Below are 60,948 nucleotides of genomic sequence, written 5' to 3' on the forward strand. Positions count from 1 at the left end.
CTACCCCGCCACCTCCGAATGTAAGTTCCGCAACTACCCTTGCTGAGAAACTGAAACAAAGGGATGAGAGGAAGGTTAACAATGTGATGACAACTAATTACCCGAAACGGTTAGGTACTGAGTCGCTGATGACGTCGGCACCAGCACCGCCACAGAGTCGTTATTCTGTTTTGCTGCAACTGATAGCGTGTGGGAGTTCTGGTGCGGAGATGAAAGCGAAACAGAATGGAGGAGAGTCCCGGTTGAGCAATGTGGGGACCAGTAAGAGGAGGGAGAGCGTTGATGAAGAGGAGAAGCTGTATTCGTCTGGCGATCATCGTCGTCATCGTGATGATGATGACGATGAGATATGCGTATCGGAGAATCCGAGGTTGTTAGGGAATTTGCAATCGGAGGAAAAGGAATACTTCAGCGGGAGTATTGTGGAATCCATGAAAGCGAACCGAGTCGCTTTCCAGGGTGAACCTGTGCTCAAGAAATCCAATTCATATAATGAAGAAAGGTATGTTTCATTATTATTATTACTGCATCTTTGGGTACATTGTTTGTATATTTTAATCTTATTTGATAGATTTATTTTTTCTATATTGTTTTCAGGAGAAGTAGACTAGGAATGGACGAAGTGAAACCGAAGGAAACTACAAAAGATGACAAGAGAGAGGCAAAAGTAGGAGTGAGAGAGAAATGCATACCGCTTATAAAATCTTCTAAAGAGGGTAGGAAATGATGGAGATCTCGTCACGTGAATTTGTCTATCCTAGTTCATGAAATTAATTAGGTAGACTTGTAATGAATACTACTAACTAGTAGTTAGATGTTATTCTATGCTTGATTAGTTTGTTTTCACTTCCTGATTTGATCTTGTTAGTTTCTTGGCTTTTTTTACAAAGTTAATTGTGCATTTGAGGCCTTGCATGATTAAGCATATAAATGTTTGGATTGATTTTCCATTTGAATTTTGTTGTTAACTTTTCAATGGGAAACTTCGACTTTATCACGGGTGACACTAGATTTTTCATATGATGTATATTTTCCTCTTCTATCAATTCTGGGACAATGAATAGTTACTATATTCTCTTTCAACCAATGTTTTGAATTTTTTGAACGTATCAAATGCACTAGACTTTTCATTAAAACAAATAAATCCAAATTTTCTATTAAAATCATATGTAAAGGTAGTGAAATACCTGGTTTTAGTAAAAATAGAATTGACTCTGTTTCTAAAATTGATTATACTTGAAAGAGAGAATTCTATCAAACTTGAAAGAGCATTTTGTAGCTTTTAGGTTTAAACATGATTTTTTCACTAAAATTTATTGTTCAATTCACAAGTGTGTTTAAGCCCTTATGTCTCATGTGTGCATATCTGATGCCACATTTTTAAGATTTCAATTGCTTAATTGTTTGAAAAAACAATGGCATGATTACGAATGAATGAATCACATACATCCTATTCAGAGACATTTAAGTAGTTAAGATCAAACCTTTCTCTTGAAAAATTTGGCAAGAATCATACTTAAACACAATATTTAGATTTTTCTGATGGAAGTTGTCCAATCATGAGAAAATTATTCCTCAAACACATGTAGGTAGTATACATTAGTAATCACATGTGTTTTGCTACCAATGCTTAGCTTCACATTCTTTTTCCCTATGAAAGACATTTTTGAGTTATCTCATGATTTAACAGTTTTCCTAAAGCTTCCATCAAATTCGGTAGTGTTATATCTGTGAGAGTCCCAAACAAAGGCGACTCCAGAGTCCCTGCCCTAGAACGATGCTGCCCGGGCAACGCCCACACGGAACACAAGGGGTTCTTCGCCTTTGGGACTGATGACCAATATAGTATTGTTGCCCCGCGTTAGCCATGTGAAAGAGTGATACCACAACTCCCAGATAAATGGGTAGTCAATAACCTCCCCTAATCATGGATGAGCATTGGCACCTCCTAGGGTTTTATAGAAACTCTAGCCCAAAAGGCTTTTATAAATACCTATCCCCTAAAGGGAGAGAAGACATATATTAACTGATACACATCAGACTATACATATATTTATCCTAAAAGCATCACATTACATCCAAAGCCTCTCACCTCACATGAGCATGTCTTCTAAACCACCATAAACACCGCCATATAAGGCTTCTCGCCGTCGTAGGCAAGCCCTAATCCTCATATAGTGTAATATAACTACTAAGGCCTCTGAGGACCCTTGTCTGTGCAGAGGTAACACACACCTATACTTTTTAAATAGTACAGTTGCGCATACCGTGGGGCCTCGATAAAACTAACATGAGCCACACCTTCTTCATCACATTCACCATACCTACTATCATCCTCCACTTATGTACCCAACCTTTCGCCGCTATGGTTAACAAGAGAACTGCATCCCCTACACCAGAGAATACCATTGGTAGCAGTTAAGCCAACGCCCTGGCAAAGATGTGTGTTGCCATGCACAAATTACGCTGTCAGAATCAGACATTGGAAGAGAATGTCCACCACATTAGACACCGCCAACAAGAATAAAATCTTTTAGAAGAGATGGAGGGACTGAATCCCCAACTACTCTCAGATGAGATATGGGAATGACCTATCCAATAAAGGTTTTAACCCCCCATCTAGCCAAGTTTGATGGGCGTAGTGACGCTTATGAGCATGTCGCCTCCATTAACATGTAGATGACCATCATTAGGGCGTCTTATTCCTTGAAGTGAAAACGGTGGTTGAGGTTGTAGATAATTGAAGGCGAAGATTATTGGGTGTGAGAAGAGAAAAACTTGAGTAAGTAGAAGAATAAGTAGTGGACGATAGGACCAATGTTGGGAGAACTATGGAGCTGATGAAGGTTGGGAGAGAGAATACGAAACAATGAGAAAGTAGAAGGAGAAGAGTGGTAGAGAGTAGTGACCTTTAGAAAAATGAGAAAGAGTGTAAAAGCGGGAATACAAGTGGATGGGACATTTCGGGGCAAGGTTTAGAAAAACAAAGTGTCATTGTTCCAAGGGATGTAGGATTTCGATGAAAGGTTTGAAAGATGAAGTAGTTCAGTTTGGATATAAAGGAAAGAAAAGTTGTTTTCCAAAAACTATAAAGTTTGTTCTCAGTGTAGTAGTTCAAATAGTTCAATTAGTTACATTAGGGGCATGAAAAGACCAACTTTTCTCAAAATGTACTAACGTATAAAAAGTAAGGCAATGGGTAGTAAAGAGTTTTCCCGAGACCCAAGTTTTCATATATGATAGATTTCGACATCTTCAAAACACATCTTAGAATATTTTGGTTTTACATTATTTTAAGTTAGTCATAACAATATTGATTTATATTGAAATTGGTCCAAATTTGTACATCTATATAGTGACAATTGATAAAGTTGTAGTAGAATATTTATTTTCCTAACATTATTGTAATTCAATGGAATGGAAAATTCAAATTTAACTTATACTCACAGAAGGTCTTGTGCCCGGGCAAGCAGGTCCACAATTCAGTGCCTCAAGAAAATGGGACCCTCAATTTTGAGAGGTATAGTTAAGAAATTCTAATTCTGAAATAATATATATATTAGCGATTTTAATACAAATTATTACTTATAGTTCAGCGGTGCAGTCATTTTTATGAAAGCTTATTATCAACTGTTCAACACTTAGTTTCTTACAAATTACAAATTATAACTCTAGTATTTAAATAAATATTATGCGACAATTAACATTTCTCAAATTTTAATTATAAAATAATTTTTATATAATCAATTGACAATTAACATTTTTCAAATTTTAATTATAAAATAATTTATATATAATCAATGGAATTTTATAATGAGATTTTACTCTCAATAGTTATTTATCGTAACCCTTATAATTTTATTTTAATTTATTTTAGTATAAATTTTAGAGATTATTTATGTTATAATTAAATATTAAAAAGTTTATCATACAATTAACTCATTTATTATCAAATTTTTGTTAGAAACTTTTATCCGCGTTGAAATTTTTTTTATCGGTAGAAACAATCAAGATTTTATATTTTTGATATTGCCTCCGAAATTCTTCTTCATTTTGGAAGCGAGTAAAAAATCGGTTCATTTTGGAGGCGAGTAAAAAGTCAATTTTTTATTAGGAGTCAATTTTTTTTTTGTCTTGGGTCTCTAAAAAGTCGAGACCAACTCTACTCATTCTCTTCAGAATAATTTGATCAATATTTATTTTAACTTCATTTACAAATGCCTGTGTTACCATCTTCCTTCGTTTGAAGAATTTGAATAATGAATGAATTCTATACACAATATACAAATGAATTTGGGCTACCATCTTCCACAAGCATATATCTTTCTTTCAACATGCCAACTCAACAAAACATGAGACCTTTCTCTTCTCAATCACCAAAGACACTTTCTTAAGATAATCTTCAATAGGTAGAAACATAGAATATGCCATTTTCTGAGAACTCTATCCATTTTGGTAAAGTTTTCATCACCTAAGCAATGAATGAGAATGCTTTAATAGTTGTTGTAAAGGTGGTTGTCCTTGTGCTTTACACAACAATCCCTTCATTCTTTCAGCCACCTAAGTTTCATTATCATAGTTAATAATTAGCACCAAACTTGAATGCAAAACAAAACATTATGCTTATGTATAAATAAATACCTTTCCGAAACTACCCCTTGCATATGGAACAGTCCTTGGATATGAAAATGAAGTTGGAGGAGATTTTCTACTTGTCTCTTCTCTACTTGGTGATTTTCCATTTGTTTTGCTTCTTGTCATAATGCTAGAAGACCCATACCATTTACTTTTATCATTATTATGCATTGTATTAGGTAGACTAGATTCCTAACATTACAAAATAAACCATATCAAATATGTAAGAATAATTCATTTGATTACAAATTTAATTAGCAATTAGTAGAATTGAAATATTCATTAAAGATTAATCAATTTCATACCAGAAACAACACTGTTGCACAGTGCTTGACAACCTCCAAGTTCATCCTAACATCATCTAGGCTCCTGTTTCAAATTAATCTTAAAAAATGTTACAAAGCACTTTATAATCACGTGGACCGATAGCAGAAATCCAATAATATGTGGTCCAATTGATCTAAAATCTGGCTCTGATATACCATAATAAAAATTGTGGTTGAGCCTAACTTAATCTCTATGAACACATTCATATATGACCGATGTCGGACTTTTAACACAAAATTTGGATAAACAACTTATTTAAACACCTGCTTACCTGTGCTTTTGTTCTCCTAAGCCAAAATAAGAAGCCAATGTTGCCATCTGTTTATACAAATAACAGTTGTTAAAAACTTGAAATTGTGATGAATCATGAATCATGAATCACATGCAAGTTCTTCTTCACATACCTTCATATTACCAGCTCTTCTTCCAAATTTCTCAGTAAGAACCCCCAAAGAATCAATAATTCCAACAGGCACAGGTGCTGCTCTATTGATACCATCAAAAGCCTCTTTGATACGAACACAGTCAAATCTCTGAATGTTATGACCAGCCCAAACCTTTCCATTCAAGATATTAAATATCCTCTCTGCAACTTCTTCAAAAGATGGTGCAATTTTCACAGCTGCTCGTGTTATTCCACCGATTCTACTAGACTTCACTGGCACAACAGATAAATCTTTTGGCCTTATCAATGTTGTGTAGCTCTCGATTTCGTTGAGTTTGTGAGCACTAACAACAATTGCGCCGAATTCGAGGACCCAGAATTGTTGTCCAGGTTTTTTTGGCACGTTAGTTTCTAAATCAAAGAACACAATTTCAGGTGCATGTAGGTTAATATTGCATGAACTTGAAGATATCTTCTCCATTATAAAGTTAATTTTCTTTATAATTATTTTCTGTAACTTCGTTAATTGATGTGTTGAATTTGGTTTAATGTGTTTAGTATTTATAGATGAAGATTAGGTGGTAGGTACGTAATCCTTTGGAACAGGAAAAAGAGAAATGAAATTCTTGTTTGTGAAGGTTGATTGTCTCCAAGTTGAAGTCACTATGCATGGAGAATATGTAAGATGGAGAGTTAAGATTCACTTTGCTTCTTTGTAATTATTGCCTCTTCAACAGGAAACTTGCGATGTAAACCTTGGCTTTGCCTATTGAAAAACTTGCGTGTTTGTTGGACTTGGACATGTCAAGCACTCTCCTCCTTTATGGGAATAGATTGATTCTGGGCTAAAATAAGCATATACTATGCTGCCGCATATAATATATCATTAGTTGATAAATTAATTCATGTATGTATGCCCTCAAGGGATTAATTATCTCTAGTTGTGGTTTGGGACTGTGTTTTGATGCCTAAGTAGCCTCTTTCTGGCCTCATGAGCTCTACTAAATACAAAGGGGGCTCTTCACTGATAGGATTAAAGGAATTTCTCAATGCACTCTATGAATTACTAGGACATCTTATAAAAATACAATAATATCTTTAAATTTCCGGACATATATTAAATATACTAAATTCATATGTAAATATACTCATTTTCGTATTAATTTTTTTTTTGACTGGATTTTCGTATTAATTTAGTGTATGAATATAGAGTGAATTTGAAAATACATCTCCGACTCAATTTTAAAAATAATTTAGGGTGAATTTCACTTAGAAAGTATTTTGGTGAAACTAAAATACGCCTAGAAATACATTTTCGAAATTAGAAGAACATTTTTTGGATTTTCATAGGGTGTTTTTCCACCGTATATAGTGGAGTAAGAAATTCCCTAGTATTAATTACTTGGTTATCTAAGTGCTTGTGTTTGATTAAGAGTATTTTCATTTAGTTCTTAAAAAGTGTACTCAACAAAATTGTTCTTCAATGGATGCTATTTTTATTTCAATCTTGTATAAATGCAATTTTCATTTTACAGCAGGATGCTTCTTTCTTTACTTGGTATCACCTTTTCTTTGCTCTTCCATTTAAGTGTAACATGCAAAACAGAGAAAAGAAAATGTACCACAGAGAAAAGAAAATGTACCAACTTTGTTATTGTAATCTTAGACTATAACTTTATTTGTTAAAACAGTCCCAGCCTATTATTTTCATAATAAACATAAACATATTACAAAATAACTCAAAAATAAAATACACAAATTACAACAATCAAACCAACAGCACTAAACAAGTGCAGCAGAAGTAAGAGAGATAAGTGATTTCTTAATTCTCTCTACAGCTGCCTGTAGAGTAGGAAGGGATGCTGCATAAGAGATACGGATGCAAGTATCGTCTCCAAATGCACTCCCTGGTACCAGTGCTACCTGTAGACAAAACACAATGTTATGAGCTACGTAACACCGACACTTCACTTCAAACTGAAGGTCATTCTGCTAACAAAACATCACTAAAATCTTGAAAGACACTAAATGAGTATACCTGGCCTTTTTCCAATAGATATCGACAAAGAGACTCAGAATCCTCAATTTTACCAAATCCTTCAGCTTCTCTTCCATAATAGATGCTGAAGTCAATGAATAAATAAAATGCTCCCTGCAAGGAAAGAGAAAGTATTTATTCATGAGTTAAAAGGAAGATGAAAAAGGGCCAAAACATAGAGATTGATTATCAAAGGAATGAACAAAAAACAAGATGGATTTGCACCTTTGGTTCGGATATTTTAACACCGTCAATTTCTCTAAAACTTTTAACCAAGTAATCCCTTCGTTCCCTGAATGCTTTCACCATGATAGATACAGCCTCCCCACCAGCATAGCCCAGTCCTAATGCAGCAACTCCAGCTTTCTGAGATATACTACTGGCCCCTGAAGTCAACTGAGTTCAATAAAACACGTCAGCTACTAAAGAATGCATATCAAATAACAAAGGTATTCCAAATAATTCCAAATGAATGCTCAAAAGGAAATCAAGAAAAGATGACAAGTAGAATAAAACTGGCAAATATGGCGAGTCAGCATACCTGACTTTGGATCTTTCCGCATGCTGCAATAAAATGTTTTGGGCCAGCAATATATCCAAGCCGCCATCCAGTCATTGCAAAGGCCTGCAATAACACAGTTTAAAAGCATCAGGATCCAATTTGGAGACCATCCATACTTATTTCGCAATTTAGAATCATACTAATAAATGCAGCATAGCATTTATTAGCCGATAAGAATCACTAGATATAATTATAACAGAAAGAGAACGTGATATACAGATTAACCTTAGAAAATCCATTCACAGTTAGAGTTCTGTCCCACATTCCCGGCAAAGATGCAAAGCTTGTATGTGTTGCTGGTGCATAAATTATGTGTTCATAAATTTCATCAGAGATAACCTGCACAAAACAGCCGTTAAGATCTTAAGAGGAACTACAATCCAACTTGAACATATTGAAGCGCTTGTGATTGCATCAGAAATGTATGTATGACTTTACCAGAAGCCTAGGGTGCTTTGCTACAATCTGGGCTATCTCTTCAAGTAATTTCTTAGGATATACAGATCCTGTCGGGTTAGATGGCGAACAAAGAATAAGCAGTCTTGACCTTTCAGTAATTGTGGCCTCAAGGAGTTTGGGATCTAAAAGGAAATCATCAGATATTGACGTTGGAAGAATAACGGGTGTTGCATCAGCCAATCTTGCCATTTCTGGGTAACTAACCCAAAAGGGAGCTGGAACAATGACCTGAAATATTCGTATCAGAAATGAAATCCATCATAAGACAATAATAAGTTTTGACGAATTGTAGAATGCAAATAGCCTAATACAGCAATGGAAGCCACAGGCAAGCACAGCAGTCACCAGAAACTACTAATGCATCAAAGATTTTCATAGGCTTTCATTAAAACTAGATTACAAGAATTTGAATAATTCAAATGAGTCTGTTCGAGTTAAACTATCCACCGATACCCAACCCAAAAGACTTCAGTTTCATCATAACTATTGAGTAGTTCTTCTAGTGAACTAAACCCCTTTACTCACCTCATCTCCTGGCGAGCAAACTGCAAGCACGGCCTGAGCAATACTCTGCTTAGCACCATTACTAATAACAACTTGATCAGGAGTATAAGAAATCCCATTCTCCTCTGCAAAATCAATCAATTATATCACATTGTCAAAATCCACATCCCATATAATCAATCCAAATAAAACCATATAGTATATTACAAATATACAATCAAACAAACCTTTAAGCTTATGACAAATCGCTTGGCGCAATTCCAACGATCCAGCATTAGGGGTGTACCTCGTGTGTCCTTCACGAATCGCATTAATTCCAGCCTACACTACCACACAAGACAAAACACTAAGGCCACATTTGAATAAACAACTTAATTAATCACTCATAGCATACATGCATAATGCATTTATGATAAAAGTACTTAAGATTAAACAGAAATTTCGCAATGAAACTGAGAAAATACCTCAGCTATGACAGAGGGTGTATCGAAATCGGGCTCACCAGCCGCCAAGCGAATAACAGGAACACCAGCTTGAACAAGAGCAGTAGCTTGATCAGTTATAGCCACAGTCCTCGAAGGCTTGACAGCATTGACACGTGGACTCAATGAAATGTCAACACCCAATTCATCAAAATCGGTTTTTGACTTAACTATCAATCTCCCTCTTCTGTTCTGGTCCACCCCAACAACGCATTTCACCGCGTTCATATCCATTGTTCTGCAAATTCATGAATGAAAAAAAATGAACTTATTAAGAAAAGAAGGAGAAGAAAAAGAAGTGAGAGTTGGAGAGTTACCTGTGTGGAAAGGTGGAGAGGCTTGAGGAGAAAGAGAGGGATCTGGAGAGGTGGCGAGTTTGGTCATGGAATGAGATACCACACGTGGTGGTTTTGAATAAAGTTTGTGCCATGTGAGATAGGTTTGGAAGACGAATAATTGAATCTAAACTAGGAATTGTGAAGAAGAATCGTAATGAAGATATAAATGAGAAGAGAAGGAGGGGTTTGGTAGGGAAGTGGGTGGGAGAGAGTTGGTGAAACCTGAAATTTCCTTATTCAAAGAATTACTAATCAAATTCAATTTTATTTAATTAAATACTAGAGTTTCGTGTATATGTGTGGCGGCCATTTTTATGATTGAAAACTCAATGTTTGATATTATTAATTTAAGGGATAATAGCTATTTTGTCCTCTGTCATATATGCGAGGTTTGAAAAATGTTCCTCTAAAAAAAAATTAGATTCGCCGTCTAACATATGGCGAACAAAGTTTCCCCTGTGAAGGATTCCCCTATTTTGCGCTTAAAAAAGTTGGAATTTCCCTGCTTTTGGACCATCATCCACGGTCCGTTCCAGTTGTCATTTTGAGTATTCTTCTGTGCAGACGTACCTTCACCACCGTCATTCCTCTTTAACACCTTTTCCACGATTTCACCATTTTCCGTTTTCAATGTACATCCTTCTTTGTAGTGACCATATCTTCCGCATTTAAGACATAACAAGTGTAATCCTTCATACTCAATCTTGTAGCTTCTATCCTTGATCGAGAACATCGCAAGTAGAGGCTGTGTAAGATTAACTTCAACACCGATTCTTGCATATTTTCCCCTTTAGAATTAAATTTCTTTAAGGGCAAAACAGGGGAATCTTTCACACAGAGACATAACAGTTGACTTTTTCCCGTTCATAAAAGATGAAATGCCTACATGTCTGTCCCGTCCTGCCCGCACCTATGGTTTTACAGGGCGGATATGGTTTTAGACCACGTGTGTCCATTTAAAAAAATATTTATAACGTATTGTAACTTATACACAATTATAAAAATAATTGTGTCAACATTTGACTTTTTCTTGTTTATAAAAATATTTGTAAGTTATTTTCGTTTATAATTTTTTTTTTTTAAGAAACTAAAAATTTATTACTAACAAAAGATCCTTCAAGTACAAGACGTACTTAGAAAACTACAACACGGTAAAACTCAAATCTAAAACTAACCCCGAAGAAATAACAGACAACACCGAACAAAGGATACACTGCAAAGGATTAAACATTCAAATATGATAATCAACCGTAAAACCCATAAAATAAGATTTCAACCACCAGTACGATTGAAGCTTAACCTTTTCAACAATTGTCATCACCGACAAACGCGAATTCTGAAAGATCCGTTGATTACGTGCTTTACAAATTTCCCACACAGCCGTTATCCAAATGACATGCAAGACAATACGATACTCCTTATCCTCCCCCGCCAATGCCACAAAATAGTCATGATGGTCCCTCCAATGGCCCTGAAAGACCGACACAAAACCAAGCCACCCTACTAGGATCGGCCAAACAATACTTAAATGCGGACACCGGACAAAAAGATGATCCCTATCCTTAGTCTCCATACAACCATTAGAACAATTTTAATTCTCCTCCGTTAAAATATTACGCCACATCAATTTTGATTCTCCTCCGCTAAAAAAAAAGGAGAAACAAACTCTTTAATAACAACACCCACGTTAAAGTGGAATATCTAATTTTTTTCTTCTTCAATATTAATTTCATTCCCTTAATAAACCCAATAAAATTGAATTATTAAATTAAAATTATTGAGTAATTTTTCTTCTTCAACGTTTAAGTCAAAACGAATTTTATAAAATTGGACAAAATAAAAAGATTTGTCAAACCAATAAGAAAATGAAAAAACTGTGAATGTCAAGGCCATTGAAACAGGATGTTCACAGAGATCAAATAATATAAAAAATGATAGTAATAAATAAAATTGAATAGAAAATAAAATATTAAAATAGGTAATTTATTCTCTTATTATAAAGGGTTAAATATACAAAATCACATTGTAATATTAACGAGTTTTGATTTTAGTCCTTGATAAAGTTTTTTTTTTAAAACTCTCATTGCAATTTTCTGATTCCCACCGATACACCCCTTACTGTCACATTGTAACAAAGATTCTCTCTAACTGCTTACGTGGCAGTCCACGTGGTATTTTTATATTATTTTTTAAATACACGTAGAATTTCTTAATATTTTTATTACTACTTTTTTATATATTATTAATTTTTTATAAATTTTTCGTAAATTATTTTTATTAATTTTTTTACAACAAAGGAAGACGAAAATTGAGTGTGAGTGGTAGATACAAGGTACACTGGGATCTAATTTTTTGTGTGAATATTTGTGTATATTAGATTGAAGATTCTACGTTGTGATTATGGTTCTTGGAAACTGACTGCCAACAAAAAAAGTATTATTTTGTACTCCATTGAAGACTTCAGTAGTTCCAAGTGAAGGTAGTTGTAGATCGAAGTTTGGAGTTTCCAAGATCCTTGAACATAACAAAGGTTGGGACATCCAAATTTAGACTTGTGTTGTATTAAGCATTAATTGGCTTGAAGTATTCTGTGTTGCGTGATTATTTGTTGTAACAAAAATTATGTATATTAATTTGCAAAATAGTGAAAGATCTAACAAATTTTTAGTGTTTCGACAATGATGTCTGGACTATGCTCAAAGCAAGGAAGAACGTAATTAAATAGTATAAATGTGGTGTACAATTTCTCTCTCCTTATTTCTTTTACATTCCAGTATAAATTTGCATGTTCTAAATTTTATCGCTTTGTAGAATCACATGTTGATATTTTATCTACTTATAGTGATTTATTGTGTAAGCGTATGTATGTGATATATCTAGTCATTTGAATTTTCATTCTGGAGATTATGACTGTATAAACGTTTGATGATAGATTGAACATTCGATTAATCAAATTCAATTAAGTCATTGTGTGAAAATTAAATTGTGTTGATTGATTATAAAGTTGCTTGCTTAAGCTATTCTATCTTTCTCAATTGTTGTAATTGTTGATGATCATAGATAATTGTGACATCAGTTCAATCACCTTTTATAAAAACTTTCCATGTCTTTCTCTTTTGTATGTAATATGCGCATGTATTTGTAAAACTCTATTTTTTTTAAAATGTTTTTGAAAATGGATTTTAGAGGAATAGTCCACTCAACCCCCTCTTTCTAGACCATCTGATACCTGTATTCTCTCCTAACACATGTTTATACCAATAAATCCTTCGAGGTTGATCTGAAAAAATGCGAGAAAAACTCAATCATCTATTATAGAAGCTCCGTTGAGGTCAAAAATTGTGATCCAAACACAAAAGTGATTGAAGAATTTGATTTGCCTCTTGGTGAGGGATTTCAAAATACTGTGAGGCATCGAACATAGTGATGAATACACTATAGAAATCCAATTTTCAAAACAACTTGGAATTGAGAGTGAACTACTCAAGAATTAAATGAGAGTTTATTACCTTCGGATTGATGAAAAAATTGAGACTCACTAATTCCAATTTAGACAAATTGAATATTTTGCAATGAAGGCGCTTGCAGATCAATCAATAGCTGAGAGCAAAAATTCAAAATGATAATTCAATGTTTCTTCATCTACTTTCTACAATTTCTCTCTACCACTACCTCTTAATTCAACAAATCAAGATTTTCCAAAAAATCTGAAGGTTGAGGTTCACCGATAACAATATTACAGTTTTTATTTTGTTCTTTAATTTTATGCACGTGATTGAAGAAAAGTGGTGTAGGATTGTTGTTCAGGGAGTAGAGAGTTTTGTCGTCAAGCTTAAAATTCTTAAAAAATGAAGAATGCTTATGCCTAGATGATCTACGATGATGAACAAAACTTATATTGTGTTCTTCTTGGTGAATTAATACTAATAGTGGCAATTAAGGTGTTGAGATTTCTTTTTCTTAGAGCTTGATTCCATGGAAGCAAAAACTCCCTTTTCTTGATCATTTAGAAAGATCTTCATCTTCATTGATGAAAGAATCATGGGATGAGAGAGTCAAAGGTCATATACTCATTTGAAAGATAGAAAACGTGTGAAAATAGTTATGCAGTAACATATTAGAATAGATTGAAAAAGATAATCAAAATTGTTTATTACATTATTATTTATATAGACTAGATTGGATTGTCTAACTAATTAAATAATTAAAACTTAATTAATTTTTAACTAACTAACTAATTTAACTAACTTCAACCTTATATGAAGATTATTTAGTTTTTATCCCCTGTTAAAATGTTCTGCATATTTTTTTATATATAAAATGATATTGACATTTCGATTTTTATCAGATTTATATTTTTTATATCGTGACATTCATCTAAATAAAAATTGTTTAAACACATGTCCATCATAACAATTAATAAGATTAATAGTTGTGAAACTTTAAGAAAAATTTCGAACTCTAAATCATATTTGTTTTTACCATTGTTACAATCGACTAACTTATTTTTTTTCACCTTAAATATCACGTCAAATGTAAAAAAGATCGATGTGCCAATGTTATAAGATTAATTGCTATGTATTATTATTGTAAAATATTTTATATTATAATTTTTCATAAGTAAAAATTCTTTACATTATCGTATATTTCAATTAAATTCTTTTACATAAATCGTACTAATCTTATTATAAACAAGAAAATCTTATAACAAACATAGAACAAACCGTGTGTGTTTCCATTTACAGTTGACAAGCATGATTATGGCTTATTCCAAGTTGCCATAACAACTTTTGCTAGGAAGATTATCATGTAATTTCCTTCACATTGGATTCTTTGACTGAAAGCTTTTTATAGACTATAATAATTATACGATCAAGTCAATTTTTATAAAAACTTTTGCAATACTTAAAAAACAAGTAAGTGTCATTAACTATTTAAAAATACAACTTAACTTGTAAGAAATTGATGGAAAATGATCAAATATACCATCAACATTCTCTTCAACTAAACTTGGAATTTAAAAACCGCGTTGACAAGCATTTTGATATTTTAAAATCTATGTAAAATATAAATGAAATAAAAACTATTCTCACGTCTCTTTAATTATAAGTGTATTTTCTTACAATTATTTTATATTTTAAATATTTTGACTTTTTAAAATATTATTATTTATTATATTTTAATTCATCTAACTATTCCACTAATTTATTAATAAAAATATTTTGAAAAAAAATATTTATTGTTAAAATAAATAATTTTAAATATTATTTTAAAAAATATGTAAAATTCAAAGAAAATACTTCAATACAAATGTATTTATAATTGACATTATACTAGTTTTTAAAATTCAAAAAATAGTTTTTGATAGGCTAAATTACAGTTTTGGTCCCCCTGTTTTAGGTTTTTCACGATTTTGGTTACCCTATTTTTTTTAAACAGTTTTGGTCCCCCATCCCTATTTTGTCCATGAACAGTGCATGAACAGTGCATGTCCGTACATGAACAGTACATGTCCGTATATGAACAGTGCATGAACAGTTGCATCAAAATTGGGATGGAGGACCAAAACTGTTTAAAAAAAAAATAAGGAGACTAAAATCGTGGAAAACCCAAAACAGATAGACCAAAACTGTAATTTAACCTTTTGATATACATATTTAAATTATTTGCAACAAATTCATTTCCTATTTAGTTCTTTCATTTTGTCTAGAGAGTTTTCTCCATGAAAGTATAGTGGAGTGTGGAAATGTGAAAATAGGACAAATAAATTTGTTCATAGAATACTTTTTTGATTTTCCTATGCCCTTGTTTTGAAGGCAACACACTCTTCTGACTTTACGGCAATGCTTTCATTTTTAACAAACTGATGTGTAAGTTTTCTTTTGAAAAATTCAATATATAATTGTATACTAATTAAATGAATTACTTACAATGTATGTGATGCTGGGTCCCTATTCATTTTGGTCCAATGTTTAAATTTTTTTTTTATCGATGCATATGAAATTTTATATTTTTTATTTAAATGAATTTTAGTTAATTAGACATATTAGTATTATTAGTTGCACTACTTTAGTTTTTTTTTAAACTATATTAACTATTTTAAATTTTAAATGAAGATATGGTACCAAACTCTTTTTTAACAGTTTTTTTTTTGTTGACTTACTTGGTGGTCTTAGTTTTTATCATGTTGTTTTAATTTCAATCCTTTCAATAGAGAAGAATATAAGATACCAAAAAGAAAAGCTTGCCAAACTAGTATTAAATTCAACTATAATTATGTTTCTATAAACTTAATTATGGGAATTAATAGAGTTAATTGTTAGGTATCTTGGTGAGGAAATTTTACAACGGTAAATTAGCAAGAGTATTAATATATCAATATGGTAATATTAGAAAATTTCAAAATGTCAATCTAGAGGACAACATGATATTATACGGTTTTTGTTTTAATTCTGTAGAACAAAAATGTATTTGGGAAGTGGTTGATTTCTGAAGATTCAGGTTGAAGTCTTTGGTCCACGGAAAGAGTTTTAGGGTACCCGACGATAAGTTCCAACCACCATTTGACAAAGATCTTTTTGTGTCTTCAAGAGAAGAGAAAGAGAGCTCATGGAAACCTTTCCCGAGTGACGTAATTCCCCAATGACCAAGTTTGTTCCAAAGAGGAGTGAGCTTATTTCTAAGCGCCGCAACGGTTAACGGAGAAGGCCCTTTGGGCCAAATCACACGACCATGGAGATTGTGCTTGCAATCCTCAATCCCGGCTAAGTATTCCTCCCCAGGGATGGATATGGCTAAGCAATCACCTTTGTAACATGGTTGAAGAAGCTGAGATGTAGGAATTTGACACACATTAGAGTTTTGATTTAGAGCTTGAACAAAGCATTTTTTTGGAGTTTTTGAATCGATTTTCTGAGTAGGGTTGAGATTTGGCTTAGGGATGTCAAGACACGACCAAGGGACTTGAAATAATTTGGTGGTCATGGTGGTTTACCACCGCTAACGACCGAAGAAGAGGATTGTTGTGAATCTTGTTGTGAATTACGACAAAATTCAGTATAAATTTGTGAGGCAAAGAATAGTAGCAACCAAAATAAATGATCTACTTCAATAATAATCCGTACACAGATAACAGAATAAGGCGAGAAAAAGACGAAGGTTTGTTTATCCAATTCGATCAAACAATCTACTCCGGGGAGAGAGCAACTCTCCAATTCACTATACTCAGAAAGTTGTTACAAGAGATTACAGATGAGTTACACGAAAATAGCCTTCGCAGTTTCCAAAGAACAAACCCTATTTTCTACAGTGTTTCCCAACCTCTCCAACTCTAAATATAAGAATCACTCAAACCCAAAGTGTTTAGAAGCATTTCCCAATCCCCTTAGATAACTCTAAAGGTTTCCCAAAAACCTTTGTCTTTTTAAATTTTCCCATAGAATTCCCTAAACCCTTATTCTCCCTTGTTACTATAAGCTCTAAGATTATCACACTATAATAACAAAAGAGATACATATTTATAATAGTCAAAATCCAACAAATTCCAAAAAAATAGAATAAAATATAAATATATTATTATAATATTATAATATCTCTCACATATTATAAATATCTTATAATATCTCTTACACTATTATAATTAAATAAATAAATAAATATATATATTAATATCTTTTAGAATATTATAAATATATCTTATAATATCTTTTAGAATATTATAAATATCTTATAATATCTTTTATATTAATTTATATGATCTCCAAATTAAAATAAAATATTATAACATTAATGAATGGATCAATGAATCGAACCAACCGAATTCAATACCCGTGAACCGCTCAGACCAGACTATTTTTGACTTTCTGATTTCTGACAATCTAAAAATATGTTTTCTTTCTCTTCGTCACCAAAGATTTTAAGGCATATTCCAACAATCTCCACCTTGAATTTAAACCGTGTTGATACCAATTTAACAATAAACAACATTGCTGCTCTCTACCAGGTTGAAACTCTAATCAATAACATTGATCAAATTCAAACAACCCTTGAATCTTGATCTCGCCACTTGCTTCCCATTACCCTTTTCTTCCTATGTAATTTAACAAGCCTACAAGTATGATTCTTCAATCACCCTTGAGTCCACCTGTTTTTAAATGCCTCCCTGAAGGTTTTTCTTCTTTTATTTTGCAGTTCTTCAGCCACATTAAAAACATAACATCCAAGGCTAGCGTAACCGTCCCTTTGAGATGATACCATAACCCTCATTACCTTATCATGAGTCAAATGATAATCAGAAATCTCCGTAACCGTTCCCTCACTACTACTAGTATCCATTGTAGGAAAATCCACCTCAAACTGAGTTTTCTCCGTTATAGTTTCTCCCTTGGTTTTCACTATTCTCCCTCTGGAGAAATTCTCTACCAACCAAGTAAGTTATTTTATCTTCATCTCTTCCCAAAAAACTTAATAAAAACTCCGCGGTAACATGCATTTTTATTCCTTGATTCCTGCAAAATTCATTATACTCCTCTGAAACTTTCTCAAGGTATTCATAACGCCTTAAACCCAAATCTCATAGTTCTTCCTTGTCATGAAAGCCTCCACTAGTTAACGATAAATGAATAACAACATTTGAACCTTCTAAAATATATAGACCACATATTTTAGACCCTTCAGAAATAATCAATTCATCACGTGAAATCTTTAAGACTTCATGTTCAACTCTAGTACAATAGCCTATATCATCAAACATATTTAAAGATAACAAATTTCGGTTGAGTTCTGGAACATACCTCATATTGTGAATAAGAAGTTCACGATCATCAAACATTTTAAATCTGACCGTACCAATACCATGAACCTTGCAAGCCTTATTATCACCAAGGCGAACTACTCCACCTTGCACCATCGTCAAAGTTTCAAAGTATTCTATTCTTGGACACATGTGATAAAGGCAACTATATTCAGTTTCCAAAATCGATACTACTAGTACATCGGCATACTCATAACTTTCCTCACCCAAGGCAACTGAAGCTTGAACAAAATCTTCATTGACCTTTCTCTCAGGATAATCCCTTTTAAAGTGACCGATTTTCTGACAATTAAAATATTTTATCTTTAACTTGTCATACCTCTTTGATTTGGACATCCATTTATGCTCACCTCCTCCTCTTTACATATTTAAGCCTTCACCACTATCTTCAATCTTCAAATATTTCGACTTTGAAAATTCTTTGGATTTCACCGTTGTCATAAATAAGGACATCCTTAAAGTGCTCAAAGGATCTGAGTAATGAACTCAACAAGAGCAAAGTCTTGTCCTCATCATCAATCTTCACTTCAATATTCCCAAGATCATCAATAATATTGTGAAATTATGTAAGCTGCTCAACTATGGATTTGTTCTCCACCATTTGGAATGAATATAGTTGTTATTTTAGATACAACGTGTGAGCCAAAGACTTTCAATGATTCAAGTTTTGCCCGACTTCTCTTAGAATTTTATCCCCGAGGCACAAGATAATGGTACTCCTAGCCTTATCCAACATCTCGGTCTTCTTTACCTGTGTAAGCCCTGCATGCATCAATGCTCCACTCTTTAAAGCATCGATACATTTCTCTTGAATTAAAATTGCTTGCATCTTAATTTTACGCAACACAAAGTCGTTGTTACCTGAAATTTTCTCGATCTCCCATCTACTAACCATGGTGCTCACTTGTAATTAATACCTCTTTGCTCCGTGCTCACTGCACCACTTATTGTGAATCTTGTTGTGAATTACGAAAAAATTTAATATCAATTTGTGAGGCAAATAATAGTAGCAACCAAAACAAATGGTCTACAGCAATAATAATTCGTACACAGATAATATAACAGAATAAGGCGAGAAAAAGATGAAGTTTTGTTTACCAAGTTTGATCAAACGATCTACTCTGGGAGAGAGAGCAACTCTCTAATTTACTATACTCAGAAAGTTGTTACAAGAGATTACAGATGAGTTACAAGAAAATAGCCTTCGCAGTTTCCAAAGAACAAGCCGTATTTTTTACCAAAGTGTTTCCCAACCTCTCCAAATCTCAATATAAGAATCACTCAAACCCAATGTGTTTAGAATTATTTTCCAATCCCCTTAGATGACTCTAAAAGTTTCCCAAAAACCTTTGTCTTTCTAAGTTTTCCATTGGAACTCCCTAAATCCTTATTCTCCCTTGTTACTATAAGCACTAAGATCGTCACACTATAACAACAGAAGAGATACATATTTATAATAGCCAAAATATAACAAATCCATAACAAATCCCAAAAAAAAATCTCCTTAATTGTTAGAATAAAATATGTTATTATAATTTTATAATATCTCTCAAATATTATAAATATCTTATAATATCTCTTAGATTGTTATAAATATATATTTTATAATATATTTTAGAATATTATATATATATATATATATATATATATATATATATATATATATATATCTTATAATATCTTTTACAATATTATAAATATCTTATAATATCTTTTTATATTAATTTATATGATCTTCAAATTAATATAAAATATTCTAATATTAATGAATGGATCAATGAACCGAATCGACCGAGTTCGATACCCGTGAACCGCTCAGACTAGACTATTTTTGACTTTCTGCTTTATGGCAATCTTAAAATATGTTTTCTTTCTCTTCGTCAACAAAGGTTTTAAGGCATATTCGAACAAGGACCATTACTAGACAAGTAGAAGGAGAGAGAAGAGAACGTTTTCGTTGCTATTAATTATATAGGCATCCTAGTTATGAGCGTAAGTTTTTCTCACAAGACGGAGGGACGGGAATGCATACAGAAACATAACATATACAAGCTGTTGACAAAATAGTTTGATTCAATGAATTAGGACTCTATAACCACACCAATGATCCTCCAGGGTCATGCATAAAATAAAGACTATGCGGGAGGTGCCGTCTTAGGAGCGTCTAAAGTCTTCCATGACTTGGCTGAAAATAAAATGCAAAATTACTAATGATTTGAATTCTCACTGGAGATCTACTACGTCCCAGGTCGTAAACTTAGCCGAGTTCTTCAAAATGACAATGGGTCGAGATCCCTCTAGGTTCTCCAACTTCGCTAAAGTCTAAAACTCATTAAGTTCTATGATAGCAGGGGTCAAAGATACGCCAACCGAGTCAAACAACTTGCCGGTTATACTAAACAAATGCCTTTGGCACCAGTCAAGATCTAGAAGACTTCCGTCCGAGACCAGGTTATCAAAACCTCTAACAAGATATTTAACCAATGTGATCGGGTTAAGCGTTCAAATATATACAGATCGACCAGATATTATTAAATACACACTCAGGGCTATCAATAAATAGCTAGAAGTAGGCCAAATATTATAGCCTGGACCTACTCATGAGTTTTCTAAAAACTTAGAGCATCTAAAGCCTTCCACGATTTATTGCGATCATGCTAGGTCGAACGTTGAGTTAAAATAAAAGCATTAACGAATGAGTCGGGATCTCACTGGATCTTTCTGACCACTCCATACCTAGAACCTGTTAGGTTCTATGATGCCCAAATCGATCTTAAATATTATGTATCAATATAATAAAAAATTTATTAAATTAAAAAAACATTTATAATATTAAGACTATATAAAACTACTATTCTAAATTTAAAATTTGTGTTGGCAAGTATATATTTCCCTGAAGCTTAGTCTAGATTTGACTTTATTTACTTTTTCCCTTAACCTTTTCTATTATTGAGTAAATCATGTAAAATAAGGCCAAAAATAAGTAGATTGAGCTAGACATCACATCATGTGCAACATTAATGAAAATAAATAAATCAAAATCCACCTAAAATAGAAAAAATAAATTAGTTGATACTCTCTGAATCTTTGTTTTATTTTTACTTATAAGATTCTACGATAAAATATATTAAGAAAATTAGTTTGGCAATATAAATATATTTTACGTAATTATAATTATCTATGTCTTAAAACATTTTTTTTTAGTTTGTTCTTATTTCATTTTTAAAAAATTAGAATATTTTAAATTTCATTAATTTTTTTGTCAACTTATCTTAGATCATGTTAACTTTTATTTTATTTTATATTTAAATATTAACTAATTTTCTCTTCTAAAAAAGTAAAATTATAAAATTCTAGAATTTATTATCAATTTTAATACTCCAGCAATTTTTTATTATGTTATTTATCCTATGAAATTATATATATAGAAACAAAAATAGTATCAAATTATATTTTATTAGAGATATATTTAAGTTAGTTTTTTTATCTAGCACAAATATATAGTATTAATTTATAAGGAATATATTTAGAAAAAAAATAATAAATGTATTTAAATTTTTTTAAAGAGTCTCATATTAGAAACAATTTTTTTCAATATAAATTTAATAGAAAAACTAAGTATGATATAATGCATATATCCTTAGTTTATATCAATTCACCCAAAAGAAAATGTTCATTATAAGTTAAGTTAAGGTGTATTTTGGACGGCTAAATTAAATTAGATATAAAAAAAATATTAAGTTGTGTTTCAAGAGCATAAGTTACAAAGTTAAATATAAAAATATTAATTTGAAAATTACCCATTCAATTTCTCAAATATTTTAAATATTACTTTGATAATATAAAATATTTAACACTTGTCTTTATACCACATAAGTTTAAATAAATATTATTTAAGATTGACAAATCTTATCTCAACTAACAAAAACCTATATTTCTAAATTGCAAGGCAATATCAATGTTTGAACTTCACAATTATGTGTATGAGTTTGGAGTTGTTGTCGAGTGTTAAAAAACAAATATCAACTTGACATTCTATTCCACGGTCATTTTCTAATTCATATAAGGTAGTTGAAAATGAAAATCTGAATGAACAAGAAACGAAATCCAAGGCAAAAAGATACTATAGGACTAAAACAACGCGCTTAGAAAAAAAGACATAAGCTAAAATTTCAAACTTTCAATCACCAGCTTATTTTGACCAGACTTATCAATATTCAACATTAACCCAAGCACTATTTAAATATCACCGAAACCAACATATTTCTTAACATTCATTCACATTATTTTTTTCCTTAAGCTCTCTTTCAATATCAACACACATTTTTTAACAATCTAAACATGGTTCAACTTGAGTTTACAGCAAAATTATTGGCTTTATGTTTCTTTCTAATTCTGGTGAATTTCTACATAGCTGAGGCTGGTGTTAGACATTATAAATGGGATGTTAAGTATGATTTTAGGTCCCCTGATTGTTATAAGAAACTAGTTATAACCATTAATGGAAAAACTCCAGGACCTACCATTGAAGCACGAGAAGGTGATACTGTTATTGTTGAAGTTAACAACAATTTGCTTACAGAAAATCTTGCCATCCATTGGCATGGTATCAGACAGATTGGAACTCCTTGGTTTGATGGAACAGAAGGGGTATCTCAATGTCCTATACTACCTGGAGACACCTTTGTTTATCAATTTGTTGTTGATAGGGTAAGTTTGACACATCGTGATTCTGTCAAACTCACCGTTGATTCAAACATGATCAAATCATTTATCTGTTGTTTTTCAGTTTAAACATTCATAAGCTACATTTGTGTAACAAATCATAACATACGAATTTGTTCATATCTAATTTGGTTGCATGTTTGATGTAACAGCCTGGTACATATCTTTATCATGCTCACTATGGAATGCAAAGAGAAGCAGGGCTATATGGAATGATTCGTGTAGCGTCGAATGATCCTGAACCCTTTTTTTATGACTTGGATAGAAGCATTATTCTGAATGATTGGTATCATAAGAGTACTTATGAACAATCTGCTGGATTATCTGCAATCCCTTTTCAATGGGTGGGGGAACCTGAGGTAAATAAATTGATGTATACTTATTCAAATTCTACAATCATATTTTTCTTCTTTTTTCAACTGTCTAGCTGTTGTTTTTATTAATTGTTTGTATATTTGGTTTCACCAGTCACTTTTGATTCATGGAAAAGGAAGATACAACTGCTCCTTAACTGCTGATGTTTGTAACTCAACAAACCCTCAATGCTCTCCCTTTGTGCAAACGGTCGTCACAGGAAAAACATACAGAATTAGAGTTGCAAGCTTGACTGCTTTATCAGCTCTTAGTTTCCAAATAGAGGTAATCTTTCATTCACTCTATCATTCTTAGTATCATCTAGGGTTTTAAAAGAAGGCCTAGTTGAGACTGATCGCAATTTAACCTTGATTTCTTTTTCCCTAAATTTCTTTTGCACCACTAGTTTTAACATGTTTCTAATTCTGCAGGGTCATAACATGACTGTTGTTGAAGCAGATGGACACTATGTTGACCCATTTGTGGTTAAGAATCTCTACATATACTCAGGTGAAACATACTCAGTTATTGTGAAAGCCAATCAAGATCCATCAAGAAACTACTGGATCACCTCAAATGTTGTAAGCAGAAACAGAACAACTCCACCTGGTTTAGCCATTTTCAACTACTACCCAAACCATCCAATGAGATCCCCACCTACATCTCCGCCTCCTCCGCCAGCTTGGGACAATGCCGAGTCAAGACTAATTCAAAGCCTTACAATTAAAGCTCACCCAAATTACACAATCAAACCCCCCACAACCTCAGATAGAGTCATAGTTATGCTCAACACACAAAACACTATAGGCGGTGTTCGCCATTGGTCTGTTAACAATGTATCATTTTTCCTACCTCACACTCCTTATCTTGTCGCACTTAAAGAGAACATAACTGGTGTATTCAACCAAACACCACCACCTGATGGTTATGATTTTAAAAACTATGATATTTTCAGTGTGGCTAACAACACAAACGCTACTTCTAGCAATGGAATTTATAGGTTGCAGTTCAATACAACAGTGGATGTTATACTTCAAAATGCAAACACTATGAATAAAAACAACAGTGAGACACATCCTTGGCATCTTCATGGGCATGACTTTTGGGTACTTGGATATGGAAAGGGTAAGTTTGATGTAAACAATGACCCCAAAAACTATAACTTGGCGAATCCCATTAGGAAGAACACTGTGCCGGTGCATACTTTTGGTTGGACTGCTCTGAGGTTTCGCTCGGATAATCCTGGTGTATGGGCTTTTCATTGTCACATAGAGTCTCATTTCTATATGGGGATGGGAGTGGTTTTTGAAGAAGGAATTGATAGGGTTGGGAAGCTACCTTCGTCCATCATGGGTTGTGGCAAAACTAAAAATCTTCTTAGGCCTTAATTAAACAAGAACTTTCAATTTTTTTTACCTTATATACAAATTAGTCTTTTGCTCAGTTTAAACCAATTATTTGTTCAAAAGAATCATCTTGATATGTATTTTTTAAATGTTACTTGTAAAATACAAATAGTGCCGGCCTCATTGCATAGGTTGTAAAGTGTAATCGTACTTATGAAAAAAAATTAATCTAAATTAATTTATTTTGAAATTATCTTTTTATCTTATGTTGGATAGAATCTACAATAGACTACTTCTCTGGTCTCCTCCGCTCACTGTCACTGCCAACTTGCACATGAGTGTCATACAAACTTTACAAAGTCAATCCCTTACAAATATCTTTGACCAAGTTGCTACTTCTACGCAAGCTTATCTTCTGTCATTTTCAACACATGGCATTTATTGTATTTTCTCTGTCAAATATGGTTTACACCAGCTATCCCGGCATAATGTTGAATTACTTTGAAAATAGGAAAGTTATACCACTACTAACAATTCAATCCAAATTTTCTTTAGAGAAGAAAGTAGGGCTCATAACAATATATTTAATAGCTATTAAGATGCAAGTATCTATTGTAGTTTGGTACTCAGCTCTTGGCCTCTCTAGTCTCTTGAGTTGCCTGCAACTCAAGCAACTCAGATTGTTTTTTTTCTTTTAGTTGTAACTAACTTTCTCCTTGGGTAGTGGCTATAAGTATAGCCTTGGGAGGGAAAGATTAATCTGAACTTTTCATATTTGAGTGCAAGTAGTAAGGAAAAGAAAGAAAAGAAAAAGAAACCGTGAGAATATCTTAGGGGGTTCTTAGTGATTCATAGCTGAATCATCCTTGATCATTAAGGTGTAAACTCTCAAATTCATATAGTGATCTGTCAGTTGGATTATATCGCAGAGATGTAAGAGCAAATGGCTCTGAAATTCATCAACATGTTTTGGTGCTCCCTTTCTTCTTTCTCATTGCTTACTGTTTTATTTTGCAATATCGGAGTCTGTTTTTCTTTTTAGCTCCTGAGCATTTAATTAAACTAAAAGTACATATCAGGATAAATGACAGGATTATATATCTCTTTAGAAAGTTGCTACTTACTTGCTAGCAACTTGTAAGCTAACAAATAGGAAGTTTCTTGAAGGAAAACTCATTAGATGACACAAAAAGGCTTGATAAGTAGGGAACCCATGCATGACATGAAATATACATAGTCAAGGAAAAATCAATATAATCTCAAGAAAACTTTAAAGACTATATCAACAAAAGTTTTATTATAGAACTAATCAGCATACAGTAGATGGATAACAATGTAAAGGAACTACAAATTTTCCAAGATTCACTTCAGCAGAGAAAGAAGTGCAGAACAAACTAAAATAAACTGAGCAACAGTAATGGAGATAACAGCATGAACTAATTACAAATTTCTCATAGTTCACTTCAGCAGAGAAAGAAGTATAAACGGCCATCTTATTATCAGCAGGCATTGCATTCATAAACCATGGTGATCTTCAATCTCCACCATCGGTTTGACCTGAGGCATGGGAGACATACCTGCTGTAGTGAAGCCAGCAGCACAACCTCCACGTCCATCAAGAGCAGAACAGGTTCCATCCGAAACAAGACCTGCAGCATCCGATACAGTAGCCGATCCTTCCGATGCTCCTTGTCCTTCACCTCCTAAGATAGAGTCATAAGCAGCAGCAACAGGATTGATATGCGGAAATGGCAAATACACACTGTGCACAACTATCTTCACATTGCGAATGACATCAGCCACCTTAACTCTCACATAGTTAATTCTCATTGGTGCAAGTGTCACTCCTCCACCAGAGGTTGTGATCAGAAGCGGCTGGCCTCGTTCCAGTGTTGGCAGAGCAGTACCAACAGGAAGCTTCTCCAGATCCGTTATGGACAAGTAATGGTTAGGCACGATATGGAACCGTATATTGCTGATATATGATTGAGAACCGGAGAATATGGAAAGATCATCCACGGCGAAAATAGTCATGTTCTGGAGAGTTATGAGTTCTGCGTATTTTACCTTCATAGCGAGGGAGAGTATACTGAAACCGTTATTACGTAGCCTGAGCATTGCATCTCGGAGCATGAGGCGCATAATAGCAGGAAGCACTGTAGCTCCGTGAGGGTGAGTGTGAGCATGTGCACCGGAACGGTGATCCGGATGGAACGGGAAGGAGAGTGAAGTCATTCTTTCTACGTCGCAAGAAAACGGAGATAGCGTAGAGACGAAACCTTGAAGACCGTGAACCACGATCATTCCGTTGTTGAAGAGATCCGGCTGTGTGATCTCCACGCCTCCGATGAAGACCTTCGCAGCGGCACCGGTACTGTTGATCTGATGAACTAACTCGGAAGTGACGGTTATACAACGGCCGGGACTCAGTGTCTCGATCTTGGTGCCAAAAGCAAGTCTCCGCAAGTACTCGATCGTGAATAAACCTGGAACAATGTGTTCACGGAGAAGGTTAGGAACAGAGCAAGAGAAGCAACTTCTTAGCGAGCCATCGGAGGGAGCGAAAATCGTGGAAGGACCGCTCCAAGTTGACGAAGCAGTGGTTGATGCATCAGACAACGACGGAGCGGCCGTTGCAAGCTCGTGAAAGCCAAGATGTGACAAGATCGGTGGAAGCAATGCAGTGTGAGAGAAGAACGAATGTTCTTGAAGATCATGTGGCGGTGGTGGCGGCGGTGTCATTGACGGCGTGAATGAAGCTTCGAGTCCTTCAGTAGCATCAACCTGAGGACCACAGAGCATAGCAGCAAAGAAGATTGCTACGATCAAAGAGAATCGCAGTGAGGAAAAGGAAGAAGAGTTTTCCATGGTGGTTAGAGAAGAAAAAGAAGAAGCAATGATTCAAGTCTCTGAGAGTGAAAATGAATCGAATGAGGAAGATACAGTGAGAACCATTTATATATACACGCGAGCGCGCGAACGAAACGGTTAGAGGAATTTTGTAAGCGTACGAGTTAGTTACGCGGTTGTTAGAGGTTAGAACGTTTTTGAAATTTTTCGTTTGTAAGCGTGCGAGTTAGTTACGTGAGAATGAGATATTTTATCTTATTTATTTTATTTTATTTTTTAAATTGAAATGAAAAAGAAATAGAAAATAGAAAATAGGTGGACCCGGTTCGGGGTTTGATATATCCACAGAGAGCCATTCATACAAAATACAGATAGAGGAATAGAAAATGGCGCTCTCGTTCTCACTCTCTTCAGGCGTAACCGTTTCTAACCGTTTTCCCTCTACTTGTATTTTGAAACCGAATGGTAAAAGTCGTAATGGGCCTAACAAGGTGTTATGTTCGGCGCGTAAGGATAAGACTCCGTTAGTTGGAATTGGGTTAGGGATTGTAGCGGCTTGGGTAATGGGTTTAACGGCGTTGGATGCGGATGCAACTAGAATTGAATACTATGCTACTGTAGCAGAGCCAATGTGTGAGCTCAATTACGTTAAGTCTGGGCTTGGTTACTGCGATGTTGTTGAGGGTTTCGGTGATGAAGCTCCTCTCGGAGAGCTTATCGATGTTAGTTTCTTAATTACTAGTTCATTTTCCATATGCGAAAGTTTAATTAGTTACTGAATTGATGATATTATTGTACATTGCAGATTCATTATACTGCGAGATTCGCCGATGGAATCGTGTTTGATAGCAGTTATAAACGTGCTAGACCTCTTACAATGCGGATTGGGGTTGGCAAGGTAGATATATAAGTTTTCATTATTGTTAAATTTTTTGTTTGAGTTTGTAATTTTAAGGGTGAATGAGTTTTTCAGGTAATCAGGGGATTGGATCAGGGAATTTTGGGAGGTGAAGGAGTACCTCCGATGCGGATAGGTATTAAATTTGATCTAAGTGTATAAGTTCTTTGATTATGTACATGGTACTCGCAAAATTAATCTGCAATTTTTTTACCTAGGGGGAAAACGCAAGCTAATGATTCCTCCATTGTTAGCATATGGTCCTGAACCTGCAGGGTGTTTCTCAGGTTTCATTTCATTGATTATTAATTGTTGCATAATTATTTGGTAATTTAGTCCTGAACATGGATAATCCCTTTTCTTAGACCTAAAATACAAAAAAGTTGTAGACATTTGAATGACGAGATGAATTGTTACTCATTGGTTAATATTACCTGTGTAATTGATTATATGCATTGCACCACCCTTTAGTATATTTTCTATCAATGTTGTAAAAATTAGTTCTATGCATTGCGGAATTTGAATAAATCGCTACTCTTTTGCGATACTCTATTTAAGTACAATGTGTTGTATTGTAGTAGCTTTGTGGTGCTGTAGCTCTGTAGCATAGTGGAGTTCGGAAAAAGAAATGCCTATTTTCGACAATCTGCAAGTGAAAACATTGTTCTCTACTTTCCCTGTTTGAATTTGTTTTTGTGCCTGTGTTTTTTTCATTGAAAGAATTATAAGACCATGGATCATTTTAGGATGAGCGGATATTGAATGCAACATTGAATTTGTATTTGTGCCTGTGTTTTTTTGGTTGAAAGAATTATAAGACCATGCATTTTGTTTTTGTGCCTGTGTTTTTTTGGTTGAAAGAATTATAAGACCATGGATTTTATTATCGGAAGAGCAGTGAGTCATTAAATATGTTAGATTTTGACATTTTTGTTACTGATTCATTAGGTGATTGCAATATACCCGGCAATGCCACTCTTCTGTATGATATTAAATTTGTCGGTCTTTATTCGGGCAATAGAAAGTGAAGGAAGTCAAAATTGATAAGATACATGTACACATATGAACCACAGATGAATTGGGTGAGTTTTTTTAATCTTTTGAAATTAATTTATTCTTAGTTTAGATAGCTGAAATACTATCTATCACTCAGATTGATATATCCAGCTTACTTTCTGTATGCTCTGCATCTAAAGTATTCTAAACTTGTTGGTTTTCTTTCCACATTATCTGAATTGTATGCACAAGTTTCAAATATTAACCAACCATGTAGGTTTATGCATAACCTTCATGATAAAACATTGATCACCTGCTTTAGAATTTGTAGATTAACCAGTTGGTTTTTATTCCATCTAGTAAGCAATATTAAAATTTGCTGACACACATAATCATAGTTAAAGCATAGGCTACTTAATATTTTGACACAGGTTTTTTTTGAATATTTTTCTTATGCAATAGGGAAAATGATGTTTGAACTTGGGATCTCATGCAAACTACTTAAACCCATCATTATTAACCTTATCCTAGTGGCATGGTTTATTTGATAAATTTATGATACAATACTGTTTAATGACTAAGTGATATTTAAGATGAAGAGTTTTTGTTTGTAATCTGATCTTTCTCTGATTTGGATTGTCTAAAATACATATAATCATTATTTTTAATAGTTTAGAGCAATGAAATGGTTTTTTTTTTGCTTGTGAATGTGGATCAACTGGTTAGGCTGAACCTCCTTGCTTCCAGCTCTCTAGAGTTACTGTTCCTGGTTGGTACGGTTGGACGAGATTGACCTGATTACCCATTTTAAGAGTAACAAGGAATCATTCCTGGTGATATAGATTAGACAATCTGGTGTATCTATGCACATAACATGATACAACTTTTTGTATCTTTATTGTAAATGTAATATTTCCAATAATGATCTCTGAATGATTAACTAATAAATTCTTTATATGATAATTGTTATTCCTATTACATGTATCCTTTATCTTTTTGATCTTCTTTTTATGTTGGGTGCAATAAAATGCAAAATACTGTCAATGTTTTTTCTTAGGTGAAGACAGGGGCAAATGTTCCAGAAGTAGGGAGCAAGCAATCGTGCAGGTTAGGCAAAATGAAATGCAAAATAATGTTAATGTTTATATTACTGAAAAATGAATGAACCTTATAGCTTTTGAGCCTTTAAACAGTTATTTGCACCCTCCTTTATGTGCCCTTCATTTTTATTTTATTTTGGTGTGACCTGACATTCATTAAGAAGTGTAGAATTGTGGTTGCGTGTTGTTTCCTTCTTCCTATAATGATCAAAATACTATTTTTCCTTTTCAACTCCAGTTCCAACTCCAACACACAAGCAAAAATAAAAACTTTAATCACACAACAAGACATGTTTGTTTTATTTACCATTTCAACCTTACAGGCCCTATTTATTTGCAATTCACACGTTTGTTTTACTTTTACACCCAATCCAGCTTTCCTTTCTAGGAGAAAGAAGACCATAACAATAGAAATTAGAAACAATTTCCTATCTTAGGTCAAGTCCCACCAAAAGTAACCACTGTAAAACTACAAGCAGGTACAGTGTACAGTTCTGGAAAATAACAAAATTAGGAAACAAATGCAATGATAAAAGCAACGTCTCTTGTCATCCTTTTTCATGTAAAGAAAAGTCCTTGATCTAGGGAAACAAGACCTTGAAAACTGACCAGAAAAAGTAAACAAGAAAAATGAAAGAACACACTAGATTAAAATTTGAAAATTTACAATGCCAAGCTTAGAAAAAAACTTTTTTTTTTGTTTACATGACAGAACATGCATTTGGGTTTTCATCACTGAACATGTTGACATAAGGATCTTCATATCTTGTCATGGTCCCAGTGGCTGGAGCATTCTCCACTCTCCTCACATAACCAGGAGGAGCCCTCTTGTCATAAGAAGAAACAGCATATGGTTGAGCCACCAAGTTGTAAGGCACATAAGGCCAAATTTCAGCCTTCTTCCCCGTTGACTTAGCCTTCTTTAGCACCTTGTTTGGCTCCACAAACCCAGTTACTGTTACTTTTTGCTGTTTACGGTTTATCTCTACCGATTTTACCCCTGAAATCACCATTTCATTTCATCAACTTCATGTTGAATGTCACTGGTAAAATGATAATGATAAATGATGAAAAGTTGAAAAGAATGTAACTTTACCACTTAGAGATGAAAGGGTTTTCTTGACCTTAAGCTCACAGCCATCACAGTCCATTCTAACCTTTAGCTCTACAGTTTGTAACTGCTTCTTCTTCTTCTTGAGGTGCTGGTGACCACTGCTCATTAGATCAGACAAGTAGTCCAAAGTTCCACCAACTCCCATTTCTGTATATTCAAAAGTAAAATGGTTTATAAACAAACAAACAAAAATACTGAAAACAACTTGTCAATTTAGATATAACTTCTCGAGTGTCTCAAACAAGACAAAAACTATAGATTATAGAGAACTTAAGTGATTAAAAATGGTGTTTTATGAGAGTTTTGCTAAGGAGCATGTAAATGGTTAATAGGTCGGTTATGACTTGAATGTACAAGGATGGTTTTTTATATTGAAAAATGAAAACGAGGGAAGGAACTTGCTTTGTGAAAAAAAAGGATTCCTTCCTTACCTTGTACTAATAATGAATAAATAATAGTGCTCTGTGAAGAACTTGTTCACTTTGGTTTGAGCTCGTTTGCTTGCATATAGGCCTACTTATAGAGGCGTTACTTTAATCAGATTCAAACAGAGGAAATGTAGTGGGCCCTACATACACCATTAAATAAAGTGTCTTTTCCCTACTTTTATTCTTAGTTTCATTTTATGTACTACATGAAATTCAAAAATATCCTACAAAAGTAAAACGACATTGTATTTGAGACTAATTATATGTTGCACAAGTGTTGAGTGTTGTCCAATGCACAAGCCATTTTTCCTACCATTTGATCAATAACATTTATAGTAGATTTATGGTATGACTTGTTCATCTATGGTAAAAGTAAATTTTAACATAATACAACATTTGTTTTACTTGTGCTTTATAGAACCATTCTGTACTTAATATCTCATTTTAAGTTAAAAAAAAGTCAAATCTCATTTTTTAATAATTTTTTTTACATAGACAAAACTTTAATAATCATTAGAAACTCTCATAAGCAATCGTGGATATCATGATTCAAACTCTATTGATGATGTTAAAGCTAATTATATCGACTTCAATCAATTTATTTAGGATTTACAAACACGTAGAATATGTTATTCATTATAAAAATATTATCGCCTCATATTATAATTATACTTTGGATCTTAACAAATTAGGTGTGAAATTTGCAATGGAAAGTGATATTTTCAATCTTGATGTTGAATTAACTTTTAAATTTAAAATATTGTTGTCAAAAAAGTTTTTAAAAATAAAAATACTTGCTAAATTAGTTGAAAAAGAAATTGAATGGATATTTTTAGTTGAAGTCATGTATTGCAATAAAATCAATCTTTTAAAAATTGGGCCGGACATCAAACCGCTAAAGACACTAAGTCATTGTTTCATTGATCGAACTATTGAGTCACTGATCGAATTGAATAGCTAAATTAAATTAACTCTAATAACTCGATTGAATAAATCGATCTCCATAACAAAACTATATAGTTATTAAACCAGTCAAACCAATGACTCAGTCTTTAAAAATTCATGATACCTTTAAATTTTCAAAATATTATAATTTTACATGTTCATTCTTTAAATTCAAATTCTAAACATTGTCATCACACACAACACAATAATACAAAATTCATATCTAAATAAACTTTGAACAAAGTCTAATTCTAATAAATTTAATTCTAAGAAGAGAAGCGTGTTCCAAATAAATTTTGAACAAAGTCTATTTATATATTTTTATTTTATTTTTTAAATTATCAAAACGACGTCGTTTTGTCTGGAAAAAAAGCAAGTGTTTAACTTGTCGATTTTCCAAATCCCGTCGGTTCATCAGTTTTGACTAGTTATATCTGATTTTCACTGATACACGGTCTAACAATTAGATCAAATCGACGATCCTTTTGATTCTCAGTTCAATCAGACAGTTTAATGCGATGTTTAAAACACTAAATAAATCAAATATTAAACTTTATTGTTAAACTCAGAAACATGAAAATAATAAAAATTATTAGGTAGTCTAATTTTATAAAATTATTTTAAAAATTATTATCTATTAAAAAACTTAAAATAGATTTTAGAGGTTTTAGTTTTTGGTTTTTAATTATTAAAACTAGTAAGAAAAAATAAAGAAAAATATTATATTAATTTATAATATTATACCATTTTAAAATAGTTTTTAAAAATAAATTATCAAACATATTTTTTTCTTCAAAATTATTTTTTTAAATTGATTATTAAAATGATTTTTAAAAACTAAAAACATAAAATTCATTTAAAAAGAACTCTAATTTTCGGCTACATCCAGCCAGGCTCCTCTAGCCACAGATTGAACTGCTAGAATCCATAAGGCATATGCCAAGTTCTTAATGCATTTGATTACTGTTCCATCTCCTCATTACAAATTACAAATTCTAATAGTTCTAGTACTTCAAGTATAATTTTAATTTATTCTTATTAATTACGGTTTTAATTAATAATTTAGCAGTGATGAGTACCTACTTGCTGTTGGAACATACAAATCAAATTAAGGTTTCTTTAATGGGAAAAATGATCAATTGAAGAAGATGAAGATTAAAGAATGAAGAGAAAATAATAGAGAGAGAGAGAGTAATTGAGGGTGAGGTAGTGAATTGGCATTAACCACAACATAGGAGTAGTGAGCTCCTTATATAGTACAAGTTACAAAATGATTGGAATGATTTAAAACACCCTAAAACAAACAGAAAAACAGTTGGGCTTCAGTGTAACCGGTTACGGCAAACAGCGTAACCGGTTACGCAAACGCAACATCTACAGTAAATCTGTTTCACGGGTTCGTAACCGGTTACGGTAACAGGCGTAACCGGTTACGCCAACTAAAGTGCTAAAAACAGCAGTTTCAACACTTGCCAACCCCAACATAACATACCATATGACATATCATATTTACCAATAAAGTATAGAAGATACACTCCTTTTCTAGTGTATATAGATGATGACCATACGGAGTCCAAAATTTCTAACAAAGAGAGGTTATAATATACACTCACTTGACTTTACAAATATTTTTCTTCTTAATTTATATTAACAAAATTATTTATGTAAATATTTGGCCAAATCACAAATGACAGAAGCCACGACGAATGCGTTTGGTTGGGATTTTTGGGAACATTCACGTAAAACAGCTGTTCAAGGAGTTGTTGGTGCATAATGATTAACTCCAAAATATGAGTAGCACTATTTATTTTGTTTTTGACAAATATAAGACTGCGCACCATTTTGGAAGCTTCGTTAGTCCGATGCTCAAAGACTTGAGAACAAATATAAAGGAAAGTAAAATAATATCATAAGTAATCAGCTGTGTATAATTACCAGAAACTTCATGATCAAACTGCCAATAATAATCAAGAGAGTAACATTAAGAGAGAAAAAGAGTTGAATTGTCTTCTTCATTTGTATTGAGCAAGAGATACATGAATCAACTCTATTTTGATGGAAATCGGTGCAACAATTACCCTTACTAAATAAATATGGGATGATAAGTTCATTCACGTATACTTTGTGTTGACCAAATGATTTATAACACAATAGTAGTGAATTGGGATATAAAAAAGTTTTAGAAAGATTTAAAGGTAAATTTTAAATTATTTTTAAGTAGAGTTGAAGAAGAAAATAAGAGATAAATAAATAAAGTAAAATCAAAAGATAAGGGATAAGGGATGGAGCACACCAGATTTATCGGAATTCGGTCTAAAACTATGAAACTTATGTTCAATCTCGAAGGATGGTACTTTATCAAAGTTTTAAATACATGTTCAACTTACAATCTCTTACATCAAGCTTTTATCTTAGGTGCTTGCAATCTTTATACTTTATAATACATAGCCTTAGAGATGCAGCAGTTGGTTATACACAAGTTTACCATTTTGTTGTTACTCTCTCAATACTTACGATATATGAAGTGTATAAGAAAATTATAAAAGAAGAATGAGAGTAAAAGAGAAATTGTTTTCACATTTCTTGTGTGTTTTCAAATGACCACACAGCCTATTAGAGTTTGACCTAACTCATCCTTACAAAACTGGTTGGTAAGGTGAGGAGTGTCACTCTATATTAACTCTTTCAATGCTCAATCTTCAACCAATATGGGACTTTAGGATCTTTCTTTAGACTTGGTGCGTGGATATTAACAGATAGGCTCTGATATCTTATTAGAGTTTGACCTAACTCATCCTTACAAAACCGATTGGTAAGGTGAGGAGTGTCACTCTATATAAACTTTTTCAATACTCTGTCTCCAACCAATGTGGGATTTTAGGATCTTCCTAATACAACCTCCTTTTAGATGTAACGAAATCAGGATTGTTGTAACGACTTCAGCATACAAAGGGTTAAAGATACACCAGTTAGATGTAAAATCAGCATTTCTCAATGGACCTTTGGAAGAAGAAGTCTATGTCAGTCAACCACCAGGACTCGAAATCAAAGGGTAGGAGTTGAAGGTGTACAGGTTGAGTAAGACTCTATATAGTTTGAAGCAAGCCTCAAGGGCTTGGAATAAGAGAATAGATATCTTCCTGATCGAAGTAGGTTTCACAAAGTGTGTCTTTGAACATGAAGTATATGTCAATGATGCTAACAAGGTCAGTCAAATCATTTTATGCATGTATGTAGATGATATGCTGATTACAGGTGCAGATGAAGCTAAGATAAGAAAAGTCAAGTTGAAGCTAATGCAAGAGTTTGAAATGTCCAACCTAGAAAACTTTTCATTTTTCCTAGAGATGGAGTTCAAAGACACGGGTGAACGAGTGTTCTTGCACCAGAAGAAGTATGCCTTAGACATCTTGAAGATGTTCAAGATGAGAAACTGTAATGCACTTGCAACGCTATTGGAATCTAGAGTAAAGTTGAAGAAGGTTACAAATGACGAGTTTGTAAGTGCAACATTGTACAAACAAATTATTGGATCCTTGAGGTATCTTTGCAACACCAGGAAAGATATCTGTCAAAGTGTTAGATTGTTGAGTAAATTCATGGAGAAACCCCAAGAATATCATCTCATAGCAGTTAAAAGGATGTTGAGATACATAAAGGGTACGACTAATCATGGTGTGCTGATGCCAAGACAAAAGAAGACTAACAGAAATGCAGAGGTATATGGCTAGACTGATTCAAATTTCAATGGAGATCAAGACGAGAATAAGAGTACTGTAAGCTGCATATTCATGATCGAAGGCGCTCCAATATCTTGGAGCTCAAGTAAGCAAAGAATTGTGGCTTTGTCATCAAGTGAAGTTATGTACGTGGTTGCATCATATGCAGCATCTTAAGCAGCATGGATAGAGATGTTGCTCGAAGAACTCAAGATCATGGAATCTAAAAAAATGAAGTTGTTTGTAGATAACAAGTTACTATCGACCTAGCCAATCATCTTATGTGTCATGATCGAAGTAAACACATGGAGAGGGTCGAATACAACATTTAGTTGTTGTGTCGAAGTCAAAATATAAACCTGTATGTTTTAGATTTCAGTTATAATTGTGTTTAGGTCGTAAGTTTGGACCTGAGCCTTGATCGCTTATAAATATACATATTATTGTAATAGTTAAACACAACAATATATTTAACATTAATAACAAATTTTGAAATACAATTTTCTCTCTTGTTCTTCTTTTCTTTTTCTTTTTTTTAAATCTTTTTTGTCACAACAAATTTTACACTTTTTCAAACGGATTGTCGGATCACATAATAAAAGATAAGAAAATGCAATCCAAAAAAAATTGACTTTGGGAGATATTATGGGTTGGGAAACACATTGTAAATATCTTGGATTATTTTTATGTTGAATTTTCATCTATTAGATTGTTTAGTATTAGCTATTTGTTTCACTTTTTCCCTTCAACCTTTGATTAGAATAAGCAACAAGTATAGGTGTTGCCCTTTTAATTAGAATAATCAACAAGTATAGATGTTGCCCTTTTAATTAATCATTAATTTATATACATGTTGTTGGACACATTAAAGTCCTAATTGTCTCTTCCAATTTTTGAATTGATTTAAAATATGGATAACAAGAACAAGATGGATTTAAAGGACATGCAACAAATGTAGGCACGTCGTTTTCTCAGTTTGGTTTTGTCTTCGTACAGCTATTAGTAATTTGAATGCATGTGATAACAAAGCCCCACACTCTTTTCACCAACCCATGATGAGTATATGGCTTTCCAGTTTCCACTCAATTAATCATGCAAGTCCATGCATATTAATTACTATATGTATATATGTTCGTATATGCTCGTGGCCACTATAGTGTATTATTTGATCCATTAATCTACCTTAAATAGCCAATTCTTCAAATTAAAGTACCAGAAATATAGATAGTGGATATGCACATGGACAAAACCATCGATACCACCTCTTTGGTACTTAGCTATACTTAATACTAATGCAATACAACCAGTCTAATTAATGGTGATAGTTAACTATAGTTTTGCTTTAAAAGTTAGAATACACTAGTACTATAAGAAAGTAGGAAAGTAGTTAGGGGTGGAAATAATTCAGACCAGACCGGTCTACAGTGACATGTAACCTAACTTACTTAAGGTCAGGTCAGATCAGACCAATTTAATAAAAAGATCAGGTTTAATTTTATTTTAAAATTATTAAATTACATAAGTTAGACTAGGCTATTAAAAAATTCTATGAAACCTTATAGGTCGGCCTATATTTTTATATATATTAAAAATATGCTAAATAAGTTGATCTATATGTGCATATATATTTAAAAAAAATTGTTAAATATGCAAACCTATATATATATATATATATATATATATATATATATATATATATATATATATATATATATATATATATATATATATATATATATATATATATATATATATATATATATATATATATATATTATAACAAAGGCTAAATAGGCCAGACTATATATGCATATAGGATCCAACCAAACCAAACCAATACGGTTTGGTTCGATTCGGTTGTTCAGTTTTTTACAAATATTTTATTGAGTCGTACATACACATATAGATGACAACATAACTTTATATTTAGTCATTCATATACTACCAAATTACAATAAAACTCATCATATTTAGAAAACAACTTCCCACATAATATGTATAAATTAGATTAGACAAAAGTGAAATAATAAACATAAAATTATAGCATAAAATGGTATAAAAATGTTATAATGAAACAAAAAAAAAAATAGAAGAGATGAGAGATTAGTGAAGATGAAAATGAAAGAACATAAGAGATGAGAGATTATAGAAGAAATGTGTGATAAAAATGAAATTGAAAGAGGGAACATTTGCATAAAAATGAGAAGGTGAAAAAGAAAGAATATAAGCTAGTAAAGATTAGAGAAGAAGAGGTAAGATGTATGTGAGGAAGATGGTGCAATAATTCTATGAGAGATTTAAAACCATAAGCGTAAGAATGAGAAAGTTGTTCGTAATCATAAGGCTAATGCATAATAGGTTTAGGTTTGGTTTGAATGTGAGTTAAGTAAAACATAATGTGGTTTGATTCGGTTTGTAAAATATAAACCGCAAATCAAACTGAACCATGCGGTTTTGTTAAATATGACCCATATAAATCCGAATCAAATGCGGTTTTTTGCGGTTTCGATTTGGTTTGGTTTGGTTTGCGATTTTCTTTCGGGTTGGTTTGGTTTTGAATACCCTTACTCATTATCATATTAACTCAAGTGAATAGTTATAGATTCAAAAGCCTCTATGTTAGATATTTTTTTTGTTAGATATTTTTGAATCTATTTGGGAAAAATTGTTAGTCTAATATTTACAATTGAACACTATTAATACTATATTTTTTATATTATTATGAAATTAATTTCTATAAATATATAAGTTATTTTTTCAAATATTTTTGAATTTATTTATCTACCCGATCAATCCAACCCAAACCAACTCGTTGTTTTTTGGTTCGGTTTGGGATTTACCGCAAAAATTTGTAAATCCAAACCAATCTATTTAATATTAATCGATCGAATTCTCCCAAAACCAAACCAAACCGGCCTGCGAACACCCCTAATTTTCATGTTTACGGAAGGGTAGTTAATGAGAGTAAAGTCTATTGCTTATATGTGTAAGATCGGCCTTTTATGGTCATTAATACTTTTTAAATGTTTTATCTATGTGTTAGAGTATATCGGTCAACAAGGTATGTTGGCATTGAATCGGCCTGTTCAGCTTAGTCCATTAAGTTGGACTAATCCAGTTTTATTCCAAGGGGAGGTTTGAAATAGAGACTGATTTTGTTTAATTTGAATCTAACCCGATTTATTAAATATGTACACAATTCTCCAAATATAAAATATTTAAAGATTCAATATTTTATGAAATAAAAAAAAAAAAATCTACACAATCTCCCAAATATGAGACATGTAATATCGAGATATTTTATGAGAAAAGATCACTTCTACCAAATTTCACACATTTAAAATTTCTTCCCTTCTTTAACTAAGTGCATGTTTGGTTTGGCTTTTGAAAAGGCCAAAAGCAATTCTAGAGGTGTAGAATCAATTCTGTGTAATTTTAAGATGTTTGGTTTGACAAAAGTAGAATTGATTCTGTCTCCAGAATTGATTCTACTTGAAGCTAGAATTTGTAGCTTCTGCCTCTAGAATTGATTCTGGATGATTTTTACACTGTAATTTATTATTCAACTCACTTTTACAAAAATGTATCCAAACATAAATCAATTCTGTTAAACTCAATTCTGCTAGAATCAATTCTACTAAACTCAATTCTACTAGAATCAATTCTGTCCACCGTCAATCCAAACACACCCTAAACATAGCACTTATTGTATGTATGGATTATCTTTCACCAAAAGCTAGCATAACAACAACTACAGTTTCTGATATAATTTTAAAGGAAGCCAAAAGAAGCAATTTAAATAATTTAGCCAAATGAGCCTTTTCGATCAAGCTTTTATAGGTAATAGAAAAGTTCACACTTTTGAAAAAAGTAGGGTGCAAAAGAGAAAGGTTAAAAAAAAAACCCAAAATAATGCATCAATAACAAGCTTTTGATGCACGAACTATAAAGCAATAACCCAAATAATTTTAAGTGAGATTTTTTTTCCTCAAGATGTATATAGGAGATAAGAGCCTGTAAATGTTTGAAGGATGAAAATGTGTGTACCAATAAAAAGGGAAAAGCTGCATCATCAATATCTTTTTGTATTTTCTTTATACATTATTGGACTTTACATTCTTTTTTAAGGGAAAAAAAAAGGAAAGGAATGGCTTTAGGAAATGGGGAGGGAACGTCCTCTCATGTCTCTGCTTACCAGTCCCATTCCAATAATTGTCCTCTTGTTCCATTTTTAGGAAAACCATGTTGGCCATTTTTCTCATATTTTTCTTTACACGTCATATTTGCTTATTAAATAATAATTTTTAACTTCTTGTTAACAATTAACTTCATTTTATCGGTGTTTAAAAAATATGGTATAATGAGATGGTCCATAACAATGATATTTTTATTGGTGTTTCAACAATTGTGAAAGAAATTGAAAGAAAAGAGAATATTTTAGTATGAAAATGATTTTTAGGTAAAATTAAAGGTGAACTCATGTACTTTTTTTGTTTGGATTCAAAACCCTATTATCTGGATTAATTCCTAGCGAATTGTTTTGATTTTGAAATTGATTTTGATATTTGGTTTTGGGTGTTTCTTTTAGTTGAATTTGATATGGGGGTAGTGGTTTTGTTGATTTGAGATCTAATTGAAATTTGGGTGAACTTTTCTGTTGTTTGGGCTTCTTTTCAATTTTGGGCTTTATTGTTGTTGTTTTCCTTTGGAATTGCTTAATGCACCTGTTCTGTTCTGGAATCAGAATTGTATGTTTTTTTGTGTAAAATCCTGAATCGATGGTGTTGAACTCTGATACGGCAGTGCGAGTAGACTCGCAAGGCTATCACTTCAACGCTTACGTCAATTCAAGATTCAAGAATAGTTAAAAGTGGAGATCAAAAAATGTACCTTGCATTTCACGTGACCTAAATTTTATACCTTGGGTCATGTGGATTGGATTCGAGTTGATTTGAGCATTAGCCATTTTAAGTCTTTGGTTGGTCCATAACAGTTGCCCTAATGGCTTTACCAGACACTGAGAGAGTCAAAGAAGCCTTCTTCGATTCCAGCCGCTTAAGGGTGCCATCTGATTCGAGTTAGAATGAAACGCTTGGAGCCTTCCTCACTCACATGTTTTCCGAGGAACTTCCTAGAAGGTCGTCCATCCAAATACTACTCCAAGTCAGGTCTCCTTAACTGTGAAGATCTTATCTATTAGGCTACCGAAAAGAAGATGTATCTTGTTGGTATAGGTAATACCAATCAATCCTTATAAGTCTTCCTTCAACCATGTCGTCCCTTTTCCTGCACACCTCAGGATCCCTCTCATTCCAATGTAAATTCGGCGACCACTCCTCGCCTTCTTCAGCCTCGAGTATTACATTCAAGTAAGTATAGATTGTAATCTAAGAGTGGGTGAATAAGATTTTCCTGATTTTTAGAGTTTTTAAGTGATGGTTCTTATGTTCTTATTTTTTCAGAAATATGTTAATGAACTTATGAAGTAAAGTGCAAAACTTAAATGCGGTAAAATAAAGAACACAAAGATGTATACTAGTTCCCCTTATCAACCAAGAGTACATCTAATCCCCTCATACCCCGTGAAAGATTTTCACAATTGCTAGATCTTTGTACAAGCCTCACACCAAGACTTATCCTACAATCTTCTAACAACAACAAAGAAGCATACTACTTCTTTGATTTCACAAAAACACCAACAACTATGTTGGACTTTGAATCACCCCATTTTAAAATACTTTTTCCAGCAAGTAGAAAGGCAATCTTTCCTATTTGCAAAAACTTGTAGAAAGTACAACCATTTCCCTTACAGATAAAATCACCACACATTTAGTGAATAAAATACATCAAATAGATAAAAATGAATACAAACACTTTGGGATGCTTTCCAATATCTTGAAATTTAATTTTCTCTTTGAATGAAAAATTCAAGAATATATAAACATTAAGTGTTAAAGGGTTTATGAAACTTTTTTCTCAATGGATGAAAATTATGCAATAAAAGTTTTTAAGTCATTTTTGTATGAACACTTGAAAAACCAGTAAGAATTATTTTAAAATCATTTTTTGAAAGAGGTAATTTTGATTCATGACAACGCTTAGAAAATATTCATGATCAATTGACATTGATTTGATAAAGGTATGATGAATGTGTACAAGGAAAATGTATGACAATAGTTTGGAACTTTTCCACAAGTTGTAGAGGTAAACAGATTTAGCTTCCTTGCACTGTACAAAAATTTGAAATTTTGCACTAGGTAAATCGATTTACTCATGAGGAAAACAAATCTACCTTCTCAAAATTTTCACAAAATTGTTTTGGCAAAGAGAATGTAAACAAATTTACATATATCGGTAAATTGATTTACCTAGTCAAAAACTTGAAAATTTGACTAAGTAAAAAAGCTTTTGAATGTGAAACATGCAACAAAGTTATGGCAAACTTAGAAGAGTTTAGATGAAATTTTTTAAGAAACTAAAGCTTATAAACTATGAATTGCACATTCTACCTTGGTCTATGATCTAATTCTATTAAATCCAAAAATTTATGCAAACTTGATACTTAATTTCAATATTTTTCTTCTTTGATCTTTCTTCAATGAAAAGGTTTTATTATTCATTAAAACTTAATCCAAGATAGATAAAAAACATCTTTTCACAAGTCTCGGTAGCATCCGTGCAACAACACTTCTCGGAAGCGGTTCTTTCTATATTTATCTAGATTCGTGATGAATACTAACTCCGATTTGAGAAGATTTATCTAAGGACTTCTTCAGTAGAGACATACCTAAAACTCTATTCGGTTGGAGGAGAAATGTAACATGATCGATCCTTGCTCAGTGAATCTGAATTTGGATCTGAGAGGGTCTATCAACCATCCTTGGTGGGAGTTAGAGATCAAGATTCCTACCCCATTTATACTAAAACTAAGCCTGACTGGTCATAACTCCATAGATCTGAATCCAGGCTTGAGGAAATATACTAGTGTCTTCTCACTGTGGCTTGAGATTCAGATGAATGATCGATCGGAGTTGGATCAAAGTTTGATGAATCCAAATGTCGTAGATTTGAGATATTGACTTCGTGAGACCTCGATTTCTTCATCAGATACGCTTTCGAATTCCAAATCTGAGAATCGGGCTTGACCTCATGGAAATTGTAGGAATCAGAAGTCGATTTTCACATATGGCGTCATTATTATGTTGTGGAACCAGAAATGGAGAAGATGGTTGAAGCTACGATGGAGCAAAGCTTCCTAAGTGATTTAGTGATGCACCACTTCAGACTGAAGGTTGCAATCTTGATGCTTCTCAAATTAGAGATGTTGATCTTGTATTAGCATTGCTAATTTCTAGTTCGGTGGACCAAAAAGAAGGTGTCTGCATGGTTAGCACACCAACACCCAAGTCAGTCTAGGGTTCAAGATAAACATAATGAAAGTCGAGATTAGAGATTGTGTACCTGAGAACCCCTTGTGAATGTATTTATACCTTGGGCTCAATGGAGCGGACATGATAAGTGGGGCTTATCTTATTAGGCCGTTGTCCAACACGGAACAAAGGTTAATGTCCTTTTTTTACGAAGGTTAATGTTCGGGCCAATTTGATTTATATAAACGTGTCAGACCTTCCCTATTTCCTTTTCCTTCCATACCAAGTTCGTTACTTCTACTACATTGCATTCAAGATTAAAACATCAATCAACCTCTAATCCACTTTATTTAATTGCAAATCACCGACTTCTCACGTTCGATAAGTTTCTTTTTTTCTTTTATTTCTTTTCTTTTGTGATGCATTAATTTGAAGTTAAATGTATAATAGGTTGTTTATGGTACATTAGGACGCATATTTGGTTGTTTAGTGAGGCATGCATTTAGATTTTTTGGATGTTTGCAATTTATAGAATGTTTGCATGCTCTATTTATGTGTTTTTATATTTTAGCTGGTACGGAAGTTAACTTCGGAATTTTCCTGATATGCATTGCTTGTTTGATTTTTCTATTATGTCTCCTTGGTTTGACTTATTTGATTATGATATGTTTACTAGTTTAATTAAAGGTAAAAAAATTGACAACCAAGAAAGATTGAGACATGGTAGATTGGTTCAGCATGCTTTCGTTTAGAGGGAAAAAGCTAGACCTTATCGTCTGATGTTGGTGCCACGTAATTTGATGCATGAGCATCATCTTCCAGAGTGTCCGTGTCTCCAGCATCGTCCTCCTGGAGACATGAGTCTCCTTTTGTTATCCATGATTCCCCATAAGTCCAATTTGCTGCTTTTGTTCCTGGTATTTTTCCAGGAGGCCCCTCAGACACGTCACTACTTTATATGTATGTTGACCATCCTTCTAGGAACGTGTGAGATAACGAGGTAAAATAAATTTGTACTTATTATTTTAAACATATGTGTTATAATATTTGAACTTTCTGATTATGATGTTTTTTTACATCACCGTAAGTCATTAAAATGAATCAACCACGATAGAAAGATTTTAAAGTTATCGCAACGTGATGAACCATGGTTTTAGGATGTCGTGGAGCTATTTGGGTTGTAATATTTGTGAAGGACTTAATATACTTATACTAACTATGGTTTGTTGTCTTCTTTCGTGGAGAGATGACACTCAGAGATGTCATTATTTCATCTTCCAATTAGTGAAATATGCATCACATTTGATAATGTGTCATCCCTCATACATCTCCCAATCACTAGAAGATTATTAAGTTACTCCAAAATCATTAGACTTGATGCATTGGACATGATGGTGCAATATTTGGGAGATATCCAGATGATACCCAGCGATAGATAGATGACACTAAAGGATGTCATGTCATGTTTGGATTTTTGGAGAGGTTGCACAAATACCACTTGAATGCGGCAATTAAGGCTTATGGAGATGATGCACAGGAACCACGTCATTGAGTATGTGCATTAAGGTCATACCTTATATATCTAGTTGACATGTCCTTATTTGTGAATAAAAATGCATAATATATCAATGTCATCTACCTGAGATACTTCATTAACTTGGAGAGGATTCATATGTACAATTGTAGAGCCTCTCATTTGGTTTACTTCTACTCCAAGTTAGGTAAAGCTTATTTACGAAAGAGTAGACAAATGACAACAAGCAACGCCTTATTTACGGTAATATATTTGTATATTTACTGTTACTATTTCATAAAAATTGTGTTACATCGTTACTAATACTTTATCTGAGCCATTGTTAGGCTTGGATCCTCCAGCAATTTCCATGTCTTTCCAGTTAGGCATAGGTGGATGACTACAACGACGTTTTGCCACGTGTTTTCTCTTTCATCCCACTTATAGGGAATTAGGCCATCAATTCGTTAAGAGTTTATCTTGACTACGTCTCGACATAATAAATAAATTCACACAGTACGACAATCACCGTGAGACACCCCCCTTCAATGAGAAATCATGTTACTCAGGATAACTGGCATGTGTGTCATGACTGGTGTATCCGCATCAACCTGAGCAAGTCATGCGCTAGTACGGGTATCTGCAGAATATTCCTAGAGCCCCCACCGTTGTTGTTCCTCCCACAATTCGCCACAAAGATGTTAATGAGATCTTTGTGAATTACCATGATCATTTGGTCCCAAAGGATGTATTTAGTATGTCAGCTCCTCAACCATGGAGTACTATATTCGACTACATCAAATGATTTTTTAGAGTGTCACACTCTTACATGACACGAGATGTAGAGGGATATTCGCTTAGTCAACTCATTAGGAGATATTATAAGAGGAACGGACTAGAGAGGACCATGTTGTTAATGTGTTGTCGACCTGTCAGCGTATTGTGACTACTAGAAGAGCGGACATTAAGAGAGGGGAGTTAGAGGAAGACGCTTTTGGGAGGGCCACTATAGAGACTATGATAGTCGAGGTACGACATGTCTTGCAGTACATGAGGCAAAGGAGGAACCAGGGGGTCAAATATACTCACTAGTTCTTCTTTTTTTTTTTGTATTTTGATCATTTTTATTTCTGGGGTGTATATTTGTGATAGACGTATGATTTACATTTCATTTTATATATGATATTTTGATTGAATTGCATAACAGTATGGTTTGATTGAATGACAATTATATATACTTTGTATAAATTGCTTAAAATATAAAGTTTACCAAAATATGTCAAATTTATCACAAAATTATTGCCCTAAGAGAAAAATTTATTATTCTAAGGGTTAGTATGGAATTTAACTTCCATATTTCCCCTAAATTGTGAAATAAATACACTATCATTAGTTCAAACTGTAAATAATAGTTAGTCTGAAAGTTAACCAACGGACTCACCAGATTAACTTTCTTACTATTTTTTTTTAAAATAGAAATGACTCTTATGATATATGTTTTTTTTTTCAAAATTGAAATGACACACATAAAATATTTTGATATGTATGGGTTCATATTATTTCAAAGATATTTTCAAATTTAATAAAGATGGATCTTCACCACTAAAAGTGATAAGGCAACCCCGGATCTTAGAGGTTGATATATAAGTCATATCTTTTAAAGACCAATGAAATAATTCATGGAGCCCATCATGACCCAACAATATCACATCCTTAATTTTGATCTTTTTCATCAAGTGTGCTACTTAAGAAAGAGAAAAATCTTAGCACATCATCTTTGGCGAAGTAGGAATGAATTATACAAGTAGACATCACATATGTGACGTACACGTGCAAACAGAAAATCCTAAATCTTAAGTCATCAAATTGCCCAAAGAAATCAAGTTGGTCCACTGGCTAATTTTCTAAAGAGAAAAAACACAATCTTGTAAACCACTTATCCTATCAATCATTTTGTCGTTTAAGAAACAATAAAACACACACTATTATTCACATAACTTTTGTGCTTTTCGTTTGTATTTTCTGTCACACTAAACATCATTTTCCTAAATATATGCAAGAGGATGGAGTATTATAGACACATTTATATACATGATGAACTCATTAAGCATAGTATCTATTCTTCTTAATATACTATACGTTGCAAGTTGCAGAAGAATTAGGTGAGATATTATGCAATGCAATATTCATGAAATTCCCTATAGGGCAATCTCTTATAGTTGTTAGAAACTTAGGGACCATTTTCCCTTTACTTTAATGCATTATAATGCACTTTGTTAGTTTGTCATTTCATGCTACTGTCAAAAAAAAATATTAATGAAATTTATATGTAAAACACACGCAATCTTTATATCTATGTTATTATACATCAAAGTTGTACTTGCACAGTTCCAAACAAAAGCACAGAACCACACAGAAAAAGAATCATACAAGAAACACAAAGCAAGCATGATCTTCGTACCCCCTAGTGTTTATCCTAGGAAATGAAGGATCAAGTTACAAAAGAATATTATGAAAAAAGGAAAATATTCTGTTTTCAACTATCGAACAAAAAGTAAAATGAACAACTGTTATATACACATGGTTTCTTTGAGAAAAAAAACAAAATCCAAAACTTTACTTCACATCTTGTCCCCTAAGGCTGCTGATTTGTATCAGTTGCTGTATCAGTTGCTTTGTTAGACCATTGAAACTCAATTTCTAGATTCCTTGGGGGTCCACTTTTACTTGCAGGCAATAGAGTGTATTCGCCCGCTACGGCTCCAAGCATTACCACTCGATCAATTTGGATTGTTACTTTCCCAAATTTACTCTGTCGACAAATTGCAATATAAGCGTTAAGTGAAAGTGTAAAAGCTAGATAGTTGAAGTTGAGAACTCATACTCTATATACTGCAATAATTAGTTTTCAATTGCACTTACCTTTCCCACTTTGCTCTTGTTTTTGCAAGAAATATGAAGTTTTTGGCCTTTTGGAGGACTCTCAAAAGACCATGTAAAGCTCTCGTCCCACTCCGGATTAGGGCCCGTTGAGACCACCTGATCAGCACATCATCATCAATATCAGTAATTTAGTATATCCAAATTCCAGCGACGATGTGTACTCAAAAAAAGTTTCATAGCAAAACATGAAAAAAATTGAAAGAAAATAGGTAAGTTTGAAAAGTGAAAACATAAAAAAACAAAAAATGACCTTGGTTAGCCTCGGGGGATTATGGCCAAGTGTAATCTTGCAGTAAACACTAGGGACTCCAACAGACTGTTTCATATTGTTACCGCGCTTGACAATCACCACCAATGTCCCTGGCAAACACTGTAATAAAAATTCTGCCTTCTCCTGAAACCGAGGCGGGCCAGACTGAATTAAGTACTGCAAGAAGGGAATAGCATCTGCAGCTGCAATTGACTGAGCTCTTGATACTTCTGCAGGACATGCTGACCAAGCTTGTCGGAGCAGGAAAAGTGCATCCAAGGCAGCTTCCTGACAAGCCTCTGAACCTGTCTTTAAGGATGTTACCAGATGGGGAATGCTAAGAGTTGCCGGTTCGGTTGCTCTTAGTCGTGGAAAGTTGCTAAATAAAGAATTTAATGCTTTCAGATATTCTTCGTTCACAGTTCCACTCGCCCATAAATCTTTTTCAATAGTAGCTGCAAGAACACCAAACAAGTTTTAGACCATACTTAAACACGTAAAATCTGAAGAGACGTGATATTAATATATTTTAGAATACTTTGATGTATTATTAGAGTATCATAGTATATCTCACCAGTGATTGCTCTAACAGTTTCGCTAGAAGCATACTCTTGAATAGTATTGTTTGAGAACAGAAGTTTAATAAACATTGCAGCCTGAACAGAAGTTTCAGGATTACTTGAACCTATCAGATCCAATACAACCTGAACACCACCGGCCTCTGCAACCGCTCTTCTATTTGATCGATTGTACATCACAAGATTTTGCAAAGCACATATGGCTACAACTTTCATTTCTTCTGTCGGTTGGTCTTCAAGAACGTTCACTAAAGCACGACAAGCAGAAACCGCATCACCTGTTCGAGCAAGAGCCTCGTTCTGGAACAAATCCCCAAGGGCCAAAGTTGCCAATAACCTTGCGTGTTGTGCTTGGGTTTGCGGGTCCAAGAGATACTGTGATAACGGTAAGATGGCTGATTTAGTAACTTTTGTTTCTCTGATCTTAACGTTGTTCAGCAATACTTCTAAGAGTCGTGCAGCGATTTCCTCACACTGGTGAGCTCTTAGGAGCTCCAAGAGAGCCTCTATTGCACCACTTTCGGCCATAGATTCTGCACTAGTTCCATCATCACTTTCCAAAACCAGAAGCGCATTTAACGCACCGATAACTGTGCTCTCTGAGCCAGATCGAAGCAACTTCACCAACACAGCAACGGGCACTTCCAAGTAGAATTCTGAGCTAAATTGCAGAATACTTGACAAAACAGATGCAGCGGATTCCCATAAAGCATGTGGAAGCGAAGGATCAGCTTGCAATATCACTTTGGAAATCTCAACAACACCACCCTCTTTGGCAATTTCGTTTGGCCATGTCAGTGCAATACTAACTAGCGCCTTTACAGCTCTCTGCTGCAATAAAGGTATACCGGAACTGAGAATTCTTATTAGAGGGGCAATTACTTTCGGTGTCACTGGATCCTTCTGAAAGTGTTCTTCTAGGAGAAGATGTGAAAGCAGCTCAGCAGCCAACTGTTGCACTACTGATATCGGTGAATCAAGCAAAGGGATAAGTGGTTCAATAGCTTTGCGAGAAGTCAATGAATGGTCAGCACGGCACTGTGGATGTTCTACGATATTAACCAAAACCTGCATTGCACTGTGCTGTCCGTCGGGTGCAAAATCGTGCCTTGCCAACAACAAAAACAAGGGTTCAACAACTTTGGCGGCCAATGGTCCTTTAGCTATGGTAGCATTATTTGTTAATATACGCAATAGTTCTGCAAAAGCTGCACACAAAAAATCAGGTGCTTCGTGTAAGATGTCAAGTATGCTTTCAATGACTCCAGCTTTTACCATTTCCATTTTACAAGCAGGTCTGTCTTTTCCTAACTTGACCAGAGCTCTGGAAATGGCCTCGTGAAGTACAAAGTTTCTACCAGACAGTAGACTAACAAGAGGGACAACTGCACTGTGTGTGGCAACTAATTCAGCCAGTTGCTCATCATCAACGAGCCTATCCAACGCCCGAACAACTGAATGATGAGCAGGACTGAACTCGGTTGCAAGGAGAGAGACTAGTGGTTCAACACATCGTGTAGCAGCCGCTGTGGACCGAATCCTTGTATTTCCAAAAAGAGCACAACATAACTCAGCAGCATCCCCTATCAGGTCAATTGAACAATTCGACGAAAGGATCCTATAAAGAACATCCACTGCATTCATTTCAACATCTGCAACAGCAAGTGCTTTAGATGGGTTTTCACTCAGTAACCCAATCAATGCAGCAATTGCAGCATGCTGCTCCTTTTCTGAACCAGTGTTAAGAATTTCTACCAAGGGTTGAATAGCTTGTCGAGCAATCTCAGCATTTCTAATGTGGTCAGCAGAAAATAAACTTTCCAATGCTTTTGCAGCACTAAACCTTGCAGCTCTTCCTCCTAATCGTAGGACAGCTATAAGTTGGTTAACAGCACCAAATGCAGAGTCATGTTTTCGTATATCAGCACTACTAAAGAGAATTCCTAGCAGATCTGTAGCAGCTTCTTCGGTTGCGTCTTGTGGACCAAGGGAAAGATACTTTGTAAGAGCCTCTAAAGCCCCAGATTCTACCATTAAAGTCTTATTTGACGGACAATCTCTGCCAAGCTGAGTCAAAATCCCGAGAGCTAAAAATGGTGCCCCTGGGCGACCCGGAATTGGTTTGAGAAGATCAACTAGGGCAGGAATTGCCTTTCGAGAAGTAGCACCAACTCTTATATCATCAACTCTAAACAACCTCTCTAGAGCCACTTGATCAGGATAACGCACCAAAGCAAACTCCTCTGACAATTCCAGAAGATTCTGCATATCAGTATCAGCACGGCCAAGCAAAGAGATAAGTCCGCCTGCTGCCCCAGAATTCGCCACAGACAGAAGTGTTCCCCTGCTACCATTGCAAACAAGGCTCGCTATTGATTGTGCAGCAAAATATTTGTTCGCCGATTCATCTGACTTCAATAAATTGGCAAGTGCCGGTAAAGACTTTATGGTTGAATGTGCCCGTATGATATCTCTGTCTTGAAATAATATTGCCAACAACAAAGCACAAATCCACATGCTGCTATCTTCTTTGTATTCAGTCTGCATGTTCACCATAAAGAAGCAAAGTTTATATACACATATAACATAAAGTAGAGTAATTTGTGGTCTTACTATTTCACACCTTAAGAGGTTTCGTGCATTTTTCACTATTAAAACTAAGGATGCATTTATGTGCAAATAAGTGAATATTTACTAGGAAAAATCAGAGCTCATCTCATGTCCAACACCCATACAACACATCTTTCAAAACTCTGATAAGTGTCCCAAAAAATGTGTTGAAGTAATGATCATCACTGTGGGTTAAATATGTGTTGAAGTAATGATGATCAATATGGGTTAAATATGTGTTGAAGTAATGATGATCAATGTGGGTTTAAACACATTAAATGTAATTACAACATTTTTAGCATATTTGATAGTTGATGGATGAATGAAGGTGAAAGACGATCATATTTTGTTTTAGATTTTTTTTACTCAAACAAATTGCTCAACTTTGGGGCACAATTAATATATTTTATAAATAAAAATGCATATTTTATTATATTTTTTGTTTAAAAAGCTTTCAAAAAAGATACTGATATTAAAAAATATTAGTATATACAATATAACATTAATACTTTGACTCTTTTCTTTCTTCACAGTCTCCCTCACTTTTTTAAATACTTCTTGTTGTCTCATCCTATTAACTCATTTGATTCTCTTGGTTTTCTACTGTGCACGATAAAAATCCATAATGTCTTCTACTCTATAAATACTATAATATCTCCAACTAATATGTTTCAGAAGATGAAAAAAAGTCACCTTAGTAAATTCTATGCAATTTAAGTGAGAAAATGATCAAATGCAATGCTAGATTACAGAAGTTCTGAAACTTGGTAGCTGCAAGTAATAATTAAAAACTCGGTGTACTAAAGCTGATTTTAGACAAAAAATTCAAATGGGGGGAGTTGGAAGAGTTAAGATATAATTCTTCCCTATCAAGTAATAACTAATATCAGAGTCAGATGGACTGCCTGTTTCACTTTTCTCCATAGATAGGTAAAAGTTGCTTGAATACCTGAGAATACTGTGAGTAACAATTTGAGATCTTGTCGGCAAGAACATCAATTGCTCCAGCCTTCATTATAGCAGCTTTATTTCTTTCATCATGACAGGCAAGAATAGATAGCAACCATATAGCTAAGTCAACACCATATATAATGGAAGTTCCAGTGTTGGATTCCCGGCCGTTGGCCTCTTCTTGTGTACGCCTGCATATGCTGATGGATTCCTTGTCATCATCATCACCATGATTACCAAAAGAAGACTGTGTAGAGATAAGGATATCAACTAGAGACTGAATAAGGTTGGCAGACAAGTTTGATACATTGATATTCTCCACCAGTCTCTGATGATTTAGTTTTGCAGCACAAATAAGAAGCGCAACTCCACCAATTTTGACTTTTACATTTGAGGAATTAATTACCCTCTTAGCTATTGAAGATATACATCCAGAGGCAGATGCAACAGTATCTCCTAAAATAACAGGCTGATCTTTACACAATCGAGATAAAATCTCAATTGTTTTATCTTGCAATGTCGGTGTTGAATTAACAATGCAGAGTACTATTGGGATTATGCTTTGAGGGAATTCAGCTAAAACTGCACATGCTGGTTTAATATTTGCACCAGTCTCTTCTGACCTGGAAAGAATGGCAAGTGCTTCTAGAGCCTCTGATGTGGAAACAGATTCATTGATAGAAGAGTCCAAAAAGGACACTAATGCAAGAACAGTGCCGGCGCGATTCACACAATCAGTAACAGCATTATCAACTTTCTGAGAATGTAAGAGGCGAGCGATAGCTGCTGCAGCACGGGTTTTTCCAGAGTTTGTGCCTTCACGTAATACTCGGGTGGCAGGCAAGATAACTTCTTCTAGAACAACTTTCTTTGCTATTTCAGTATCCAAAATAAGATTCGCTACAGCACCTATAGCCATCTCTGCCACTTCCAAAACTGAAGAGTTAGCTAGAGCAACTAGGGTGGTCAATGTATCTCTAGCAAGAGCTGCTACATCCTTGTTCTCTTTTATGGAAAGAAATATTGAAGCCAGGCAGTTTGAGGACTCCATTAGGATACTTTCGGATTCAATATTAAGCAATTTCATGGCTGAACAAAGAGTTCTGACAGCAACGCTACTTTCACGCAAATCTTTCCTTGCTTCGAAAATTTCAGCCAGAACTGATGCAGATTTTGCCTGAGTTTCTTCCTTGGTAGAGCTCAATAACATTATCACAGTGTCAAATGCATCACCGGCGGCACTACCTTCACGTAAAATGTCGCTAAGAGGAGCAACACAAAGCATACTTCTCAGAGCATCTAAAATATATACTTTCGAATCAGGAAGGTCGCTAGTCAATAATGCTGTAAGCTGACTAATAGTTGTAGTATCAGATTTATGAATTAAATGATTTATGGTCTTTGCTGCAATATCCTTCCCATTAGGACTTCCGTTTTTCAATAGCCACAACAATGCAGGAACAGCATCTGCGCTTTCAACACAAGCACGTATATCTTCACTATGATTGCACAAATTCTTAAGGATTCTTGCCGAATCTTCCTTTGCTTTTGCAGATCCTGTCTCCAAAATTTGAACAAGCGGAGGTATACCACCAGCAGCAGTAATTGCCCATTTACTTTCATCATTTTCATTAGATAAAAGGCAAAGCAATGCAACTGCACATTCTTGCTGCTGTTCTGATGAAAGGCCGAGAAGAGATATCAATAGTTGAACTCCTTCACGACCCTGAAGTGCCCGCCATAGACTGCCTTCACTTTTGCACAGTGTCAACAGAGCTTTTATAAGCTCATCTTGCACTTCATTGGCAGCCATTGTTATCAAACCAACAAGCAAATGTTTTGCGTCGGAGTTTGCTAGTTTAGTTGAGAGTACGGAATTACCGTATAAACTAGCTAGAGCCTCAATGGTCCGTTCTAGCACAAGGAAAGGCAACCGAGGTTTGAATTGTTTGAGTAACGTCTCTTCAACCACCAAAGGATCTGATGGTTTGGTACATTCGGCCTTGTTATCATATATCATAAGAGCTGATGCTATAGCTCCTAAAGTGTCGGCAATTTGTGTTGGAGAAGAGCATGACTCGAGGCTTTGACCAAGGCTAGATATGACATAAGACAAACCACCAGAGATATTTGCTAAAGCACACATAGCATTCTCTTGTAATGCTTGAGCACACTCACCCTGCATGAATTCTTTCGAAGGAGCTATGGTAGCATTGATCAGAGCAGGAATGCCATTAGAACTGGCTATCTCCCGCCTCGCCTCTTTGCACTGAGAAGATAGAGATTTAAGAGCACCAGCTGCTTCAGCTCTAACAAGGTCTTCATTACCGGGGCCTAACAGTTTCAAAAGTTGTTTAGTCACCTCTGCACTCAACACCTTCGAACAAACCGATGCATCCTCCATCATTACAGAAGCAAGTAAAAAGCAAACACTGGCTAAAGAGCTAGGCTGCCCTGTTGCCAATAACTTCACTAATATGTCCACTCCTCCAGATTGAACTGTTGAGCTCCAGAATCCCTCAGCACTGCTGGAGAGATTTTTCAATGTTCCTGTCAATAAACTTTCAACTACATTTTCGATTTTCAGGCCAGCTCGCAACTGCTCCCAAAGCACGGGTACTACTCCTTCAGTTGAAAATATTTTGGAACCAACGTGATCTTTTGCGCCACCTTGAGAGACAGCATATATAGTCTTTGCAGCGGCAATTCGCCCTTCAGTAGAACTGGATTTCAGGAGACCAAGCAATGGAGGAATACAGCCTCCAAGCAAGACCTTCACCCTCAGTTCATTTTCTTTACAAAGTGATCCCAAAACAGTTGCTGCCTGGATCTTCACATTCAACGAACCTGACCGGAGAAGAGAAACAAGCACTGGAACTGCCTGGGAGTGAGATCCAACAGCACTAAAGGCATTTTCACGCATATCTATAAGATCCAATAACTGCCTTAAGGAATACTCTTTCTCATGCACAGATGACGAGCTCTGGCGCAGCTGCTCAATGCATTGGGCAACACTAGCCAATGTCCCATCTGGATCCTCCATGCTGCTACTACGATCTCTGCAAGTGCAACCAGGTAAGAACGTAAAATGCCAAAATTTGGTGCACACAAATTTTATTATTGATAGTTCTTAAATCAAAGCATTAAATTCAGATGATTCTTAATGCAGATAGTTATCTTCTATGATATAATATTCTTTAACAAAAAAATATTTTACTTTTGATAATACCACTAATCCAAGAGGTACCCACATGTGTGTTAAACACGTGCCTTATTTGGCTGCAAACAGAAGAATAAACACTAATGCAAAAAATGTATCAACTAAAAGAAGTTACATTTTACATTTGGGACACATTGGATGTAATTAATCATTGATTTTATTAGATTCAAAATTACTCATGTATGAAGAAAAAAAAGGTATATTTGAAGTTGTAACATAAAACCAACCTCAATCCCATTTTCAAAACCGAATGGGGAGTTGGAGGCTCTGAATCTTGAGCCTTCCCGTCACCATTCCTTTCCTGAAAAAACAAAGGTGGAGAATATTAAACAATATGTCTTCATATATTTCTTAATACTTCAACTAAAATATTAAAATAACAAATACAGAACCATGGCTATAATATAAAAAGATATCCTTTTACTTCTTTTTTTCTCTGTCCTACTCACAAAGCCAGTGAGGGGTGAAAAACTAAGTAATGTGTTCTATAAGAAAGAGGAGATAAAACAGGAGATCAGGTTCTAACGGGCAAACGTAAACCAATGTATATTACAACTTTATGATCATATTCCTAATCAAGAAAATTAAATATTTTCCAGTTTTTCCCCACCCAACAAACTGATATTCTATAATGAATGTTTTTCCCCAGCATGAGATGTACAGTTGCTAATGTGATCTATTCTACAATAAATATTTCTTGTCATTTTCTCATAACTGTACTTCTCTCAATCTACAAAACTATCACAGATATGTTTCTAAGGGACAAATTTAAGATAAGTAGCAGGAAAGTGGGGACTATATTGCTGAATAAAATCTAATATTTTCTTTAAACTTTCTAACATTGTCAAGCATCTAGTCTAGCAGAAAACCAATCTGAATTATACAGATAATATCCAGATGTAACCAATTAATAATAAGATCCATAAATTGCATACTACATGCTAACACTGATCATACCATAACCTTGTTAAAGTTTCAAACTTCACGAATCCCAAATTGTATGAAGGAAAAAAAAAAGAAATTTTTATGTATGAAGGTACCAACCAGATCAGTGGAAGCATGGCTGCCGCCATTGGCCGCAAGCCTCCAAGATGATAGTGTGGTAGCCAGCTTGTTCTTCTTCTCTTCACTTCAGTCAAAATTGATGAGAACCTCGTTCAGATCTACACTGAAGAGACACTCTTCAAAGGCTCTTCCTACTCAAAACACACAAATAAGCCAAGTCAAAAACATGAATTAGAATGTAAATCACAAAATCTGAAGCAGAAACAAATCATCAATGCAAAAACAACAATCTGATCCAAAATAGCACTGAAATAGTAATGCAAGTTAAGTGTATGATGAAAGTACTGAGTAGAAATAGAAGTAAGCAATGCAAATTTGGAACCTTGAGTGGAATGAAATGCATCAATCTGTGTCAATTGAAATGGATTTTTGGTAGAAGATAAGAAGAGAGAGATTAGAAGAACAAGACCCTTTGGTTTAGGTAGGAGAAAGAGAAAGAAAAATATAGTAGTAGCTTTAGTTTTAACTTTGGGAGTAATTTGATTGTGTCTTACGTTTCTATGTTACTAATTTCTATGTTGATGATGTTATGGAAGATGTTACAGTAAGGAGTGACTGGATCTGATCGGTCCACCGACAACTGCCAAGTCGAAGCTCGGAGCTTTTTAGCTGACAGGTTGGAGTCGGCTTCACATTCACTACACTTAAAGAGATCAAGGAGTAAATAAATATACACTAAAAACAATGCTACAAATATATACACTAAAAACAAAGTTGGAGAATATTAAACAATGCTACATTTATTTATTCAATATATCTAAAAAAATCTTTTTTTATAAATGAAACTTGAGGTAGTAGTTATTATTCTATGAAGAGATAGTAGGGGTGGCAAACGGGCATTTCCGTTCTGTTTATATTAAAAAATTTATTATGTTTATGTTAAAAAAAATTTAATGTATTGTTTATGTTATGTTATCAATGTTTGAATTATGGTATTTTGAGTTTGTGAAATTGGTGTATTTTTAGTCTGTTTTTCTTGCTTTCTGTGTATCAACATACCAGAAATGCAACTTTGAATGCATCCCGAAAATGTATTTCTGGGAAAATTAATTTCTTATTTAGTGCCTACTAGAAATATATTTTTGATTTTTATGGGCATTTTTGAAATTTCACATGGTGCATAAGAAAACAATAGGGTGGATTAAGAAAACCCATATTTTTATGGGTTTGGTTTGATTTGATTTTTAGTATTTTTTTAAAAATGAAATTGAACAAAACTAATTGATTTAATTTGATTTAGTTTGATTCGTTTACATCGCTCTATTTTCTAAACGTTATATTAATTTGAGTATTCTTCATATTATGTTTTTTAAAATATTTTGTGCTATTATTTTTTTAAATAATATATTTTATATAATCTTTTTATCTATTTCATACTTTATTTTTCACACAACTTATAAGTGGTACTTAATCTATATAAAGCAATAAAGAAGAAAACATACCAGAAATAACAAAAGGTTTCCGTACATAGAGATTAAGAGGAATGTTTGCCGACCATAGAGGCGATCCATTCGCCGGATTCTTAAGTGAGATTATTGTCGTCCGAAAAGGCGATCTATTCGCTGGATCCTTAAGTGAGAGATCCTTACTTGCCATAGAGGCGATCACATCAAAACTATTTTGTAACAAGATTAAAAGGAATTTCATTGACGAAGAAGAAACAAAAAAATATTAAAAAATGAGATAAAAACTAACGAAGAGAATTTGAAACACGAAAAATGATAACTATAATCATCAGTTTGGAGGTTTCAAAAAATTAGAGTTTCTCTGTTTAGTTTGATTTAGATTGTCGATTTTACTTTTTTCTGACTCACTTACACCCGTATGAGGAGGTGCACACGTGGGATGTAACTCAAACAGTATAATTGATTTTAATATCTTTTATTTTTAATATATAATTTTTTATTAAAATTAATTGTTCAGCTTATTTTTGCATAAATATATTTAAATATAATTTTTTTGTCTTTAACTCACTTTTAATCGGAATCAATTTTACATAATCAATTATCGCCAATGCAGAGTCTAATACGTGATTAGTAGATCAAATAATACTTACATATGGAATATACATGTGTAAAGTCTTTGGTAATAAATTTTGTACAAAAGAATTCTTTATATTCTCATTAATTCAGTTTTTTGGTAGTTGCACAGAAATCTTATTGTAGATGCGCGGATTCAAATTTGCAACATCCCACTTATTCACTCTTAAAAGACAAAATTATGGTCATTAAACTATTAGGCCAAATTATATAAGTATACCAAAGAAATAAGACTATAAGTGGTGTGGAACCTCCAAAGATGCAAGTTATGGGTTTGATAAAGGATTGACAGAGTTTCAAATAAAGCCTCATACATCAAAGGTTGTTCAGACAAAGGCAAACAAACAGACTACAGCCTCTAGAGATCTCAAAGTAAAGTGTCAACACAATGGAAACATCAGACACATGCTTAGAGAAGTTATTCAAATTTAGTAAGTGAGTGAAAACTTTTGTAAACGCAAAAGTATTTATAGAAGTAGTTGGCTATAAGCGCACACACACACTAAAAACCATTTTAAAAATGTCCTTGGAAAAGAAATTAATTAAGAAAGATATATAGAAGTTGCATAGAAAGAAATGGGAACAGTCAAAAAGCCAAAAAATATACTTTGACTGGATCTAATCGATTATGCCAATCGATTATATTGACGCATTTTTGAAGATTAAGGTGTTTGAATGTACCCAAGCGATTAGCAATGGCTGTATATCAAATCTTACCTATTTTAGAACTCATAGTTGTTACCTTTATATGATATAATCGGTTGGTTCAATTGATTAGTAATGATCAAATTTATTTAATGAGGTTTCCTCTTTTAGAGGATTTGAATCCTATAAATAGAGGCCTCATTTCTCATTTCATTTCAATTCATCCAGAACTCGATTTGTGTATTGACACGCACTCTCTCTCTCTAGTTTTTATTTTTCACTTTCTCTCACTAGTTATTATAGCCAAATGCTTTTGAGAGGAAAGATTTTTGTGAGTGAGATGTTCATGTAATTTTGGATGGTTAGCTATGTATTAAGTTCTTCAAGGTTGTTGTTTATGCACCTTGGATGAACACAGTCTATTTAGGGATAAAAATATGTGGTTGGAAGCTAAACTCGTTAAAATTTTTGGTTGGGGATTGTGTGATCATTTATTAATATTTAGATAGATTGAAGATCGTTAATATGATTTAACACCCTTAAGGCTATTATAAATCCTTGTTCATTCAAAGGAAGAAGTTCTTCAATATTAATGATCTTACCATTAAGTTCACGGTTAGCCCGTATAAAACTATAGGTTAGATGATCAGTCTGTTAAAATCACAAGAGGTTAATGGTTATTCTGTTAAACCATATTGAGCTCAGATATTTTTTGGAGAGAAGTCTCACCATTTCAATATACCATTG

The 60,948-nt window shown here is 33.8% G+C and overlaps 8 protein-coding genes across 11 annotated transcripts in view; 3 read left to right on the forward strand and 5 right to left on the reverse strand.

Moving 5' to 3' along the window:
* The window catches only part of LOC131641738 (protein SOSEKI 2-like), a 1,798-nt gene extending 806 nt beyond the window's left edge, over window positions 1-992 (forward strand). The window contains exons 2-3 of the mRNA XM_058912041.1: window positions 1-502; window positions 598-992. The exon at window positions 1-502 is cut by the window's left edge and continues 404 nt beyond it. Coding sequence (XP_058768024.1) covers window positions 1-502; window positions 598-727 — 632 coding nt within the window. The 3' untranslated portion in view covers window positions 728-992. The remainder of the gene's footprint in view (window positions 503-597) is intronic.
* A 3,201-nt stretch (window positions 993-4,193) lies between these two features.
* On the reverse strand, window positions 4,194-6,076 carry LOC131641737 (protein NEN4-like). The gene is made up of 5 exons (XM_058912039.1): window positions 5,367-6,076; window positions 5,234-5,280; window positions 4,941-5,004; window positions 4,642-4,827; window positions 4,194-4,560 (listed from the first exon to the last, which is right to left on the reverse strand). The coding sequence occupies exons 1-5, from the start codon at window positions 5,826-5,828 to the stop codon at window positions 4,468-4,470; spliced, it is 852 nt and encodes a 283-aa protein (XP_058768022.1). The 5' UTR covers window positions 5,829-6,076; the 3' UTR covers window positions 4,194-4,467.
* An 873-nt stretch (window positions 6,077-6,949) lies between these two features.
* Window positions 6,950-9,977, reverse strand: LOC131641736 (bifunctional aspartate aminotransferase and glutamate/aspartate-prephenate aminotransferase-like). The gene is made up of 10 exons (XM_058912038.1): window positions 9,710-9,977; window positions 9,375-9,630; window positions 9,138-9,231; window positions 8,932-9,035; window positions 8,386-8,634; window positions 8,173-8,286; window positions 7,927-8,010; window positions 7,611-7,781; window positions 7,386-7,499; window positions 6,950-7,270 (listed from the first exon to the last, which is right to left on the reverse strand). The coding sequence occupies exons 1-10, from the start codon at window positions 9,820-9,822 to the stop codon at window positions 7,130-7,132; spliced, it is 1,440 nt and encodes a 479-aa protein (XP_058768021.1). The 5' UTR covers window positions 9,823-9,977; the 3' UTR covers window positions 6,950-7,129.
* A 12,836-nt stretch (window positions 9,978-22,813) lies between these two features.
* On the forward strand, window positions 22,814-25,333 carry LOC131641739 (L-ascorbate oxidase-like). The gene is made up of 4 exons (XM_058912042.1): window positions 22,814-23,252; window positions 23,420-23,626; window positions 23,736-23,906; window positions 24,053-25,333. The coding sequence occupies exons 1-4, from the start codon at window positions 22,884-22,886 to the stop codon at window positions 25,007-25,009; spliced, it is 1,704 nt and encodes a 567-aa protein (XP_058768025.1). The 5' UTR covers window positions 22,814-22,883; the 3' UTR covers window positions 25,010-25,333.
* An 815-nt stretch (window positions 25,334-26,148) lies between these two features.
* On the reverse strand, window positions 26,149-27,918 carry LOC131641740 (uncharacterized). The gene has a single exon (XM_058912043.1). It carries the CDS (start codon window positions 27,833-27,835, stop codon window positions 26,483-26,485), a length of 1,353 nt encoding a protein of 450 aa, XP_058768026.1. The 5' UTR covers window positions 27,836-27,918; the 3' UTR covers window positions 26,149-26,482.
* A 256-nt stretch (window positions 27,919-28,174) lies between these two features.
* Window positions 28,175-31,043, forward strand: LOC131641741 (photosynthetic NDH subunit of lumenal location 4, chloroplastic-like). 2 transcript variants are annotated; one of them, XM_058912045.1, is made up of 6 exons: window positions 28,175-28,539; window positions 28,623-28,715; window positions 28,791-28,851; window positions 28,934-29,002; window positions 29,664-29,797; window positions 30,769-31,043. In XM_058912045.1, the coding sequence occupies exons 1-5, from the start codon at window positions 28,204-28,206 to the stop codon at window positions 29,741-29,743; spliced, it is 639 nt and encodes a 212-aa protein (XP_058768028.1). In that variant the 5' UTR covers window positions 28,175-28,203; the 3' UTR covers window positions 29,744-29,797; window positions 30,769-31,043. The 2 variants fall into 2 exon arrangements, with proteins under 2 accessions (XP_058768028.1, XP_058768027.1); XM_058912044.1 differs by lacking the exon at window positions 30,769-31,043 and adding an exon at window positions 30,438-30,689.
* Window positions 31,044-31,082: 39 nt separating this feature from the next.
* Window positions 31,083-32,486, reverse strand: LOC131641742 (heavy metal-associated isoprenylated plant protein 23-like). The gene is made up of 3 exons (XM_058912046.1): window positions 32,357-32,486; window positions 31,908-32,072; window positions 31,083-31,811 (listed from the first exon to the last, which is right to left on the reverse strand). The coding sequence occupies exons 2-3, from the start codon at window positions 32,068-32,070 to the stop codon at window positions 31,513-31,515; spliced, it is 462 nt and encodes a 153-aa protein (XP_058768029.1). The 5' UTR covers window positions 32,071-32,072; window positions 32,357-32,486; the 3' UTR covers window positions 31,083-31,512.
* A 15,736-nt stretch (window positions 32,487-48,222) lies between these two features.
* Window positions 48,223-58,171, reverse strand: LOC131641744 (protein CELLULOSE SYNTHASE INTERACTIVE 1-like). 3 transcript variants are annotated; one of them, XM_058912049.1, is made up of 8 exons: window positions 57,840-58,171; window positions 57,497-57,648; window positions 56,680-56,753; window positions 53,231-56,291; window positions 49,668-52,212; window positions 49,094-49,548; window positions 48,823-48,939; window positions 48,223-48,712 (listed from the first exon to the last, which is right to left on the reverse strand). In XM_058912049.1, exons 3-8 carry the CDS (start codon window positions 56,688-56,690, stop codon window positions 48,536-48,538), a joined length of 6,366 nt encoding a protein of 2,121 aa, XP_058768032.1. In that variant the 5' UTR covers window positions 56,691-56,753; window positions 57,497-57,648; window positions 57,840-58,171; the 3' UTR covers window positions 48,223-48,535. The 3 variants fall into 3 exon arrangements, with proteins under 3 accessions (XP_058768032.1, XP_058768033.1, XP_058768034.1); XM_058912050.1 differs by having other exon boundaries at window positions 57,803-58,171; XM_058912051.1 differs by having other exon boundaries at window positions 58,012-58,168.
* Between the last annotated feature and the right edge of the window lie 2,777 nt (window positions 58,172-60,948).

This window comes from Vicia villosa, unplaced genomic scaffold (genome assembly GCF_029867415.1).
Source record: "Vicia villosa cultivar HV-30 ecotype Madison, WI unplaced genomic scaffold, Vvil1.0 ctg.004003F_1_1, whole genome shotgun sequence".
NCBI lineage: Eukaryota > Viridiplantae > Streptophyta > Magnoliopsida > Fabales > Fabaceae > Vicia > Vicia villosa.

Coding starts and splice junctions, on each gene's coding strand:
- LOC131641741 (XM_058912045.1), top strand. CDS start 28,204: ATGGCGCTCTCGTTCTCACTCTCTTCAGGCGTAACCGTTTCTAACCGT. Junction 28,540..28,622: donor CTCTCGGAGAGCTTATCGAT/GTTAGTTTCTTA, acceptor TGTACATTGCAG/ATTCATTATACTGCGAGATT. Junction 28,716..28,790: donor TGCGGATTGGGGTTGGCAAG/GTAGATATATAA, acceptor TGAGTTTTTCAG/GTAATCAGGGGATTGGATCA.
- LOC131641736 (XM_058912038.1), bottom strand. CDS start 9,822: ATGGCACAAACTTTATTCAAAACCACCACGTGTGGTATCTCATTCCAT. Junction 8,011..8,172: donor CTGTGAATGGATTTTCTAAG/GTTAATCTGTAT, acceptor GTGTTATTGCAG/GCCTTTGCAATGACTGGATG. Junction 7,782..7,926: donor GCGGAAAGATCCAAAGTCAG/GTATGCTGACTC, acceptor TATTGAACTCAG/TTGACTTCAGGGGCCAGTAG.
- LOC131641742 (XM_058912046.1), bottom strand. CDS start 32,070: ATGGGAGTTGGTGGAACTTTGGACTACTTGTCTGATCTAATGAGCAGT. Junction 31,812..31,907: donor AACCCTTTCATCTCTAAGTG/GTAAAGTTACAT, acceptor TGGTGATTTCAG/GGGTAAAATCGGTAGAGATA.
- LOC131641744 (XM_058912049.1), bottom strand. Junction 52,213..53,230: donor GTTACTCACAGTATTCTCAG/GTATTCAAGCAA, acceptor GTGAACATGCAG/ACTGAATACAAAGAAGATAG. Junction 49,549..49,667: donor AACTGTTAGAGCAATCACTG/GTGAGATATACT, acceptor GTGTTCTTGCAG/CTACTATTGAAAAAGATTTA.
- LOC131641737 (XM_058912039.1), bottom strand. CDS start 5,828: ATGGAGAAGATATCTTCAAGTTCATGCAATATTAACCTACATGCACCT. Junction 5,281..5,366: donor GAAGAGCTGGTAATATGAAG/GTATGTGAAGAA, acceptor TTGTATAAACAG/ATGGCAACATTGGCTTCTTA. Junction 5,005..5,233: donor TTAGGAGAACAAAAGCACAG/GTAAGCAGGTGT, acceptor AATTTGAAACAG/GAGCCTAGATGATGTTAGGA.
- LOC131641740 (XM_058912043.1), bottom strand. CDS start 27,835: ATGGAAAACTCTTCTTCCTTTTCCTCACTGCGATTCTCTTTGATCGTA.
- LOC131641739 (XM_058912042.1), top strand. CDS start 22,884: ATGGTTCAACTTGAGTTTACAGCAAAATTATTGGCTTTATGTTTCTTT. Junction 23,253..23,419: donor ATCAATTTGTTGTTGATAGG/GTAAGTTTGACA, acceptor TTGATGTAACAG/CCTGGTACATATCTTTATCA. Junction 23,907..24,052: donor CTCTTAGTTTCCAAATAGAG/GTAATCTTTCAT, acceptor CTAATTCTGCAG/GGTCATAACATGACTGTTGT.